The following is a 71,444-nucleotide window of genomic DNA, read 5'->3' on the forward strand; positions in this document are numbered from 1 at the left end:
CTGAAAAGACCATCTCTTGGTTAACTTTGACACCTGAAAATCATAGGCACTTCTCATTTGAGTTTTCAAGGTTATTGGACTATGTACATTGTTGTATTTTCCTTGAACCATAAACACTGATAAGGTGATTTCAACAAAAGATCAGTTTTCACCTCAGAGGATGTGGGCTCAAGTTTGCCTGTTGCACTGTACTAAAACAAATGTGTTTGTCTGAATTCTTCCAACCAAAGAGCAAAAACATCACTGGGAGACAGTGAGCTCTGATACAGAGAGAGAGAGCTGGCTCAGCTCTAGTCCATGTGGCCAAGGAGGCACTGGCAGCTGGGCTGGATGGGGAATTGTGTGTGCAGCAGGAGCAGGGCAGGGATTGTCCCTCTGTGCTGGCTCTGAGAGGCCCCTCCAGGGCTGGGCCCAGTTCTGCTCCTGCAGGAGAGCCCTGGAGGGGCTGGAGCGTGTCCAGGGCAGGGAACGGAGCTGGGCAGGGGCTGGAGCCCCAGGAGGGGCTGAGGGAGCTGGAAGGGGCTGAGGCTGGAGCAAAGGAGGCTCAGGGGCCCTCGTGGCTCTGCACAAGTCCCTGCCAGGAGGGCACAGCCAGGGGGGTCGGGCTCTTCTGCCTGTCTCAAGTGAAAGAATGAGAGGAAATGGCCTCAAATTGCACCAGGTTCAGATTAGATAGGAGAAAAAAAAATCTCTACAAGAGTAGTCAGGCACTGAAATGCACTGCCCAGGGAGGTTTGGAGTCACTGTCTGTGGGAGTGCCCAGGAGGAGTCTGGATGTGGCCCTTGGGGACAGGGCTTGGGGTAATTCTGGTGCTGCTGGCATGGCACTGGATGAGTTTGAAGCTCTCTTCTCACCTTCATGATTCTGGGATTCTGTGATCTCTACTAGCAGTTGTATTCCTGCGTATGCCCATGTAGATCCTTGCTGTAAGTCCATGGTTTACTCCCATATATTTAATTTGTGCATGTTGGATATAGATAAAAATTACACAGAATTGGAAGTGACTGTGGAGAAATGGAGACCAGAAAAGTTGTGTCTGTTCTATAGGAGTAAAAGCTGAACTCAGGTTTGATTTTTTTTTCTGTGTGCTGTCATTTCTGTGGTAAATTGTTAGCCCATTTCATTTACAGTATTCCTGAGAAATGCCAATGGGTTATTTCCCTAATCCAGATGCATCAAAAATAAAGTGATATAATATACTTGGAATTGTAATATCAAGGATAAAGCCAGCAAAACTTTACAAAGAATCAGCACTGTAAACAAGCCATGCTTTATGTATTTAATTTATCTGCTTAGTACAGAGGCAGCATCTGTTTCCAGTGAGATGCTGCTTTTTAAAAATTTCCTTTCTCGAACTCAGCAGCTGGAATAAATGAAATAGCAGCCAAATGAACAGTTGGAGAGGATGATTCTGCTGGAATGAGGGCATGGAAGGACAGTTGAGGAGGACAGTGGCAGGAGGAGCTGTAAACTCAGGATGTCCCAGGAATAACTCGCAGGCCCTCCATCCACAGCTCCATCTCAGACAGGTTTCTCACAGTGCTGCTGATTCCTCTGTTATCACCTTCTTCCCACAGAGCTGCAGGAAGCACAGGAGTGAAGGAGAGGTTGCCCTGAACCCACCACACATCCACGATGTTGGAAAATTCCTGCAGGACAGGGGCCACAGTGTTGCAATAGGAATAAACCTGCCCCTCTCCGCTCTGTAACTGGAGAGCCAAACATTTTGGCCTCAAGTCACGTTCTTAAGCTTCTTCCTGGATTCCAAAATACCAAAGTATAAATTCTCTTCTTTCTTCTTTTGCTCTCCAGCCCTTGGGCTCACCACCTCAACCTGCTCCAGCAGCTGGGAGTGAAGGAGCTGCAGGAGCAGGCAGGGCTGGAAGGAAGGAGGAACAGACGGACAGAGCCCCAGGACCCAGCAGGACAGGACAGGGGGGAGATGAACTCCCCAGCCCTCAGCAGCTGCCTGCTAACACCCTCAGGATTTGCCATCGGGAAGAGGAACCCCTGGCTGCTGAGGAAGGACCAGGAATAAATGGAAAATAAAAGGTATTTTGGGTGGGTGCATGGCAGAGTGGGCAGACAATGCAGGGCTGGCATGGCTGGCCATAAGGAATTAGTTTAAATTGCCTTTATTCCAGTGAAGAAAATTAACTGGGCTTTTAATCATCCCAATTAAAACTTTAACCACACTAAATTGTCCTGGTTAGAAGCAGGGCTCCATCATAACTTGAATAACCAAGGCTCTCTGTTTAAATACCTGTTTTCTCTCAGAGGGTCTGAATCTTTCTAGCACTTAGGTCCCTCCGTGCTGCCAGAGACAGCTGAGTGGATTTGAGAATAATACCTGGGATATTCTTCATTTCCTTCCCTCCGTGTCTGTGTGGCACTGGTTGCTGGTTTGTACCTTATGTAAGGTTATTTTCTTTAACCATGGCACTGGAATTAAAGTGTAAAATCCCCCTCCTGCCCCCTTCCCCTTTACAATGCTGAATGCAGCACCCACACGGGGAGCCCACCCAGGGAAAGGATCAGCCTGCCAGGAGCTGCAGTATTTTGGATGACAAGCCCCAGACAAATGCAAGATGATAGTGCTGATAGCATGAACTACCTTGTAGCTCTGTGTTTGAGGCGTTGGAGAGGACTGAATGATTCAGAGACTGTGTTTGCAGTAATAGCTTTGCACAAAGAGGTCACTTAGAGATAAAGTGGCAGTTAATTCAAACCAGAATTTCAGGCTTAGCTTTGCCTTTTTCCCCCTTCTTTGAAGGAAATGAGAGGTGACACAATTGGATTAGCTACACATTTTAGGCTTTTTCAGAAACTGGGATATTATTTGCTGAAAAGATTGTAACAGTTCCAGGCTGATAAATGCAGTACATTGTTTTTGGCATGCATATCAATTCTTAAAACAAATACTCTTTACCAGAAATTCTGTAGAAGCTCCTTTGGACTCTGGACAGTCTATTAGGTAAATATGGGCTTTGCAGCACTATAGGAAAATGTAGAGTTTTACAGAAGCTTTTCAAAGCTTGGCAACACCATCCAGCCCAGCTTCCTTTACTTTATAACAAAACTCTTGAGATAAGAAGAGTGAGGGAGATAGAGAGGTACTTTGATTGGCAAATGTGTCAGGAACAGAGATACAGAAATGAGAGTCTGTGTGAGGCTGTTCCAGAAACCTGAGAGAAGGAAAGGACATTTTCCATCTCCAGCACCACTGGGATGTCTGGGATCACAGGAGGTGAAAGTGATCCAGTCTGCCAAGGAATGTGTGAAAGCTGCCTTCTAGAAAGTGCCTCTGTTCTGTGTGCACACATTTGCCAGTGTGGGGGTACAAATTCAGGTTGTATTTATACACAGGTGCCCATCTCAATGCAGATATAAACTGCAATTATTTTAATTTAATTGACCTTCATTTCAGAAACTGCTGGCAGCTCTTCAGAGAGGACCACTTCTCTTAGCCCTCTCCATCAGCCAGCTGGTTTCATCTTTGCTCGAGTTCTGTGAAACGTTTTCCTTGCTGTGGAACTCCAGTTAAGGAAGGATTCACCTGCTTTGGAGTCTGCTCCCAGACCCAGAACTGGCAGGACATCTTGTAACGTGCTGTATCCAAACTCTGCCTTGCCAAAGCTGGAATGAAATTGTCTCACTCAGTTTTGATAGCTCCAGATTCCTGGAGGTTCAACTTATTGGAAATCCAGAGCCCTTTCCATGGCCTGGGCCTGATGGCCAAGCTCTAGAGGAAAAAATCAGTGTGGCTCAGTGAGTTCTTCTGGACTGGGGGTGACTTTTTGGGCAGCAGGGAGGAAAGGTCACATTGGGTTCCACAGTGTGATAAGGACCAGGTGTTGCCCTCTTGCTGTCCAAAACCAGCTTATCTCCACCATCCAGGTGGGAATTTTGGGTGGTTTTGAGACAGACTCACCTGTGTGGCTCTATGAGTTGTCATCCCACACCTCAGCTGGCTCAGTAGAATCTTAAACATGATATTCACTGGAAATCTTTTGGCTTTGGTCACACTAGAGGTTTTTCCTGCTTCGATTCACCTTTGAAAAGACCTCAAACCTCCTCAAAAAAGCAGGGCTGGGCTAAGGGATAGCTCCTGCCACTCCTCTAAGGTGTCCTTGGGTGATTTTCAGGCCACTGGCTGGCAAGGATGAAGAAATCTCCCTGCAGATCTGCTGGGATATTTTCAAGGAAGTGATAAAAAACCAAGTGAAGGAAGTTATTGAAAAGTACACATAGTTAATGATGGTCTAGATGAGCAATAAAGCAAGGCAATATGAGGAAAATGTAAACAAGCCAGGGCTGAAGGGAAACAAAAGAAGTAAAAGTATCTTGCAGAGCAGTGAGAAAATCATTCTGAGACTGGATAAGCAGGGAGAAATCTGAGAGAAGATCAGGAAAGCAAAGTGCAGAGCAATGTCCTAAGGATTAACTTCTCTGGAGATGCAGTTGGGTCAATAATACCAACAATTAGAGGGGAAAAAAAATATAAAGTGGTGAACCACATAGCCCAAAGGTGAAGTAAATATGGAAGAAATATTTTGAAGCCTGCCTTAGCCAGCTTTAGGAGATTGCAGTTCCTCCCTGCAATGCAAACACTGTGGACAGGTTTGAAAGGGCTCAGTTCCTCCAGCAGAAAACTCTGCTCCAAGAAGGAGTTAACAGAAGAGATCCTCCAAGAAGGGATAAATAGGACAGCTGGCCTTGAGGGACACAAACATCTGAAAAGGTGTATTGGAGCAAGTGGAGGTTGGAGGTAGCTGAGTAAAGAAAACAGTGGAATGAACCCCGAGGAAAAGAGTTCCTTTCATTCCAAGCAATCCAGAGGTATAATTCATTGTCCTGATGAAATCAATTGTCAACAGGCTGCACTCAAGACACAGAACAGGGGGAAGAGACAGAGTGGTTCAAATCAGGGAATGTTGCAGTGGCCAAGGTTTCAGAAGCCAGGGAATACATGGAAAAGTGTGGAGACGGCAGGCACTCCCTGTGAGTCCTTTGTCAGTGATTCAGCTGAGATATGCTGTGGGAAGCAGAAGAAACACAGGGAAAAACATGGAATTGTAGAATAGTTTGGGTTGGAAGGGACCTTAAAAATCACCCAGTGCCACCCCTGCCATGGCAGGGACACCTCCCACTGTCCCAGGCTGCTCCAAGCCCCAGTGTCCAGCCTGGCCTTGGGCACTGCCAGGGATCCAGGGCTGGAATTCCATCCCAGCCCCTGACCACCCTGCCAGGGAACAACTCCTCATTGCCAACATCCCATCTAAACCTGCTGTCTTCCAGTTTGAAGCTGTTTAATGCACTGAGGAAAGCTCTGCTGGAACTCTTACACCACAGAGCCATGGAGATTTATGGGGTTAAGCAATTGTTTCACATATCCAAACATTCCTAAATTTAGTGAATGGCAAACCAGTCTGATTTCACCATCATCCCTTTGGTTTCTATAAAAGCTGGATGTATTGCAGAACAAAGTCACTGCAAGTCTGATGTTAAGGTTCACATGCAGGTGCAATTGCAGATCTGCCAGACATTCTTAGGTTGCAAACAAACCTGGAGGAATTATTTAGCAATAATTGGCATGGGGATGCATTAGCTGCAGCTAGAAAAAGGAAGTTATAAAACAAGCAGATTGTTATATGAACCTTGTAAGCTTTGCCTTAGCTAGGCATTTTGTGGTGCTTGAGGTTAAAAGTGTGGCATTAAAGTGTTGTATTTCATGTCAGATATGAATGTATCAAGACAGAGCATGAACAGGGGGTTTTGTGGACTGAACAACATCGTCAATACAAGTAAATAATCAGGCTGAAGTTAAAACAATACTGGGTGTAAAAGACAATAATTTGCAAAGAAAAATGCTGGAAAGGAACTCTGAGGAGAAGGATTTGGGGTCCTGAGGGACAATGAGCTGTCCCTGGGCCAGCAGAGTGCAGAAGGCCTGGGGGGCATCAGGATGGGCACTGCCAACAGGTCAGGGCTGACCCTGCCCCTGTGCCCAGCCCTGGAGGCACCTCTGGCTGCTGTGCCCAGCTCTGGCTCCTCAGCACAGCAGGGCCAGGAGCTCCTGGAGCTGAGCAAGGGCCTGGAGCAGCTCCGTGCCCAGGAAAGGCTGAGGGAGCTGGGGCTGCTCAGCCTGGAGAGGAGCCCCAGGGAGAGAGAGGGGCTGAGCCCTGCCTGGGCCTGCCTGGCCCTGTGTCTGTCCCTGTGTCTGTCCTTGTGTCTGTCCCTGCCTGTCCCTGTGTCTGTCCCTGTGTCTGTCCCTGGCTGTCCCTGTGTCTGTCCCTGTGTCTGTCCCTGTGTCTGGCCCTGTGTCTGTCCCTGTGTCTGTCTCTGGCTGTCCCTGTGTCTGTCCCTGTGTCTGTCCCTGTCTGTCCCTGTGTCTGTCCCTGTGTCTGTCCCTGTGTCTGGCCCTGTGTCTGTCCCTGTGTCTGTCTCTGGCTGTCCCTGTGTCTGTCCCTGGCTGTCCCTGTGTCTGTCTCTGGCTGTCCCTGTGTCGGTCCCTGTGTCGGTCCCTGTGTCTGTCCCTGTGTCTGTCCGTGTGTCTGTCCCTGGCTGTCCCTGTGTCTGTCCCTGTGTCTGTCCCTGTGTGCAGAGCTCAGAGCAGGCCCAGGCTCTGCTCCAGGCCCAGCAATGGCCCCAGAGCCACGGGCAGGGCCTGAGCCCAGCAATTCCCCTCACAGGAGGCACAACTTCTGCCCTGGGCAGTGCCCAGCCCTGAGCAGAGCCCAGAGGGGCTCTGGGGGCTCCTCCTGGGGACATTCCAGAGCCACCTGGACCCAGCCCTGTGCCCTGTGCTCTGGGATGGCCCTGCTGGAGCACGTGTCCCCAGATGAAGCTGTAGTCTGGATCACAGGCCAGACCTACTGGAACAAATCCATTTGTACTCCCAGAGACCTTTGGACAGCTCTAGTCTTTATTGGGGCCTGTAGGGAGACTGGCTTTTCCTGTCTGTACAGTAACTTTCAGACATATTTTCTGTGGATGACAAAATCAGGAGAATGTGTGGGGGTATATGAGGCCACCTGGGTGTGATTTCCTAATAGCAGACGTGGGGTTTTGTTCTGGGGCTGTTTGTGGCTTTGAGTGCTGCTCAGCATCTCAATCCTCATGCACTGGCTGTGGTCTGTAAAGCCCCTAGAGTGCATTTTCAGCCATGGGTACCTGCAGTTCAGCATCTATATCCATGTTTTAAAGCTCTGCTTTTGAGTAGTGGAGAATATTTAATGCCCTTGACACTGACTAACCCAGCCTGTGGCAGTGGATGCGAACGTGCAACCCTTCAATTCTTAATTAACTGCTTGAGAAAATCAAGTGCTCCATGTTCGAAACACACAGAGGGAAAAAACAGACCCAGCCTCCTCTCCTGGTATCTTGTATTTAACACCACTTTTCAATAGTTGTCCCTGAAACAGCTCCTGATATAAACAGTGTGCAGTTAATTGTCATTAAAGGAGACTTTTGTATCTCCCAGTTAAATCTCTTTTCTTCACCTGCTGCCATTTGCAAGCCTAAACAGTTCTTGCAAACATTAAAATCAGGAGAGCTCTGATGTGTTTTTCATGCCTTTAATTTTCTCCTTCACATGATGGATGGTGGGATTTATTGTAGCTCAGAGGAACAAACCAGTTGTTATTTGATCTGCCCCAGGCAAGCCGCCCTGGCAACAGCCAAAAATAATAGCCATGGTCCCTGAAAAGATTCTGCCTAGAATTTCTGAAAGAATTCACCTTTGGGGCAGACAGCAAGCATGGAAAAATGCAGCCCCAAAGGTCAGCATTTTGCAATGCTCATGGCACATGAAAATAGGAGGTTGTGATGGAAACTGTGGTGCAATCCTGGTGACAATGGGTGCAGCCAGCATCCCTGTCCACCTTCCTCATGGAGCCATCACTTGCTTCCCCTCTTATATCATGGATTGGGATTTACTTCCTCTCAAAGCTGAGTTCTGCAGATCAACAATGAAAACTCTGCTTTTCTACAAAAATCTGATCTTGAAGTTGAGCCTTTTCAGCCCTGTCTGGACAAATGTTTGCCCTTGGTGTTTGGAAGATCACTTTCCATATCTCTTGTGCCACGATCTCTGTTGGTGATAGCAAACTTCAGGACAGTCTTTGTACACAGAGCCTGTACTGAAAACTCTGTGCCCTTCCCTTTATCACCCTCTTTTTGTGCACTTTCTGTAGAGTTCCATGCTCTGTCAACCTCAGGAGTTGTCTGTAGGCTCACTTCTTAATCCTCTTGGATAAAGTTTGGCAAAAGTACACACTGCAGTTCCTTTCATTCAAGCCAGAAGTTATTTTTCCAGGAAGACACGTTTAAAAATGCACAAAGGTACTCATTTAATTTGCTCTGCCTTTTTACTGCTGCTTCCTGAGAGGCCATCTAGTCTGGCTATCTGAAACCAGTAGCAGCAATGCCACATTTTTTGTCCCAAATAGTCACAGCTCAAAGAAATTCAGTAAAGAAAGTTCCATAAAAAGGTATTTTTGCAAGGCTCGTATTGGTGCTCATGAAAAGAAGTTTCCAAATAAAATAAACCATTATTTTTCAAGTTATCCTAAAGCAAAGCTCCATTAAAATATCCCAGAAGTTTTAAAGGTAAGTAAAAAACCTGATCTGCTTGCTGGACACTGCTGAGAATTGGGCTTGAATTAGAGAATTAGAGAATTTTAGAGAATTAGAGAATTAGAGATTGTGACCCCATGGTTGGAGAATGCAGAGTGGACTTAGCAGATTTAGTGATCCAGACAAACTGAAATGTGATTAGGAGAGATTTTCTTTCCCACTGCTGTCCTCCAAAGGGTGCAACTGAAGATACATGAAACTGAAGATGGAAGATACATGAAATTGAGGATGGAAATTTCTCTTTGAGGATTGCTCCTTGTGTCACATCAACAGGAGGCATCCAGTGGTCGAGGAGCTGGGGTTTTCCAGCATTTCCCAAAAGGATTCCTGCTCATCAGGGCAGCTATTAACTAGGGAAATTCACACTTGAGGAGAAACCAGAGAACACCCAAGAGAGAGACCACCGTGGGTCGAGGGGAGGAAAATGACAGACCAGGCAAAGCTGCCTCTGTTTCTTGTGGTCAGTGGCTCTCACAGCTGGATTCTTCCAGCCCTGCCTCTCCATCATCCCCTGGAGCAGCTCTTTTAGGCCATAACCCTGGGTCACTGCTGGGGCCAGACACCCAGCTTGCAGCTGAGAGCAATACTGAGGATTATTGCAGAGTGTAGTTTTCCGTGAGCATGGATCCAATCCTACAGCAACAAATCCAACCTCATGTTACAGCTATGACCTGAGGGAGACTTGTCTGCTCTTGGAAGTGCTGCAGGAAGCAGCTTTGCCTGCTGGGAAGCTCCCAGTGATGTGAGCAGAGCTTCCCCGTGGGGATGTTCATGCATCCTGCTGGCTCATGATGTGGCAAACCAAGCATGCACCCACCACAGAGTATCACAAAGCAAAGATATGAGGACCAGTTCCAGAAATCTGAGGTGAATTTTTGCTGCTTTGGACATTTTGACCAGATTGGCAGGAGAGGGGAAATTAAAATCCCTCTTGGATCTGAAGCCCGTTGTCATTTTCACTCTGGTGTGGAAAGCCAGCTTGGATTTGAATTCCTGTTTGTGAATCTTCCCCTTCTCTGGGCAAGAACCAAAGCCAGAAGATGCTCGTTTCCACAGCCAGGGAGAAGGCAGCCAAATGTGCCTGGGAATGAGTCACTTTTCTCAGGAGCTTGTTTTTCTGCTACCTGGAAATCCTTTTGCTATCTTGGTTGGCAACATATCAGTATTTCTGTCATCAAGAAGCAAAAATTCTGGGCAGAAACTTAAATTTGGAAGCTTTCAAAGTCCTTCCATCCCTCACAGGACAGCAGTGGAGCTGGGGGTCTGAAACCCTGAGCCAGCTGGATGAAGAACAACCACCTAATGTGAGCAGATAAGACACATCTCAACAACTGCAGCCTTCTCACATCCAAACTCGTTGGGATGAAGTTTTGGAAAGCTGTGCTAACAGGGTTTCCACAGAGGTCACCGCTCGCTTCATTGAGAACAGAGCTGGGCTCTCCTCAGCCAGATCCTTCTGTGTGAAGCTCATCAAGCAGAATAAAATCCTGTTCCAATTATGTGCTTTCCATGTGCACAAAGCTCCCCCAGGAGCAGCAGTGTCAGCCACAACCTCTCATAATGCAAAGAGCACATTGTGGAGTGCTCGTACTCAAACCACGGCGTTAACCCGGAGCAGGCTGGGAAAATGGGCTGGGAATTCCTCAGGGTGGCCACTGCTGCGATGTCAACAAAGATGTGACAAAAGAAAAAAGGTGGAAAAATGTGTGTTGAGCATGCTGAGAGCACATGTAAGTGGGGAGAGTGTGGTGTTTGGTTTTTTGGAGTGTGAAGTTCCTGTCCCCGTTGGTGTCCACAGACCCAGCCCAGGGAGGAGCTGGAGCTGCTGCAGAGAGCCCAGAGGAGGCTCCAGGATGGGCAGAGGATGGAGCAGCTCTGCTGGCAGGAAAGGCTGGCACAGCTGGCATTGTTCACCTGCACAGGAGAAGCTTTGGGCTGAGCTCAGGGTGGCCTTGCAGGGCCTGGAGGAGCCCCAGGAAAGCTGGAGAGAGACAATTGCCAGGGCATGCAGGGACAGCACACAGGGAATGGCTCCCAGTGCCAGAGGGCAGGGCTGGGGGGGATCTTGGCAATGAGGAATTGTTCCCTGGCAGGGTGGGCAGGGCTGGGATGGAATTCCATCCCTGCATCCCTGGCAGTGCCCAAGGCCAGGTTGGACACTGGGGCTGGAGCAGCCTGGGACAGTGGGAGGTGTCCCTGCCATGGCAGGAGAAGGATGAGATGATCTTTAAGGTCCTTCCAACCCAAACCTCTCAGTGATTCCATGATTCCATGAGTTATCCAGTCCAAGCCTGGCTGATGTCATTTATCAGCCCAAGAACCTGAACACTTCAAGTTATCAGGTGTCAAACTCTCCTCACCAAAATAATAATCCAGAATTTGGGGTGAGGGATAATGAACAGGGGCCAAAGGCAGAGGGAAGTTGTGGATTCCACATCCCTGGCAGTGCCCAAGGCCAGGTTGGACACTGGGTTGGAGCAGCCTGGGACAGTGGGAGGTGTCCCTGCCATGGCAGGGGTGGCACTGGGTGATTTTTAAGATCCCTTCCAACCCAAACCATTCTACAATTCCCTGAATCGCATTTCCTGCAGCACCTTCAGGCCCAATGTTTTACCTTTATTTAATGGGAATCTCCAGAATGAATTTTAACCCTTTCAATTCTGTTTTTATCAAGAATTTCATCAGTAAGAATCAGCTGAGTAGTTTTATGAAGAGGTGAATACTCTAAAGCACGTGGGAAATGTACAAAAACTAGAGGACTGTCTTCAAACAATTGAATAAAACACAGAGTACATAAAGCACAAATATCTGTGTTTACCAAGACAAGGCTCAGCTTTACACATGGATTTAGTTGTGTAAAAGAACAAATAAGGTGTTTAGCAGTTCTCAGGTGACAGCTCTGCCTGCTCAGGACATCCTGAACTTGTTTTGGGCAAGAACCATTTCTCTGGTTTTTATAACAATCCCAGTTTCTTTATATCCTGTATCTGATTTCTAACTCATAAATTGGGGATTCCCAGGAATGAGATAAAAGAGATAAGGCTTGAAGAGTGGCTGTGGCTTTTCCCTATGCACACTGCACACATCCTTCTGAGCTGGATCGTGTTCCACACGAGAAGCCCAAAGCACTTTTTCAGTAAAATAACTGATTTTTAGATCAAGTTGCAGGTGCAGATTTGATGACTAGGGCTAACTTTTCTGCCAGGGATCCAGTTTTATTGTTTCTTTTCCTTACTTAACTTCATCCAGAGCCAACATAAAATCTGAAAATGCCCTGAGCAAGCCTCTTATCACCATGGGGTTTCCTGCTCGGCTTTATTGAATGGTGAAGTTTGGATCAGTATTTCAACATCTCTAGCCCACACTTTTGAACTCACTCTTGGTTGCTGAAAGGAAAGAGATTTATAAGCCCTGGTAAATCTGAAGGGGAAAAAAAGTGAATTTATGCATTTTGGAGGGTATGAACTGACAAATTATCTTTTTCCTTCTGGCCCACCTCAGCAGCAATGTGGGAACAGCCCCAGAGCTTGTGGGGATGAGTGACATTTGCTTAAGGTGGAAAAATGCAAGGAAAAGTGTTTACATTTTTAAATCATGCACACAAAGCTTAAAAACTGAACAGCTGTGCATCTTTCAGAGCATATCCTCTTATTATGATATTCCAAAGGCCTCTCACCCTACAGTGGATTTCATGGTCACCATGTTCCAAAAATCCTCATTTGGGGGATGTGTGGGAATAGCACATTATTCATTTATGATTAGGACAGTTTGTCAAACTTTACCCATAAGAAAGAAGGAGAAAGGCTTAATTGGGAATTTTTAATAATGTATAATCCCAGCTAAACATAATTTAACTGGACAGGGAAAGAGAAATCCTGGTGTAGGTGCTTCATGATGAAGCTCTGCAAACAGAACAGCTCATCTGAAAGCAGAAAAAGACCTTCACAGGCATTTTTATATATAAATATAAATATATTTATAGCTGTTGCCATCTCCCTCATGGTAAATATAGAGAGACACCAGTGCAACAGGTTCATGGATTCAGGGAACAATCCAAGTCGTGTGAAATTCTTTAGTCTCTGGCAAAGTGGAAAAAAAAAATCACCTCTAAGTGTTGCCCTTTAAAATGCAAAACAGCTGCTGCCTACTGGCACTGCCTGAATGCTGCACTTGACAGCAGAATTCCAGCTCCTGCTTTTCTCTGGTCACATATCATGGCATTATTAATATCTGTTAATGGCATTTAGATCCCCCTTTAGCAGGGATTTGGCTCTGTGTTCCCTGGGAATTTGGGGTGGGATGGGTTTGGTTGGTGAAGGACTCATGCCAATGTTTGATGTGCTCCTTCTCCCAGGGGAAAGGGAAGAAAATTATCCAGGCACTGGGGGTGTGCCTGCAGGTGATGCTGAGCTCTCCTGCCCTGGAGCAGCTTGCTGGGATTTGGAATTCCCAGGAATTCCAGTGTAATCATATCCAGGGGCATCACATGATGCTGCAGCATCTTCCCTTTCCCAGCTGCTGTTGGCATTCCCAGGGAACCCCATCAAATTCCAGTACCTGACTCCGTCCTGCTCAAATCATCCCTGCCTGTGCTCCCTGCAACTGGGAGACAAAAGCACCCAGGCAAACCCAGAAAAAGCCATCAAAGAAAGGAGTGTTTGGATAAACACATTGGAAAATTTGGTGGTCAGGGATCTCAGCTGCTGCAGCTCAGTGTGTGACAACCAGAACCTGAATTGATTTCAGATGAGTTTCTATCTCCCCTTTGCCAGCAGGAAAGGAGTAATCAATAATGTTGACTCTTCCTCTTTTCTGAGCATTATACAACCTCTCATAACCTTATTTATTTAGGAAATAAGGCCTTTCAGGGACTTTGATCAGCCTGGCTGAAGTTTCTTCAAAGATTAACTGACTTCTTTAGAAGTAAATCAGCTTCCTCTGGAGCAGGTATTTGCTCACCACGTAGTTGGGTGTTGAGAGCTGTGCAGTTATAAAGTTTGCTGGGCTCAGCTGTAGATTTCCTTAACACACACTGCTGACATCACTGAGTCTCCTCTTGGACTCTTTTTCTTTTTTTCTTTTTTTTTTTTTTTCCCTCTCTTTCTCCCTCCCTCTCTCCCTCTCCTCCCTCCCTCTCTCCAGTTTCTTTATTCAGGTAATTCCAACTCAGGCTTATTTCAACTTGTTTTTGACTGACAGCAAGGGAAGGGAGACTCTCTGAGGGGTTTGTTTTGGGCTGGATTTTGGGTTTTTTTTTTCTTTAAATGCACACATGCTTTATTGAAAAGCAGCCCAACCTTCTATAAAAAAGATTGTTTGACTTGTCATGACGATAACATCTAGTAAGGAATCTGAACATTGCTCTTTTACAGGTAAGAGGTATTTGTCAAAAATCCATACATGCTTAGCAGTGCTTTGGGAGCTGTGTGGAGCTGGAAGCTAAGGAGTAGGTGCTTTTCCTATTTTTTTCTATATTTTGGTAGTTTAAGGATTTAGAAACTGTGTGTAAGAGAAAAAATGTTTTTATAAAATTGTGCTTTTTTGTGGATTTTGACATAGAGGCAGCTCAGCAATTAAGCAAAAGCTATCATGGTTTGGTCTTTCCACTGATGTAAAGCACTGAATGTGGGGTTTGTAATGCTTGGGGCTGGGATTTTTATATGTTGGGGAGGGGGACAGATGCTGAACCTGTCTTTGTCACTGTTTGCCTGCCAGAATTTTTTCCCTGTAAAAACCCAGAGTGCTGTTTAGAGTGTTGGAATCAGAACTTTCAGCCAGCTCTTGCTCTTTTTTCCAGTGCAGAAATCAGTTTTCATTGGCATGGTGGGAAAATCTGCCTGGAACTTTCTCCTGTCCCTGTCACCTTTATGTATAAGAAAAGAGAATGTCAGTTTTCTGTGGAAGGTGTAAAGAATGTAAACATGTCTGAGTTTGAGAACTTCAGGCATTGTCTTCCAACTTTTGCCTGTGTCTTCACACGACTTGTTTACGACAGCACTGGCTTTTCCTCATGATCACAATCAAAGCCCGTGGTGCAAATTCCCCTGTATTTTCTACTGCCTCCCTTTTTATTTTCACACTGGGATCGTGCTGCAATGAGAGTTACAGATAAAATCTCCTTTTCTCCATGAGGTGCTGGTTGTGAAGGAGAACAAATCTGGCTTTCCTTTGTGAACCAGGAGTATCCACAGCACTTTTTAACTCACCTTGTTCCCTCCTGTTCTGTATTTTGAGGCATTTCCAGGGTCTTTCTGATCACAGTGCCTGTGTATTTACCTACCAAGTCTGCATTTTCTTGTGATTTTTTTTGTTTTTTAATTGAGGGGGAAGAAGATTTGCTGCTAAAGAAATGTCTTCTTTATTTCCCTGTTTGTAAAATGTCACAATGCTCTCTGCCCTCCCTAATAACAGGAGGGAGGAAGCAAACCTGGAGTGTAACACGGTGCTGCCTGTACAGAACAAACTGGCATCACTTTTATAAAGCAGAGTTGTAGACCAGACCAAAAACTTCCCCAGGAATTTCAGCCCAGTAAATGAGGCATGGCCTAGAGACAAAAACAGCAGCAGATGACTTGGGCTTCAATCTTCCAATGTACATACAATAATTCAGTCTGTTACTTTTTATAGAATTTCAAATGAAAGCAAATAGTTCTTTTTTATCCTGGCTCCTCATGCAATGAAGCAAACAAGCCATTAGCCCACAGCTAATGCTGCTAATTGCAGCTGAATTTTTTATTGATTTATCCAGATTTCATTTAAGCTGTCTGGAATATTATTTCTGCCTCCTGTCCTGTTTCCCTCTCCTCAGACACACAGTCCCCATAGACAGGCTGTGTTCTTTGGGAACAGGTGGAGACCAAGGCTGGGAAAGACCAAGAAGAACAGAAATGTTACTGTTTTACATGCTGAACCTCAGAGCATTTTGAAATAAATTTTGATTCACTTTACCTCAAGGAAAAACAAGGCAGGTTTTGGGGTGATGCATTTTTGGTTTGTTTGCTTGACAGAGGGAAAAGTCTTTACCTTTAGAAAATTGTAAGTCTTTACCTGTATGAAAATTATAAAAATCATTGATTATTGCATGAAACAGTTAAAATCAACTTTGTCAATTTACTGGGAAGGAATTTACTAAATGCCAAATATCTGAAAGCTGAGCTGTCCTTAACCCCTTGGGGTGAGAGAAGTCATGAATGACTTGAGTGAATTATTACAGGCTTGAGCATCATTTCAGAATTCAGTGTGTCTGGATGTTTGTTAGTATGGCAGAGGGCTTGGAGTTAATATGGTAAAGATCTTGGTGTTAATATGGTAAAAGGCTTAGTGTTAATATGGTATAAAGTGGAAAAGAATTGGGTCTTAACATGGTAAAGGGCTTGGTGGTAATATGTTAAAGAGTTTGGTGGTAATATGACAAAGAACTTGGAGTTAATATGGCAAAGAACTTGGTGTTAATATGGTAAAGAACTTGATGTTAATATGGAAAAGATCTTGGTGGTAATATGGTAAAAAGCTTGGTGTTAATGTGGCAAAAAGTTTGGTGTAAATATGGCGAGGAACTTGATGTTAATATGGCAAAGAGCTTGGAGTTAATATGGCAAAGAATTTGGTGGTAATAGGGTAAAGAGTTTGGTGTTAATGTGGAAAAGAATTTGGTGTTAATATGGAAAAGAACTTGGTGTCAATATGGAAAAGAACTTGGTGTTAATATGGCAAATAACTTGAAGTTAATGTGGCAAAGGGCTTGGTGGTAATATGGTAAAGAGTTTGGTGTTAACATGGAAAAGAACTTAGAGTTAATATGGCAAAGAACTTGGTGCTAATATGGTAAAGAACTTGATGTTAATATGGAAAAGATCTTGGTGGTAATATGGCAAAAAGCTTTGTGTTAATATGGCAAAGACCTTGGTGCTAATGTGGCAAAAAGTTTGGTTTTAATATGGCAAGGAACTTGATGTCAGTATGGCAAGGGGCTTGGAGTTAATATGGAAAAGGGCTTGGAGTTAATATGGCAAATAACTTGATGTTAATGTGATAAATGGCTTGGTGGTAATATGGTAAAGATTTTGGTGTCAATATGGAAAAAAACTTGGTGGTAATAGGGTAAAGAGTGTGGTGTTATTGTGGAAAAAAGCTTGGTGTTAATATGGAAAAGAAGTTGGTGGTAATAGGGTAAAGAGTTTGGTGTTGATGTGGAAAAGAATTTGGCAAAAATCATGTGCATGTTCCTGGAGTCAGCAGGGGAGAAGCAGTCCCCAAGGACTGGCTGTGCATGAGCTGAAGCTCCTGCTCACTCTGCCTGTCTGTGCTGTGAAATGCACGTGGATCCATCCCAAACCAGAGCCCCTCTGCCTCCTCCCAAGAGCAGGAAAATGTCCTGTATGCCCAGGGCAGGGAATTGCCTTTGTGTGGCCAGCACACCCTGGGCTTCACAGCAAGGCAGAGCTCATGGCCGGGCAGAAAGGGAACGAGATGGGACAGCAGTGAAGCTTTAGGTGTTGTCACCCTTCACCAGACAAATATTGCTTGGACATGAAGAGGGATTTTTGGGATAATCCTGCAGTTCTGGGATAAATCTGCAGGGTTTTGGGACCTCTGCACTGGGGAAAAAGGGGTTTGGCAAATTTCATCTTCCAGCAGAGCCTTCTGCAAAATTTCTGCTGCCTCTGGTGAAAGTAAAGTGCTGGGACAAGGTTGGTCCCATCTAAAATCATATTTGGCTCCTTTCTGGTTGGTTTTTCTCGTGGTGATCCTCAGCTGGATTTGTCTGTGCTCAGAGAGCCACTTTCTCTTTGTCATGACTCAAAAATCATAAAATAAAATAAATTTAGACTGTGACAATAGCACAACCTAATCAGATTAATTTAATCTCCATTGTTTTAACTGAGGGGTTTCACTGTTGGTTCAATCTGGTTTCACATAATGAACTTATCTAAAATTAGCACTTTTGCATTGAGAATATATGATAAAAATGGTTATCTGTTCCATATATTACCATAAATCTGTAGGGAAGGAATATATATAAAAATACACCTACTTAGATGACATTAAAGGATATATTCTTATAATGAACAGATGAAATTTCAAAATTTCCCCTCTTCCTCTCTAGAATTACACAGCCTAACAAAAACATATAATAAAATACATACAGATAAAATAAAATAAAATAAAATAAAATAAAATAAAATAAAATAAAATAAAATAAAATAAAATAAAATAAAATAAAATGGATAAAATAGAGGTTTACATTTTAACCAGCGAATAAATAAATTTTCCTGGTTAAATGATTTTAATTTAATTTTTAATTCCCCAAGGAAAATGGCAGCTAGACAAATGTTTTTGTGATTTTACTGACCTTGTCTGTGAAATTTCCCCAAAGTTTTGCCACCAAATAATTCTGGTTTGCTTTTAGCTCTTTATCAACTGATCACTGGCTCGCATCTTGCTAAACAAATGGCAGCTGAACCGTGGTGAAAAGGAGAGGAGGATTTGAAATCCCACTATGGAAAGGGGAACCTTTGAAAGAAGCAGCAGTGCCAGAGGTGTAGGATGTGGGTTGTTCATATTTTCACAGAATTCCCAGAATCCCTGGGTTGGAAGAGACCTCCAAGACCATCGAGTCCAGCCCAGCCCCAACAGAACCCTGGCCCCCAGTGCCACATCCAGGCTTTGTTAAACACACCCAGGGATGGGGACTCCACCACCTCCCCTGGCAGCCATTCCAGAACTTTGTCACCCTGGCTGCAAAAACCTTTTCCCTGCTCTCCAACCTGTGTTTCCCCTGGTGCAGCTCGAGGCTGTGTGCTCTGGGTGTGTCAGTGCTGCTGGAGAAAGAGCCCAGCCCCACCTTAGGATTTTGGAATTGCACAGATAAAAACATTGGGGGTGCTGTGACAGGGGCTGGACACGAGCCCAGGGGTGCCCAGGGGGGCAGGAGGCCCCTGGCAGCTGGGCTGGATGGGGAATTGTGTGTGCAGCAGGAGCAGGGCAGGGATTGTCCCTCTGTGCTGGCTCTGAGAGGCCCCTCCAGGGCTGGGCCCAGTTCTGCTCCTGCAGGAGAGCCCTGGAGGGGCTGGAGCGTGTCCAGGGCAGGGAACAGAGCTGGGCAGGGGCTGGAGCCCCAGGAGGGGCTGAGGAAGCTGGAAGGGGCTGAGGCTGGAGCAAAGGAGGCTCAGGGGGGACCCTGTGGCTCTGCACAAGTCCCTGCCAGGAGGGCACAGCCGGGGGGGTCGGGCTCTCCTGCCTGTCCCAAGGGAAAGGAGGAGAGGAAATGGCCTCAGATGGCACCAGGGCAGGCTCAGGTTGGAGACTGGCACAGAAAATTTCCCTGGCAGAGTGGTCAGGCCTTGGGCTGAGCTGCCCAGGGAGGTTTGGAGTCACTGGAATTGTCCCAGAGCAGTCTGGATGTGGCCTTGGAGACAGGGATTGGGGTGATGCTGGTGCTGCTGGCATGGCACTGGATGAGTTTGAAGCTCTCTTCTCACCTTGACGATTCTGGGATTCTGTGATCACAGATAAAGGAGTCTTTTAAATGTTCAGGCTTGATGAATCCATATTTTGGTGGTGGTGGTTGTCACAGTTTCTGTGTTGACAGGGATAACCAAGCTGACCTGTAACAGGGAATGTCACAGCCAAGAACCTTTAAAACAGAGCAGACATATTCTACACCCTATTTTAAATTCCTAGATGGGTTGTTTTTATTTAAGGAACTTGTTCATAACCTTCAGTGCATAATTTGCATTTTTTTCAACAACTAAACCATGTGTGTGATGGACAGGGCACACCATGGTGTGTGATCTCACCCAGGATCCCACACAGCTTAGCACTTCCCATGGGATTTCACCTGAAAGGCTTCAGCAGTACAATTCACACTGACCTGTATTTATTTAGGATATTCCAACTTCAAATGCACACCTGTACCAGGCAATTAACATGTGTAATTCTCAACCCTCACATGTACTGCAGCAGTTGATTTTCATGGAATAAATAAACTTGGCATCTTTCAAAAGCTCTGGCCTTGCTGTAGAGGTGCAAGAAAAAGACAATTTCAGCTGTTTAAAAGTTCTAGGTCTGGTCTCAGGTCATCAGAACTGCAGGGAGATGGGCACATCCATCCCTCAAGGTATCCCAGGTTTCCATCCTGGAAAAAGGTTGTTTCCAAGGAAATAAATCACTTATTATCCATGCTGAACATAGCCTACAGTCAGAACAAATTATTTCTCACAGCACAGCAGGTCCTCAACACACTTTACAGTCCGATGAGGAAAGAGGAAAACTTTGGATCTGCTGTAAATTATTTCAGATGTAGCAGTGAAGGACACACAGGAGGAACTTTGTAGGTGAACACAATGACGGGGAGAAGCTTGTGGAAGTTGTATCTCACACAGGTGGATTTTCAGGACGTGGGAATTTTATTTATGTCACATGGGAAGCTATTGTGGAATGGGAGAAGTCTAAACCAGGAAAGGAGCAAAAAATAAAAAACAAAACCCAGGGATTGATTTGAGGACAAAGAGGAATGAGATGCCAACAAAGAGCAGAAGAAAGCAGAGCTATGGGGGTCAGGGCAGCAGCTGTGGAAAGGTTAGACTGTGACCTTTAGGGGTATAAAGAAGTGAAAGATGTGTTTGGATTAATGAAGAAGAAATTAAAATGGCCAAAACAGCAGAAAAGAAATAAGATTTTTTTTTAACCCAGAATTTTTGAGTGGGTCAGGTGAGAAGGACTGTGAGCAGGAGGAGAATTGGGAAATATTAATTAATAAACTGAAACTCTGGACTGGAAGAAAAGGTGGATTTTGGAGATGCTGTGGCACCAAGCCGGCCAGAAGTGTGAGCTGTGCAGCAAATGGAGCAAGGGAACAGCTTTTCAGAGAGAGTTTTTACTTTTGGGAAATGCTGGGTTGGACAGGTTTGTCACCAGAACAGTGAATGGAGGAGTTTTCTGCTCTGCCACTGAGCTCCCACCTGGACTTTCAGCAATGCCATGATCTTAACCCCTTCTGAAATCTGCTGCAATTGGAGATATTCACAGCCCTGCTCAGCTGCTTTTTGCCACCACTTATCTTCAGCACTTACCTACAAAATATGAATTCTGTTCAAACAGCACTAAAATAGGATATAAACAGCACTAAAATAACACAGAAAGGTCTAATAATTACACATTTCCCATCAAGTCTGTTTTCCATTGAAAATGGAGGCTTTATTAAATATTACAGGAAAAGTACGGAGGGTTAGAGATCAAAAAGGTTGATTTTTCCACTGGAAGAATGATCTCTTGTGGGAGATGCAGTTGATTTCCTCATTCCCCAGTTACTCTTTGTGCCTAAACTAAATTTCCATTGATGCATCGAGCCTTATTACAAGGCGACAGAAAATAATTGGGGAACGGTGGTATTTTTTGTTCTCATAAATCAGGCAGCTTGGAAAACATCAAAGTGCCTCCTGAAACCCACAGCATCTGTAAAACTCACAGAAAAATAAGGTAGAGGAGCTGCTGAGCGTTGTAAAAATAAGTTTGCGGTGTCCTGAGCGCAGTCGGAAAAAATTCTCCACAGAGCAGGAACAATGTTCTATTCAGGCTGATGGCTCCAGTGATCAAAGCTGGACCTTCCCAACTGTAAAAGATTGCAGGAGCTTTGGAGATGACATGGGATCATAAAGGAGCAGCCATAAAGATAAGGGATGTGTAAATAAATCAGGAAATCAGGCTCCTTTGAGGGTGAGGAAACGCAAGGGCTTTGAAAAGCAGCGTGAGATTTTTTTCTCTTGTTTGGGCACATTGTCACTGCTGTTATGGAGGTTCCTAAGAAACTGCAAGGAAAAGAAAAAGGAGGAGGGGGTTGTGTTCCCAGATCCCAACAAGCAGGACAAGCTGTCCCTCCAAGTGTCACTTGTCACCAACCCAACCCACGTGGCCCTTACAGTTGGCTGAGACTTTTCAACCATAAGCTTTATGGGCTGAAAATACAGGTTTAGATTTTGAAAAACAAAACCCACGATTTTAAACAGTAAAAAAATTGTACTATGGCTTTGTGGAAGTAAGATGTCACAGTCTGTCACTCCAAGGAATATTTTGTTCCTCACCTGATTTAAATGAGTCACATCTGTGCAAACCTCAAAAGGAAAGGCTCAGTTTTGGTTTGACCAAACAACCAGAATGACCTTTTTATGTCTTGTTGTTTTCTTCGGGCCAGAAAAATTTAAACTTGTTTTTCTTTTTTTCTTTTTCTTTTTTTCTTTTTTTTTTTTTAATTTTGTTTTGATATTTCTGGTTTGGCGAGAAAATCCAAAAACATTGATGTGCACCAGTACTTTCATGCTATTTCCTCCCTTTCAGAAGCCACAGTCTCTGCAGCAGACTGAGGGGTCTGTGTCATGGAAATTGGCAGGGATCAAGCAATTTGGGAGAGCAATGAGGAAAACAAAGATTCTTTTCCCTCTGATTCCTTGGGAGTTTATCTGGAAGACACAACAGAGCAGGGCTGTGTAACCTCCCAGTCAAGAAACTCAGGAAACAGCTTCTTCTTAAAAAAATATCAAATTTTTGCAGATATATGAGTGACAATAAGCTCCTGTACAATGTTAGCATGGTGCTGATGGAAAGGATAAATAATTAACCTGGCTTATTTTAATTTCCATCACCTAAGAGTGAAGGGATACAAACCAGCCCATGTCTTTAAATCCATGGGCTAATTTCAGCTTGGCTTGGCAGGTGAACAGAGGCTTCAGAAATTATGTTCCAACAAGCTCCAGGAAAACAGGGAGCTCTGTAAGTCAGAGAGGATTTATTAGTGCCTTTCCTGAGAAGAGGAAATCAAGGGGGACCAGCCTTAACCCCACGAGAATCCCCATAGAGGGCAGAAAAATGGAAAAGCCTTTGGATGGAGCTCGTGTGTTGTTACAACCCTTGGTCCACCAGATTTCCCCAAATTCAAACCCAAGTTTGGAGCAACCTGGGGTAGTGGAAGGTGTCCCTGCCCATGGCGTGGATGATTTCTAAGGTCCTTTCCCACCCAAACCATTCTGGGATTCCATGAATTTGCTGTTGGCCCAAAATACCCCATTAAAGGACACGGCTGAGGCCATTTCCACTCAGAACTCCCCAGTGTTTCTCACCATTAATCTTTGATTTTTCTCTCAATCCTCACCTAAAATACCAGCACATTCAGGAGTGTGAAGGACTTCACATGAACAGAATGGAGTTTTACCAACCAGCAGCTACTTTTGCTTCACATTTATTAATTTTTAAATCTCTTTGGCACACCACAATTCCAGTCCCAAGCAAGCACTGGGGCTCAGAACCTCATAAACCTCAGGAAAAAAGCATTCCCATGGACAACACTGAGGTTCTTTCTCATTTCTGCTCTGAAAACACAGGTATAACTAAATACTTCCTTCTCCTCTGCACGGTCAAATCATTCTGGGATTCCATGAATTTGCTGTTGGCCCAAAATACCCCATTAAAGAACATGGCTGAGGCCATTTCCACTCAAAACTACCCAATGTTTCTCACTATTAATCTCTGATTTTCTCTCAACCCTCACCTAAAATACCAGCACATTCAGGAGTGTAAAGTACTTCACATGAACAGAATGGAGTTTTACCAACCAGCAGCTACTTTTCCTTCACATTTATTAATTTTTAAATCTCCTTGGCACTCCACAATTCCTGCTCAGAGTCCCAAGCAAGCAATGGGGCTCAGAATCTCAGAAACCTCAGGAAAAAGCATTCCCATGGAGAACACTGAGGTTCTTTCCCATTTCTGCTGTATAAACACAGGTATAAGTAAATTCTTCCTTCTCCTTTGCATGGTTCCCCCTCTAAAATGTGCAGGAGTGGAAAAAAGGGCATTTTTCCACTCATTGCAAGGAGAGTAGGGAAGCTTGGCACACGAGTGAGCTATGTACTGGAATTTGGGTGGGTCTAGGAGAAAGCACAGACTTCAGTGGAAAACATATATGGGTGTGTGTGTATGTGTGAGCAAAAGCCTTTTAAACCTTAAATTAACCACATCCATGGATTGGTCAGGAACAAAATTAAATTAAAAAAAAAAAAAAAGAGAGAGAGAGAAAGCTGCCCTGAAACAAAACTTTTGGGCAGCACTGAGGATGAGTAACCCTACACCAATGGGGAAGTGTCACTGACATCTTTAATTCTTGCCTGACCACCTCAGGGAAGCAGGTGAAAGGCTTTGGTTTGTAAATCAGAATTTTGGTATTTTAGAGGACCCCCATGACCACTTCTGTCCCCTCTGAGGGGCAGCAGGGTTGGGACAGGAGTGGGGACAGGGTGTGTGAGCCCCAGGGTGACCCAGCCCACCTTTGGGAGGTGTTTTAGCAAAGGCCTTTGCTCTGAGAGCACAGCCCCAGGCGGTGGCTCCTGGGCCCTGAGGATGTGTCCCAGACTGGGCATTTGAGGAAATTATTTTAATTCAAGGTCTAGAGACTTTATTCAGGGTAATAATGGCCCAAAGGGGGACGTGTGTGAAAGATGCATCTACAGCTGACTTTGGATAGAGCAAAATCTCCCACATCAATGTTTTAGGTTTGCAACTGCTTGTGCTTTACAGAACTGGGAATCACAGAATCTTCTGGGTTGGAAGGGTCCAACAAGAACCATCAAACCCAATTTTTAAGGGAATGTTCCATCCAGGGACTAAAACCCCAACCCTGATGTTTTTAGCACCAGACTCCAACGAGCTGAGCTTACACACCATGGGATGATATTTTAATAAAAAAAGTACTTTAATAGATACTTTTAAATAAAAAATACTAATCTTTAAAAATACTTTTTAATTTTAATAAAAGTATTTTAATAAATCTCTGACTTCTATGTAAGTGCCCATAAATGTTTGCCCATGAAATATCACACCCTGAATCTATTGGACACTCTTGAATTTTCTTTCCAGAATTTAAAAATTTCTAAGATTTGTTTAGGTGAAGTAGCTTCCAAACATTTGAGATGAAGCAGAGCTTGCTCTCCATTTTTTCAGACCCTGACAATCAAGGGAAATGGGTGATTTATGCGATTTGAAATCTTTGCAGTGCAGAGAAAATGGGGTAGGAATGAACATTTTTGAAGATGTTGTGCCCCTCGAAGAGAATATTGCCCACAATTGCTGTAATTCACTGTAAAGCAGTTAATTATCAAAAATTAAGTCAGTTATATGTGCCGGTAACATCATCTGTGCTTTGCCTAGGAGGAAGAGACATCCAATGTAAAAATAATTTAGGTTTGTGTGAGAGAAGTGGGTACTTTGTCTCACAGGCTGCATTTTGTCAGCATGAGAGAAGACTCTCTTTTTGAAAACATTCTCCACAGTGTGAACTTGTTCACACAGGCAGGGCAATTCTTCAGAACCAAATAACTTCCTGAGAAAATCAGCTTGCAACAAGTTTTAAGATGAAACCCTGACAAACCCATCCTTCTTTCTTGGCAGTGTGCTTTGTGTGATGGCAAACATCCCTCCAAATTCACTGCTGTGTCCTGGCCTTGCAGAGATGACAAAAATTTGGATTATTTAGAGGGTTATTCTGTATTTATCATTGCTCTGCCTTCATAAGGCAGCACAAATCAGCTGCAACAATCAGGTTAAAAGGATCCAGGAATTCTTTTATAGGAAAAACTTTACTCCAATAACATCATCCACCTTCCTGCTGGGTCAAGGTGTGCTGTTTCCCCAGTTAGGTTTGATTTTGTCCACATTAGGAATAAATGAAAAAAAGGTTACAAATATACTTTAAATAATTTTTTTCCCTTACCAGCTTCATGGCCTTTTGCACCCTACTATTACTTTCAATACTATGGAGGTTTTTAGATATTTAAAAGGCACAGGAATTTAAATATTTTTGGTGGAAAAGTCTTCTCACAGCCTGACATTTCAGTGTTGAGATTTAGTGGCTGCACAGAGATGGAAAATTTGAGGAAAATTTTGAACAATTGAGCAGGTTTATCTCTGCAGAGTATGTGCGCACAATATTTGTGGGGCACTCACGGGTAATTAAAGCAATTCTTAATGAGCTCATGGTGTGGGCTAAAGGAGAGCTGTGATTTACTGGAAATGTGATTTATGGGGAGAAAGCAGAGCAAAATCTCACCCTGTAGGAAGCCTCACCCCCATGGCCACACCTCCACCCAGCTATGGGAGCCTTGGTGTGCAGTGACTAATCAAAAACAAACCCCAACTTGACTGGGACACAGAGCAACCACAAATTGTTGATTAGAAAGAGAGCTGCTGAGCCCCAGGATGTGTTGCTGTCCTGGTGGGGGTGGGATGCAGACAGGAGGTGATGCTCTGGGGGTGTTGGAACCTGGTGGCTGATGTTGGGTTTGGGGTGTCAGGGGATCTGGCGTGAAAAAAATAAAGAGGGGCACAAACCACTGTAAATTGTCTGCTCTAACTGGTCTGAAATGCCTGATAAATTGTCTTTCCTGTCTCAGCTGAGAGTCAGGGAGAAGCAGCAGCCCTGGGGAAGGCAGCCTGCAGCTGTTTTATCCAAATTTTTGAACGACCAGCAAAGCGCTAACTTTTCTCTCTGCCGTGGCTTGGCATGCTCCTCTTCATTTTCAACCACCTGCTGACAATTGAAATTAAAAATCCAGAGGAAATGTCTGTTTTTGGGTTTGTTTGCTTGCTTGTTTTTAAACAAAACCAGATTTTTTTATTAGGCCAAGAAATGAATTTGGAGGGAAAAAGGCAAGCAAACAAGAGAAGAAAGCAGAGCAGTTTTCTGTTCCACTAACCCCTCTTCAGCTCTGAAACAGATGCAGCAAATTGCACACCAGCTGCAGACTGGCAAACCAGTTGCTCTGAGTTTGACTTTATTATTATTATTATTATTGCTGTTGTTCAAAGTGATGAAGTGATGGGTGAGTACTGGGGAGGTTAAAACAAGGTGCTGTCCTTTATCTGCTGTGGAAGAAGGGAAGTGAGGACAAAGCCTATGGTGAGCAGGGAGTGACAGCCTCAGCAAGCTGTTCGTGGAATCATGGAATGGTTTGGGTTGGAATGGAACTTAAACCACCCAGTGCCACCCCTGCCATGGCAGGGACACCTCCCACTGTCCCAGGCTGCTCCAGCCCCAGTGCCCAGCCTGGCCTTGGGCAGTGCCAGGGATCCAGGGGCTCCACAGCTGCACTGGGAATTCCATCCCAGCCCCTGCCCACCCTGCCAGGGAAAAATTCTTTACTCACATCTCACCCTAGAAGCCCTCCTTTAGCTTAAAGCCATTCCCCTTGTCCTGTCCTTGTGAAAAGTCCCTCTCCAGCCCCCTTTAGGGACTGGAAGCTCCTTTAGGGTTTCCCTTGCAGCAGTGCAGTCCAATCCCTTTGTTCTCCTGCTGACCTGGGAGGGAATTCCCTTCCCCTTGAACTTTTTCCAACACGACCTCAGCAGTAATTAGCTTCAGACTAATTATTTTCTATCTTGTTGCCTAATGAAGCTGCCACCCTGTGACCAGAATACTGAAAAGAAGCACAGACACCCCTGATTTGGGTACAAAACCATGAAACTCTGGGCACATGAGCTGGTGCAGGCAGATTTCAGCTGGGTAATTCTTGTATTTGAGGGGTTCCCAGACGAAGGGAGGAATGATGAATCTGACTCCATGTTCTCAGAAGGCTAATTTATTAATCTTTTCTTTTCTTTTCTTTTCTTTTCTTTTCTTTTCTTTTCTTTTCTTTTCTTTTCTTTTCTTTTCTTTTCTTTTCTTTTCTTTTCTTTTCTTTTCTTTTCTTTTCTTTTCTTTTCTTTTCTTTTCTATAATAAAATATACTAAAGAATAGAGAAAGGATACAGACAGGAGGCTAAAAAGATAATAATGAAAACTCCTGATTCTTCTCAGAGTCCTGACACGGCTTGGCCCTGGTTGGTCATCAAGTCAAAACAATTCACATGAAACCAATGAAACCACCACCAATTTATTTATTGTTTATCCACCAATTTATTGTTGGATAAACAATCTCCAAACACATTCCAAAGCCGCAAAACACAGGAGAAGCAATCAGATAATTATTGTTTTCCTTTTCCTCTGAGGCTTCTCAGCTTCCCAGGAGAAGAATCCTGGGCAAAGGGATTTTTCCAGAAAATATGCCAGTGACAGGTAATTAATACCAGGCAGTATCCAGAGGCAGAAATCAAGGGAAAACAATGCCTTTGGGGCAAAACCCTCACCCACCTTGAGCCCAGCCCTGGAATCAGCCAAAAAGAGGCAGCACCAGCCTCTGTGGGTTCCTTTTCCCTGGGAGCTGTGCTCCAGCAGCCAGAGCAGCTAGCTGGCAAAGGGCCTGTTCCTGAAAAAGGAATTAAGTACTTAGGAAGGACTTAGGTAGGCCTGAGTTGACTAAGTGAAAAGCTATTCTGCAGAAAATCCCTGCCCAGCTCCTGTTTGGTGCTGGAATGTGTCCAGGTGTCTTCATCCCTGACCCTCACCCTGCTGGATGTCCAGGCATGCCACAGAACACCTCATGGATTAATTGATCTTGTGTCTGAGCAGGAAGAGCCAAAAAAATGAAAAACATGAGGCATTCCTTGGCTTGCCTTCAGTCTTCTCCCAGCACATCCCCTGCTCTCCTTCTCCACCTCCCTCCTCCTCCTCAAACCTGCCACTTGTGTTCCCAAATCTGGTCGTTGGAGGTGAAGCTGAGACTCTTCCTTGAGTCTGAGGCTTTGTTGCCACATTTCTGACTGACAAGGAGCTGGGAGGATGGGGAGACCTTGCACTGCATGAAGCTTTGCAAAGTTTGAAATTTCTGAAAACAGAGTTGTTGCTGCCTGTGCCAGGGGGTTGGAATGAGATGAACTTTAAGATCCCTTCAACCCAAACCCTTCTGTGATTCTCTGATGTGATGGAGAGGTCAGGAATGGTGGTGTGAACCTACAGGGAGATTTTTGCTGAAAATAAAGCAATTAGGCTGCAAATAAAATAATTATGCACTCAGCTACACATTTCTCTTGGGGTGGGGTAAGCACTCTTGGTTTGGAGCTTTTGATTCAGAAAATGGGAAGGGGAGAGGAATGGAATACAAAACAAAATGAGGGAAAGCAGAACAGTGAGTGATACCCTTGGGGTAAAGAGAAATACCTCCAGGGAGGAGGAATGACAGGATTTAGCTGTTCCCCAAGGTCATCCTGGAAGGGGAGAGGGGAGAAATAGTGGCAGAGACTGCAAAACAGGACAGCAGTTAGTGTTAAGCTCTCTGAAACTTTATTCCTGGCTTTGTAGTGGCTGTTAAGCTCAGCTGGGGTAGGACATCACTCCTGTATCAGCTCCTTCTCTGTGCTGAGGTGTTTGATGTTCCCACAGCAGCCCCAGGTGCGACTGGAAGTGGAAGTGCAGAGTATGAACTCAATGAGCAAAAATGCAACAATAAATGTCCCCTTCAGCCCTGCAGAGCAGCTCTGGCTCTACCCAACTTCCCAGAAACAGAGAGGGCAAGATCCCAGGAGTCTGTCCAGACTTGTCTGTGCAGAAAGAGCCAGGGATGGTTTGCACAGCAAGAATGAGGAAAGGGTTTGTGGGTGGGAAGAGCATCACAGCACAGGCAGGTTCTAAATGCCTAGCTGTGCTTTCCCAGTGTTTGAAAAGATTTCGGAGCAACAATGTGCCAGCCAGGGTGGCATTCTAAAGTATTTTGTACTGCCCTGCTGAAGAAAAGCCATTCATAAAAAAATAATTAAAAAATCAGGACAAGTTTCTGGGGAACCTTTCTCTCTCTGGTTTTTTTTTTTGTTTTTTTTGGTTTTTTTTTTTGTTTGTTTGTTTGTTTTTTGTTTTTGTTTTTTTTTTGTTTGTTTTTTTTTGTTTTTGTTTTTTTTTTTTCCAGCTGAGCACAAAAAGGAGAGTTTTGTGATGTGGGGAGTTGATTAATTTCTTCCTGAAAGAACACTTTTATGTACTTGAAGGATGTGCATGGCCAAACCCCCGCTCATCCCCAGAGCCCAGGGCAAGGCTGGAGGGCAGGATTTTGGGAGGGTGGGTGCTCCCTTGCAGTGTGTGAACTGCTCACATCCTTGCAGGATGTGCTTTTCCTCCCCTTGGAGGCCTTGGGAATCACTGGGAGCTTCTCCATTAATTTAATAATCTTTGAGTCATCTTTTGCCTCCATTCTGCCTTCTTGCTTGTTTTTCTATTTCTTTGCATCAGTGTAGCTCCAAAGGCTCCTCTGTGTAAATCCATAATTACTGCAAATCCTTGCACCCTGTCCTGGGGAACGACAGCATTCCTGGACAAATCTCCCTCAGAAACAACACCCATGAGACTTCTCCAGCTTTAACCCATCTTCCATGGCCAACAGGTAGAGACAGATGGATTTGGTGTTTTGCTTCTTTACCACTATTTTGTGAATGGTGTGAGTGATGTAAAAAACCCATCTCTGGCTTTAGCAGAGCACCCCTCAGCCCTCCCTGTGCTCCCCAGGATGTTTCCCTGCTTTCACCTGCTCCTGGTACCCAAACTGGGAAGAGTGACCATTCCCAGGGCTGCTCTGTGCTGATGGTGGCTCCAAGGTGGCAGCCGCAGGCAAACTTTGGGAGCTGATTTTGACTTGAGGGTGTATTTATGGTTCTCTTGCCTCAGTCTTTTTGCGGTAAAAGCCAGAAGTGTGTAAGTTTACCTTTTCAAGCTTTTCTGTCACCACTCCCCGGTGGGTCCTAGCACTGAAGGGCTGCTTTTGGGGCCCCATGTCCAGCTGTGTGGCTGTGCCAGAGGCAAAGCACCCTTCTCCAGCCTCCCCTTGCCTCCCTCCACTGCTGTGAATTCCGGAGCTGAGCCATGGAGGAGGATTTTGCTGGCTGACAGCTGCACAGCATAACCTGGTGCTCAGCCCAGGGGGAGGAGGGCGTTCATGCTACGCGGAGCACTGAGAATTCAGGAGGCACTTTTGTAACCTACTGAACCACATCAGACCCAGGAAAGATCTGAAGATTATGCAGCCCTCCTCAATGTTTTCTTTCCTCACCCCCTGGCTTTTCATTTTCTCCTTGCCAAGCCTTGCTAATGGTTTTTTGTGTGCTGCTTGAAAAAACAGCTCAAGTTCTGCCCCCGTCTCGGAGTGGCAGCGAAGCATGCGTGAGGATTTGCTCCAGTGGCAAAGCCACATCTGATTGAGGGGAAAAAAATTTAAAAAAAAAAAAAAAAAGGAAAACAGCTGAGGCCCTTCGAACAAGTCATGCTCCTGTAGGCTTTTAATCACTTGTGTCTGCCAAGAGAGATCTTGCACAAGCAAAGCTGGCTCCATGCAAGAGGAACATTTTTGCGTGTGTGCAGGCTGGCTCCCTGATAATGTGCTCCCTGGAAGCAGTGGCAGTGTGCTGCTTGCACCCCTGGCTGCTGGAATTACCTTAAGGTCAAGGTATTCATGCTTGGTGGCTTGGTATGTAGCTCTGTGTTTTATTGGCTTTGTCTGCGCCGAACTTGGAGGCTCCTCTGGCTGCTCCAAAAGGGCTGGTGAGGAGAGGAGGTAATTCAACTTTAGAATGCTAGACAAGCCTGAGACAATTTCGTTTTCTTCCCTCTTGGAGTGTGTTACCTTAACTTTGCTTCAGCTCAGTTTTATTTGCAGCTCCACTTTGATTTACAGCAATTAAAAGTAATTTATCGGTGTAAAATCAGTGAGGGAACAGACAGAAGTTGTTCCTTTAATTTAAAAATGTATATTACTCTATTACTTAAGCTTGCTTGCTCATATTAACTCACTGTGGTAGGTGTGCTTTGTGATTTAGAGTGAGCACAAACCAAACCAACCAAAGTATTTTGGCTGGGGTTGATTTTCAGGGCAGAGAGTGTGAGGAGCCTCTGTAAGATGGGAAATAGCAATACAGGTGCTATAATGTGGTTTTTTACACACACAGACACCCATAAATAATTTATTTTGGGATATTATAGTGGTCACTTCAGTCAGGAAGCAGTGGGGAAGGGGGGGCAGGAGAGAATCTTCATCTGAAGCCTTTTTTTCTTTTTTCTCCTGGTGGTTTCATCAGAGTTTCTTCCCCCAAGTGATTGCTGCTGGCTGCTGCCACTGATAAGGGAGGCAGCGTGACAGATCCTCTCTTCCCATGTCACTGTGGCAGAGAAGGGAAGTACTTCTGCAGGGAAAGGAAACCAAGAGGAATTTCCCTGGGGAGGAAAAGAGCACTAGAGGAATTCAGGATCACGCAGGAAAGAGTGATGTGAGAGAAGAAAAAAAAAAAGAAAATAGGAAGCAAATCAACACAAAAAAATACCCTGCCACCAAAAAAAGCACCTGGATTTGGCTGGGATCCATCTCAGGAAGTGGCTGTAAAGCTGAGTAACTTTGTCACAAATCAGGGGAGGACACAAAACGTGATGAGAGAGCTCTGAAAAAGCTTCATTCACCTATGGCAGGCTCCAAAATTTCCCCCTATGCCACACGTGGGATCAATATTACACATGGGACAGGGAGATGGACAGTGAGGAGCAGCCTTGGCTGGGAGCTGGAGCAGCCTGGAGTGTGCCAGACCAAAACTTCACTTTTTAGCTTAAAACCTGAAATGGCAAATTTTACAGCTCTGTTGGTGCAGCCCAGGGAAGAGACTGTGCCTTGAAAATTCCTTTCTCCCTCCCATCTTTTGGGGGGAACTCTTCTGCTGTGGCATTTTGGTGTCGTGTCTGTGGTTCCGTCCTTCAGCAGGTCTGGGAATGTGGGAGGCTGCTGCAGTTTCAGGATTATTTTCATCTGGGGCTCTTGGACAGGGAACAGCCTATCCCAGGGCAGAGCAGAGACAGGGCAAGGAATCTTTTCCTTCCCTGGGAGGGTGGGCAGGCCCTGGCACAGGTTTTCCAGGGAAGCTGTGCCCTGGATCCCTGGCAGTGCCCAAGGCCAGGTCGGACATTGAGGCTTGGAGCAGCCTGGGACAGTGGAAGGTGTCCCTGCCATGGCAGGGGTGGCACTGGATGGTTTTAAGCTCCATTCCAACCCAAACCATTCCATGATTGTTTAACTGTTGTTATTCCCACTGCATCTCACACATAAACCAACCCCTGGTGCAGGATCTGGGTCTCCTGGGCACGGCAGAGCCATGGGGAGTGTGGAGAGCTGAGTGCCCTTGGGCCATCCCTGCCCTTGGACATAACTCTGGCCCTGCTCCTCCAGCCCAAACCCACCAGCTGGAGCTCCAGGGTGGGATGGTGGAGCCTGGGCTGTCCCCATCCCTGTGACCTGCAGGGCAGGAGGAGCTGTCAGCCCTGGGAATTGCTCCCGGGAGCAGCTCTGCAGGTGGGCTGAGCTGGGGATGGGATGGGGATGTGCCTCCAACACTGGAGCAGAATCCCAAATACCTCTGGCACAGCAGGGAAAATCATTCTGACAGGGTGCATGTGAAGTTTAAGGGGAGGTGTGCTTGAGAGGGAGAGGTTTACTGATTTCAGAACAGACTTTTGGGACTGTTTGAAATCAATGTCCTATCCAGGGACAGGCTTGGTGTGGGGGAATGGACTTGTGGGCAGGTTTTAAATCCATGTCCTATCCAAAGATAGGCTTGGTGTGGGGGAATAGAGCCTCTTCCCCAAGGAACATGCACTTGCTGAAGGATTTCCCTTTAGAGGCTGCACATTTTTGCCTCCCCCTGGCAGCAGTGCTGGCTTTGGGCTGGCCTGAGGAGCAGTTGCATGTACAGTCCTTCCCAGCCCCACATTTCCTCCGTTGTTCTTTTTCAGATCACTTGAAGGTTTTTTCCTGTTTATTATCCGGACATGCTGCGCTCTGTGTGTTGATTTGACTGTCACATAAGGAATCTCCTACTGGGATCGTGGATGCACTCCTTTCTTACATAAATATGTATCTGTGGCAATGGTTCAGGGCTGTGGAGGAGAAATGTTGGTGATTAAACCAAAACTGGAATGAGCTGCAGTTGTTAATGAGGGCTAAGTTTAATTACCCTTTCCCAGAAAACCTGCAACTGTGTGATGAGTACAGTCACAAACAAAAATTCTCCTTAATTGACATAACAGGAAAAGTACTTCAGTGAGCAATTATGCTGATGTCCTGGGCTGGCACATGTGTGTCCCACAAATATATCTTGTACTTCCTGCAAAATTCTTTTAAGTAGCTATAAGGAAAACATTATTTTTTTTTTCTTTTAGTTTTTTTTTTTCCAGCAGTTGGCGAAAACTAATCACTGACTTGGAGGCTCTTTTTGAGGAAAACAATGGGACAAAACAATGCCTTTTTGTGAGACCTGCCAAAGCACAAAGGATGCATGGGATGTTTTTTTTCTTTGTTGCTTTTGTCAGCAGGAAGTTTTGTTGTTGGGAACGACTATAACATGCACTGTCCTTGCTCTACGTAATCTCTGTCTGGTCCTGTGAGCAGGATCCTGCTCCTGCCTCCTCCAGCTGGCACGGGCAGGGCTCTGCCTTGCCCCGGGGGCTCTGCCCAGCCCCTGTGCCTGCACTCTCCTTCTCCATCCAGCCTGGTGCCCAGTAAACAAACCCAGGGGTCTGGTGCTCCAGTTGCTGGGGTCGTGCAGGTCAGGGCCCACGTTTAGAATGCTGACTTTGTGAATTACTTTCTTTTTTTTTTTATTTTTTTTTTCTTCCCTCAGACAGCTTAAAATTTAGGAGTGCTATCCAGGGCAGGCAGCTTCAGAGTGTTGCACCCAGGTGTAAATATTGCAGACCTCGCCTTTGATGTGCTCAGGTCTGCTTTGTTTCCCTCTAGGTTGGTTGTAGGTCCGTCACAAAGAGCCAGATCCGACTGAGTAAATCACTTGTGGAAGTTAATTGTTCCCAGTGAAAGCTGGTCTGGCTCATTCTGCCTCTGTCGCAGGAAGGGACAGAGGTGGTGAGCTGGATCTGCGTTCTGAGCCCAGCGACTCTAATTCTGATCAGATGTCTCTCTTCAGGGCATTAAAGAAAACCTGCTCACTAATCAAAAAGAGCCTCTTCTCTAGAGAAACGTAAGGAAAAAAAAAAATTTAATGCCTTTTACATAAATAAAGTACTGATATAAAATTTCAGCTCTGACAAATTTCCTTTGCAGGCTATCATAAAAGAAACCTACTTCTCCGTACTTGGCAGGCACCAGAATCAAAGAATGATTTTTTTTTTCCTGGAAAAAAAAAAAGACTATCAAATTATTTGTGATGTCAGATACTGTACAGTGGTAACTTTATATTCCAGCTGTTTTCATTCCCTGCTGCTGTGTTTAGATGATGCTTGTGCTTCTCTCCATCAGCATTTTCAAATACTCCTCGGGGTCAGCTCTGGCTTCATTAAGCAGCAGCTTCCTTTGTTTTCTTCTCTCCCCAGGACTGAAGCAGTGAGGATGGAGCCCACGAAGATCAACATGTCCCGCGTGGCCCTGGTCAACGGCGGCATCGACGGCGCCATGCTCAAGGCGCACAAACCGCGCGTCATGTCCAAGAGCGGCCACAGCAACGTCAGGATCGACAAGGTCGACGGCATCTACCTGCTCTACCTGCAGGACCTGTGGACCACGGTCATCGACATGAAGTGGAGGTACAAACTCACCCTGTTCGCTGCTACTTTCGTCATGACCTGGTTCCTCTTCGGGGTGATCTACTACGCCATCGCCTTCCTTCACGGCGACCTGGAGATGAACAAGTTCTCGCCGAAGCGGGAGCCGTGCGTGAAGAACGTGGATTCCCTCACTGGGGCGTTCCTCTTCTCCCTGGAGTCCCAGACAACCATTGGCTATGGATTTCGTTTCATCACCGAGGAGTGTCCCCATGCCATCTTCTTGCTTGTGGCCCAGCTGGTCATCACCACCCTGATTGAGATCTTCATCACTGGTACCTTCCTGGCCAAGATCGCCAGGCCGAAGAAAAGGGCAGAGACCATTAAATTCAGCCACTGTGCTGTCATCACCAAGCACAACGGGGAGCTTTGCCTGGTGATCAGAGTGGCAAACATGAGGAAGAGCCTCCTGATACAGTGTCAGCTCTCTGGGAAGCTTCTCCAGACCTACGAAACCAAAGAAGGGGAGAGGATTTTGCTGAACCAAGCCAGCGTCAAATTCAACGTTGACTCCTCTTCAGAAAGTCCATTTCTCATTCTGCCTTTAACCTTCTACCACATTTTGGATGAAAGCAGCCCTCTGAGAGACCTCACACCTCAAAACCTCAAGGAGAAGGACTTTGAGCTCGTGGTGCTCCTGAATGCCACGGTGGAGTCCACCAGTGCTGTCTGCCAGAGCAGGACTTCCTACGTCCCCGAGGAGATCCACTGGGGCTACGAGTTCGTGCCTGTGGTTTCCCTCTCCCCAAATGGAAAGTACGTGGCGGATTTCAGTCAGTTTGAGAAGATCAGGAGAAGCACAGATTCTACTTTTTACAGTGTGGACTCTGAAAAGCAAAAGCTGGAGGAGAAATACAGGCAGGAGGACCAAAGAGAGAGGGAACTGAGAACAATGTTGTTACAGCAGAGTAATGTTTGATTGGATGGACAAAGTATTCTGAATGATCCTTTTTCTGCGAACTGAAAAAAGAACTTTCTGTGCTGTATGTCTGCTGTGAAACCAGAAGTGAAGCCCTTTTCAGGATTATTTCCTTTTCAGCCCTATTTCAGCAAATAGCTTTGGTGTACAGTAAATCGACCCCTTTGGCTGAGTTGATAATCAAGTATTTTGTAATTAGGCAGGATTTCTTTGTTCCTGATCGTGACTTAGCAAAACTGGGTTTGTGTTAAACCTCTGCCTGATGCCACCACTGAAAGCAGACACGCCACTTTCCGTTTGGAAAGTGAAACTGGACTCACTGTGCTGATTCCCTCAAATATTTATTTGACGTGGTTTTACTGTGAACATGCAGGGGCAGCACACAGCACTGCTAGAGGAAAACGTGCTCCTTTGAAATGTGTACCTTTAAAATGTAAATTCTCCTACCAGGGATCACCTGCGTGGGGATTCCTGGCACTGAAAGTAAGTTGATTGAAGAGACAGATGGTTGGATGTGGGAAGAGCTGCAGGGAGGGGTTAAACTCCTTAAGTCTGGAAGGACTGTGACAGAGCAGTGCTGGGTGGTGGGGAGGAACACTCGCTCTCTGTCTCTGCTGCTCAGAGCTCGTTCTGTGATTATTTTGGGATCACTCACTTTTCTTAACCTTGCTAATGCCTGATTTATATCTGATAGCAAAAAGGGGAGATGAGGGCAGGACACACACAGGATCACAACAGTAATCACCTAGGGTTGTAGCTGGCTTTGAGACACCAGATTTTTATCCAATGTAAATAGTTTGTAACAGCAGCATCTAACAATACAATTCTACAGATTGCTTGCTTTGCTCCAGACCGTATTTAATTTTGGTTAAAAGAAAGCTGTGTAATGTCTGTAGACAATATTTACTTTTTGTGGCAGCCATAAAGGACAAGCATTCCTTTCATCCAAATCAATTTTGGTTCTACTAAAACCATTCCATTAATAAATGAATTTAATTTGAGCAGTTCCTGATCTCTTTGTGGCATGGGGAGAGGGTGAGGTACCCCAGAGATGTTGAAAGAGCTGAGTGCTTGGGGGAGACATTTGGCTCTGGCACAGAGCCCTGGGGATTCTGCAGGTCGCTGCAGTGGCCAGAGGACAGGTGACAAACCAGTGGTGTCCACGTAGCATCTCTGTTAGAGAGGCTTTTTTAATGGGAATTTGAAATTATTTTTTAATGTGAATTTGAAATTATTTCTGACTCGTATCATTTTGGCAGCTCTCTGAGTTCTAGAGATTCTGCTCCTCTAAAGCTTTGGCAAGGAAAAGCTGCTTTAAATGGGTCTGACCTCAGAGCCACCAAAGCTGACAATGATGAGAAACAGGGGGGTTGGAACCAGATGATCTTTGAGGTCCTTCTCAACCCCAAGCCTTCTTTGTTTCTGTGACTTCTGGCATCATTGCATTTATTTTTATTTACCAGTGGCCTGGTGGAATGCAGTGCTGCAGCCTGCCATACAATGTGCTATAAAGCAGATAAATCCAGTAGGCTGAGCACAGAGGTGGCACCAGGGATGGATGTCAGGATTAAGGAGCACACACTGCAGGGGCCTGTGGGGTGTCTGTGAGTGGGGCAGGATGGTGGTGGTGAGGAGGGGAATGAGGCACTTACAGCTGCTCATTTATGTGAATTTTTAGCTCTCCTGTGGGGGAATACATACACAGAATCATGGAATGGTTTGGGTTGGAAGTGATCATCTTCCACTGTCCCCTGTGGCTCCCAGCCCCATCCAAGCTGGCCTTGGACTCTTGCAGGGATCCAGGGGCAGCCACAGCTGCTCTGGGCAGCCTGGGCAACATCCAGGTACCTGTTTGAAGAGATAAACTTCACTTCATCCACAGAGTTCCTCCACCCACTACAGAGTGAACAAATTCTCTCAAACCACTGCAGGCAGAGTCTGCCTGGCGTTTGTGGAAGGAATTTCCAGGTTGTTTTATGCTGGGTGATAACACAGGTTTGCAGTCCCATGTAGAAGATGTAAGTGTTTAAATGATGGATTATTAATTTCAAATTTTCCATCACTTTTCCTGGTTTCTTTTTTCAGCACACACATGAATTGTGTGTGCTCCAAGAACTTTTGCAGTCACTTCATCAATCTGAGGTTTGTGTCCTGCAGCTCAAAGATGCTTTGGGATGAAAGTGCACAGGTGTCTTAACTCCTCATCTGCCAAGCCCTAATACCCATGTTTTGATAATCAAACAAGCACCCCAATTAATTTTTTTACCCAGATAAGGGCTCAGATAATTCCTAAAATAATTGTCACAGCTGTGTATTGACTATAAAACAGTTTCACCAACAGCAAATGAGCTGGTTCTTCTCCAGAAACATCTGATGGTGACCTGATCCCTTTGTACACCAGTCCCAAAGTTCAGTCACTGTGCTCCAGTCATCAGATTATCCTGGAAGGAAAAAGCATCTTAACGCAAAAGCTTCGAAAAGAAAGGAAAAAAAGAACCACAAAAATGGTTTTCTCTGGGCTTTGGGGAAGGGAAGGGAAGGGAAGGGAAGGGAAGGGAAGGGAAGGGAAGGGAAGGGAAGGGAAGGGAAGGGAAGGGAAGGGAAGGGAAGGGAAGGGAAGGGAAGGGAAGGGAAGGGAAGGGAAGGGAAGGGAAGGAAGGGAAGGGAAGGAAAGGAAAGGAAAGGAAAGGAAAGGAAAGGAAAGGAAAGGAAAGGAAAGGAAAGGAAAGGAAAGGAAAGGAAAGGAAAGGAAAGGAAAGGAAAGGAAAGGAAAGGAAAGGAAAGGAAAGGAAAGGAAAGGGCTGGTTCTTTAGAAAAAGAAAGAATAAAGATATTTCTCTACAACTCCCTGACAGGAGGGGCAGTGGGGCGGGGGGGGGTGTCAAGCTCTGCTGCTGTGTCCCAAGGGAAGGAATGAGGGCTTAAACTCCTCCAGGGCAGGCTCAGGTTGGAGACTGGCACAGAAAATTTCCCTGGCAGAGCGGTCAGGCCTTGGGCTGAGCTGCCCAGGGAGGTTTGGAGTCACTGAATTGTCCCAGAGCAGTCTGGATGTGGCCTTGGGGACAGGGCTTGGGGTGATGCTGGTGGGGCTGGATGATTTTAAGGTCTCTTCCAGTGTTGATAATTCTGTGAAAATTGGAAATCTTTTACAAAATCGAGACAAATCTTCATTAGCCAGTGAGAGACTGCACAGTAGTGTTATATACATACATAAAAATAATATTTATTGTCTTCAGCTTGAGAAAGCAGCCTTGCTCTGGCATGAGCTGATCTTTTCCCTCCTGCCCTTGTGCAGGTGTAACTTCCACTGCCCTTTCCAAGCCCAGCAGGGCAGCAGTGGAGCAGGATGATCAGCAGCAGTGGGAAAATGTCAGGACACGTGGATCTGATAGGAACCAGCAGCAAATCACAAATCACCACCTCTCACTGCTCCTCACCTCCCCAGCTCTGGGGATTTCCCCTGCCTGAGAAGGATCAGGATGTGGAGCCAAAAAAACAAAACTTTAGTGAGCATCCCAAAGCTGCCTCACCCACAAGCAAGGACTGTTGAATCAGAATTTCAAATCTCAGGGTCTAAAGAAAGTAGTGGAATCCCACTGCCCTGTGTGAACAACAGCATGAATGTGTGTTAAAAGTAAATTATCCATTCCAGACACTGTTTAAAAGTCAGACTTTTTAAAAATCCAGTTATTTGCTTTTTAAAATTTTACTGAGGAATATGACATACTTACATTTCTTTTATTTATGAGCTATCAGTGAGCAGAGCATTTTTAGAGCAGCTTTATTGTTTGGACTTACAGCCCACAAATGAATGAGAACTTATTTCACCTCATGGACTGTCTCTGAATTATTTGCTTTGGCTTTGGCTTCAATAATTCATTGTTCCCTTTTTATTTTTTAAAATTTATTTATTTTTTCTCTGTAGGTAGGTGATTGAACGAGCACAGTTTCACTTCTGTTGCTTCCTTGCAGAAGATGAGTGTGCCAGAGTCAAATCCACCATCCCTCACTAATGTTTCACTTCATTTTCCAAAGGGATGACAATACCTGTGGGAAGCCAAGGATTTGACAGTAAAAACGTGGTTTTGTTTTAAATTTTCTGACTGGAATTAGGAGGGAAAATGGCCATTAAGTGTAAAATAAACGTGTTTTTTTAATTTTCTGACTGGAATTAGGAGGGAAAATGGCCATTAAGTGTAAAATATACTGGGGGAGAGGATGGGAAAACAGAGAAAAAAACCCCAAATACACTTACACCCATCCATATGACTGAAAATCTGCTACTTCCAAGGGTTAAAAAAAAACCAAAAATCAACTCCCAGGTTTGCTGAGATGACTCAAAGCCCTGGGAAAAGTGAATGCAAGAACTGTATTTGAGCAAATGTTCATGATACCTTCGGAGCGTGTTTGCTCAGTGTCAGCCTGATGACAGCCTGAGCTCCTGAGGGAACAGGTAAGACTCTGTGATGACTCTGACAAATCCATCATGGGGAGGAGTTTAAAAAAGCTCAGTGTGTGCTCCAGCTCTTGCTTATCCATTGTTTTTGTCCTGCTTGGCTATGTTCTCCTCACCCTCCTAGTGCTGGGGTTATGTGAATAATGTGAATAATCCTGGTGCTGGGGTTATGTGAATAATGGGAATAATCCTGGTGCTGGGATTATGTGAATAAAGGAACTTTCCCCTGCCTTGGCTGCTCAGCCTCCAGCAGAAATTCTCTGCAAATATGAGATTTCCAGAACAGAGCCCTTTCAGTGGCAAAGGTGCTGCCTGGACATCCTGTACCTCTGTGGCCTGACAGGAGCATTTCCAGTATGTCACACATCCCCATTCAACTTTGTCCTGTGGCACCACGTGGCACAGAGGGAAGGGAATTCCACCAGCAGCACAGCTTGCAGGGGCTTTTTGCTTCTCCTCCCAACATTTTGCTTTTCAGACACATTCATGCTCTTGTGCACACAAGTATTGTAAAATCAGGATGCCCTGACGAAGGAAGGAATGATGAATCTGACTCCATCTTCTCAGAAGGCTAATTTATTGTTTATTATATTTTTATAATAATAATATATAATAATATAATAATATAATAATAACATATAATAATTTATTATTAGATGTTTATTATTATTATACTAAAGAATACTATACTAAAGAATACAGAAAAGTTACTGAATGCTAAAAAGATAATAATGAAAACTCCTGACTCTTTCCAGAGTCCTGGCACATCTTGGCACTGATTGGCCAAAGAGTCAAAACAACTCACACAAGAATCCAATCAGAAGGCTAATTTATTACTTTATGATACTATATTATATTAAAGAATACTATATTATACTAAAGAATACAGAAAGGATATTTACTGAATGCTAAAAAGATAAGATAATAATGCAAACTCGTGACTCTCTCCAAAGTCCCAACGCAGCTTGGCCCCAGTTGGCCAAAGAGTCAGAACAGCTCACACCAGAATCCAGTCAGAAGGCTAATTTACTACTTTATAATACTATATTATATTAAAGAATACTGCACTATACTAAAGAATACAGAAAGGATACAGACACAATGCTAAAAAGATAATAATGAAAACTGGTGACTCTTTCCAGTCCTGACACAGCTTGGCCCCAATTGGCCAAAGACTGAGAACAACTCCCAGCAGAATCCAATGAAACAATCACCTGTGGGTAAACAATCTCCAAACACATTCCACATGAGCACAACACAGGAGAAGCAAATGAGATAAGAATTGTTTTCCTTTTCTCTGAGGCCTCTCAGATTCCCAGGGGAAAACCCCTGGGTAAAGGGGTTTTTTCCGAGAATGTGAATGCCACACACAGGGAAATGGGGCTCCACTGCTTTCTTTAGACCCTGAAATTTTAAATTCTGGAGTGCTGGCTGTGCCCTTCAGCAGATCACAGAACTGATGATTTCATTCCTTCTTTACCATTCCCTGGAAACTTTTATCCACACAAACCATGAGGTGATGCTGGCACTAATTCCACTGGGAGGAGGAAAGTCTTTAGGGAAATATGAGTACAAAAGTCATCTTGCCATCCATTATTCCCTATGGCCAAAACCCATCCCTGCTCTACCTGTCTGCTCTGCTCTGCCCAAATCAGCATCCTCAGGAGCAGCAGCACAATGGAGCAATTCCTGGCACTCCCAAAGCGCCAGCTGGAATCCAAGTGTCTCTGAGAGAACCCAAACCAGCTTGTGGAGCTTTATTGGTGCTGAGATCCTGCACCGTGGAGATGCTCTGATGATTTTCATGCAGAAAAAAAGTGTCCATTGGGTGCAGAAATATGAAACTTTCATTGGCCACTCTCCCTGGATAGCTACTCTTTTGGGAACACATCAACCTCAGATTAAAATGTTGAGTTTTTATACATTAAAAAGAGGTCAGATGGCTCCAGGACTCATTATTGGGTTTTGCAGTACAAACTCCACTCCTATACACTAATTTCAATGTTTTTTCCCTTCTGCTGCCCATATTAAGCATCTAATTATCCAGTGTTGGTTAGAATCATAATTTATTTATCTTTCTTTTGCTACAAAAGATGTATGCTTGAACCATGAGCAGAGTATGATTTCACTTAACAACCGTGGTTAAGCAACAATCTTCAAGTTAGGTAATTGTTATTCATTCTTTATGGGATGAAATGGGTAAAATGGTCTGAGAAATGTACCCTTTGCTGTGCTCCAAAATCAGAAATATCTCAAAATAAATATCAAAGTCCAAAATCTGGGATGAATTAGGTGATTCATGCTAAATGACCGATCTGGCCAGTTATTGAAAAAAAAACCCCAGATGGTTATTTTCATTTAAAAAATGGCAGAAAAAGTTCAGGAAGAACTCTGTACACCATAAGTGCCTCTGAAAGGTGCTTGCTGTGAGTCTGGGTGGTTTTCCTGTGGAAAGCTGCCTTCCTGAGAGGAACAGAGCTTTTAGGGAATGCTGGCTTCCCAAAGTGTGTCCAGCTGATATTTGTGTGTGACAGAACCACTCTGGTTCCAGGGCAGCACCATCAGGTGTCTGGAGAAGGTCAGAGTGGAGGTTGTGTGATTCCCAATGAGATTCCCAATTTCTTCATCTCTCCCTCTGCTCTTTTCCATGGATTCAGAGCTGTTCTGCCCTGAAAAAGCAGGGAACAGCAAATGAGAGCCCCATGAGCTCTGCATGAACATGAAGCATCTTGAAAACCTCAGATCTGAGTGTATAATATGAGAGTTTATGGCTGAAAAAATAAGGAAAATGCTTTCCAAAAGACAGACAAGGAAGAGGGGGTGAAATAAATATCTTCCCTCAGCATGGAGCACTTCAGAATTGAGACATTCCACTCCAAATAAACTGCACCTAAGCATAAGGAAATTTGTGTTTATTTCTAGAAAATTGTCCTAAATCCATTTTTTTTTTACTTATTCCTGGGTGAACATGACAGCTGATCCTTCCTCCTGCAACCAGAGTGTTTGGAAGCCAGAACAGCCACTCCAAACCAATGGTTTGAAACCCAGAAATGGTTGAGCCTTCTGATACATTGGAGAAAAAGTTTACTCAGCTGTGAAATGCCCATTAATGAAACTCTGATTGCTTTACTTGGGCAATTTTATTTGTACAAACCTCACAAACCCGGGCAAATCTTTCGCTGTGAGAGGAAATAACCAAGCTGAGTTTATTCCCTGACAGAATTCCCCAATTCTACAGCAAAATGAGGGCTTGCATTCACATGGAATTATTCCAGCACAATCATTTAACAGCTCCCAGTAACTCAGCCCACAGTGGCAGTGCCTGGGGATGTTAGGGGACTGGAATCTGGGTGTCTTTCCCTGCCTCAGCTTCACTGAGCAATCCCAGCAGAAATAAATAAAAAAGAAATAATCCCATTGCCACATGGCTCTCTCCATTTTACCGCTCTCATACTCTGAATTTACAGCTCCTCTCACTCCAGATGTGTTTATTTGCATGTGCAGACAAGCCCCAGACTGTGAGGAGCAGCTCCAGCTTCCCTCATGGAAGTTGGTCCTTCCCAGGAATTCTTTCTGGGTGTTAATGGCACTGAAATCCAGAGGCCAAATCCTTGGCTCCACGGTTCCCCTTCTCTGCAGAGAGGCAGTAAAACTGATCCAAAAAGCCAGCTGAACCTTTTCTCTGGCACAGGGGGAAGGATCATCAGGACCAGGCTGTTTCCACTGGAAAAATGAGCTTCATTTTGTTCAAGAGACGAATGAGCTGCAATGAAATTTTACAACTCCCATAATAAGCCCATTATCAAGATTGTGACAAAAAAAAAAAAAAAAACCCACCAAAAAACATAAAAACCAAACCAACAAAAAAACTGTAAAAGCTTTAAACTTCCAGTAGTTTCATGCTAACCCAGAACAATTTCAGCCAGCTCTAATTCTGTTTGGTGATGTTCAGTTGGTGTCAAATACAGGTTTGTTTAAACATTATATTTTACAGCTCTAAATTTGGCTTTTTAGCTGGAATTTGAACTTAGACTTCACTGCTAATCCATGGTCAGTGACTGAATTAGTATTTCACAAGTTTGTCTGTGGACTTTCCTCTTCTGGAAGTGTCTATTTTTAACCCTGCATTGTGACACCACCAACCCATTACCAAAGAGTCATCTCACACCTGAGCACTAAATAACAGCAACTCTGCCTGGTTTTGCTTTTGCTGCCCTTTGGAACAGGAGGTTTTTGGTGCTTCTTTAAGGCAGCCCAGGTGATTTACTGCCATTATTCTTCATTGCTGGGAAGCTGTGGCAGAACAGAAGAGCAGAACATCGAGGGTGACCCAGCAAATCAAAGCTGGGGGTGTGCATGCCAGGTGTCAAAGCTGAGTTTTAGTTTGGTGAGATCACAGTTGGGTCAAATCAGGGATTTTTAATACATTTGGTGCTACCTTAGAGGTGATGAGTGTGAGATCTTTTATCTCTTCCAGGGGCCTTACAGATAATTTAATTCCCAACCCCTGGGACACCTTCCACTGTCCCAGGCTGCTCCCAGCCCCAGTGTCCAACCTGGCCTTGGGCATTCCAGGGATCCAGGGGCAGCCCCAGCTGCTCTGGGAACCTCTGCCAGGACCTCACTATCAATTTATTGAACTTCCTTGGAATTTTTTTAGTTAAGTGGTGACTGGAGCCACTGCACTGCTCAGATGGATCCTCTCTGAGGCTGGACAACATCTGAGGATAAAATTGGATGTCCAGTTTGGGAAGAGCAAGTTCAGCAACTTTCCTTCTGCCAGCCAGCCATAGAAATGTGTGATCTTGTCCTTCACCACCCTAACTTGTGCCAGAGAGCTTTCTTGGGAATATTGTGTTCACACTTAGGCTTAGGGAACAGACAGCAGGGCAAGAAGATGTTCATTTATATCTTTTCTGATGAAGCTTCATCCAAAATAGTTTCAGTTTTCAGGCAGCTACTGAGAGGTTTGGGGGGGTGATGGGACAACATTCTCCAAGGGTTTAAACTACAAACAAACAGTGGGGCTGGCACTGAGTGGAAATGTTCTAAATGTGAGGAGAGCAGCTCCAAATGTGGGGTTTGGGTTACAGAAATAGAGTGTTTGCTGCTAGGGATGCGTTTCCAGTCCCAGCCCTGGGTCACTACGTGTCACCACAGTGCATGTGTGTGTACAGGGGGATCTGTGACTAATTCAGCCGCTGGCAAAACACAAAGTACCCCAGACATCATCCAGAGTCCCTTGAAGTCAAGGCCCCTTTCCATGGACTTCAAGGGACTCTGGATCCATGCTGGAGTGATGGTGAGCCAAGCTCACTGCTGGAACAAATGATGGAAGCCAAAGGAGCTCCATTGCTTGTGCCAGCAGTGAATCTGGTCTATAAACTTTATTCTGCAGCGATCAGAGACTGCATAATTCATTCAGTGGCTTGTAAGTAATTAAATTTTCATGGCCATCAGTGTATCAGCCATGTTATGGGCCCAATTATGTTCCGACTGTATGAAATAGGTCTTGCCCACAATCATTTATTTAAATGCTTTAAAAAAACCCGGCTCTTTCTTGCTGCTGTCGTTGAAGCCATTATGGTTTTCTCCCTCTCCTTATCTAAAATGCCATTTAATCTCTGAAGCCTTCCTGTTCATACAGTGGCAAGGTAATAAAATTGAATGTATGATTATGAGCCTGCATTTCATTTATCCAGAGTGTTGGTGGAGGAGAAATGGGACCACGTGACTTGTAAAAGAGCAGGGTGGAAATAACTCTGGACATTCCTGGTCCTTGTAAATGTAGCAGCAATTCTGAGCTGGCTCAATGCTCATTTGCAGTTCAGGCATCTGAATTCAGAGGGGACCTCTGAAAAACTGCATTTTGCTTTCCATTTTCTTGGTGATAGATGCAAAAAAGTCATGGAGACTGTAATGGCAACATTTATGATTATAAGACCACACAGGCAAAAATAAATGGGAGAGCATTATGGAGGAGGGCCTGGTATTTCTTCCCCTTTCTGTTGTTTTATTGAAGTCCAAAGGCTGATTGCTTGTTTTATTGGATTTTTTTTTTTCATATTAGCATCCCAACAAATGACCATCATCTGTGGATTGTGGTGGATCAAATGCTCCATGGACTTCCTTCTCTTTTTTTGGCCAGCTGAACAAAAAGCCTTAATCCAGATAACAGATGTCAAGTAGAGTATAGCTTTTTATGAACACATAAAATATATATGAAAATATTTTACTTTACATTTTGGCAAGAGCAGGCAGTGAATGTAATCAGGGCCCCAAGAGCACTTGCAAACCTTATGGTAATGTGTGTCTGGGCAGGAGGAATTCTGTGGTAGTGCAGAAAAATGGAAGCAAAGGAATATTGCACCATTTCATTCTTGTTTTATATAAACACCACCAACTAGGAGGAAAAACCCTGTTAAAAACACTTATTGAACCTCTTTTCTTTTGTAAACAAGTTCTTTTTAAATTCTGTAAATAAAGATAACTTCATCAATATTTTCGAACTGAATTTTTAAAGCAGAGCACTTCTAATTTTGTGTTAAGGTTGGACACCTAGCAATAAAATTTTTTTTTTGAGATTTTTCCCCGTTTAGGCAACAGCCACCCCATAAATAGTTAATGTGGCACTTGGCACGTGAGGGATCTGTGGTGGAGGAAGGAACAAGGTAGTGATGGGTGGAAATCTCTGATAACCCCAATAAAATTCTGTCCTGATTTCTCTTTCGTAAGCACCATCATCAGCAAGCTGGTAACAATTTGCCAGGTGTATCAGGAGCCAAGCTAGAGTGATTAGGTTTAATTAATACACAGGGGCTTATCAGAAATAAATGATTCAGCCTTGAAATTTCTCACTCATGTCTTCGTGGAGGGGAAGGCACAAACTGCAGCATCATTTCCTCTCTTCCCATTGTTTGCACAATCTGAGGGTGTTCTGGGTACTGCACTGCCTGGAACTGAGCTTGCTGGAACTCCAGGGTGATCAACCCTTCTCTCTCCAAAATGAAAATGCTTTCAGGCTGTTAAGAGCCTTCACAATTGCATTTGTGGTAATGCCAGTGTTTCCCAGAAAGGTTGTAGAGTGGGGATATTCACAGTTCAGGATAAAATCACATTTCTGTCATGCACAAGGTAGGGATTGACATGAACAACCACAGACAGGTTTGGTGGGATGGTCACTCCTTCAGGAGCACAAAAATAGGGGAAAAAATATGTGGGGATGGTTCAGACATGGTACTGGGCATGATTTAAGTCTTGCTAATGAAGGTGGAAGTCTCCCTGATTTTAGGCTGGGACAGGAGTACTGGCATAATCCTCATATCCCAGAATGCTTGGAAGGAGCCTTGAAGACAGTCTAGTTCCTGGGGGAAATAGTAAAAGTGAGAAGATTTTTTGAAAGCTGAGAAAATAGGCCTCAGAAACAGAAAGAACAGAAAACTTAGAACTAGTTGTAGATGTAAAGTTTGAAAGTAAAAAAAGTTACAATGATATGGTAAACAAAGACATTAAACAATAACTTGAGTCTTAGGCTAAGATGGGCTTTAAGACTGCAAGAAAACATACTTAGTAAGACAGTAGAAGGTTTTAAGCTTAATAATGAAGTATTGTGCATTGTTAATAGGAAAAAGACAAGCAAGCATTGTGTGAAACAAATGTACATGTAATTTTAGTAATTAGTTAAAACAATCATCTGTGAGCTTCAACAACACGCTATTAGCCAGGAAGTTTTTAAAGTACTCTGTAACAAAAAAATCCTTAGTTGCCACTAGCTATACATGAGCTTTACCATCTTCCTATGATATCAACCATGTCATGAAGCTGATGCTACAAATGAAGCTCAAAGAAGGACCCCAGCATTCCCTGGCTGAAATAACCACACCAACACAGTTTCTACTCTCTGCCACAGGTAGGGACAGCTTCCAACAGACCAGGTTGCTCAGAGAAACATCCAATCTGGCCTTGGACACTTCCAGGAGTGTCTGCCTGCCCTCTTCTGCTGGCTGATGTCCCATGGGTGATTGAAGCCCTACAAACACATTTGGTGAGAGCTCAGGTACCTTGTGGCCTCAGCTCTCTCCACAGAGAGCAGCAGGCACAACTTCCCCAAGGATTTCTCCTGGGAAAGGCACTGAGAAACCTCAGAGAAGAAGAGAAAACAATTCTTATCTCTATTCATTGCTCCTGTTGTTTGGCACATGTGGAATGTGTTATGGGGATTGTTTACCCAGAATGATTTGTTAATTGGATTCTGCTGATGGTCGATTGGCCAATTGGGTCAAAGTTGTGTCCTGGCTGTCTCAGACAGTCATGGGTTTTTCTTTAGTGTCTCTTTACTATGTAATTTAGTGGTGTTATATAGTACAGCTTAATAAAGCAATTGTCCAGCCTCCTGAAATCATGGAGCCAGAGCCCATCATTCCCTGGCTGGGGGTGCCCTGCATCAATAGTGCTTCATCACATTCCACACCTTCCTCAAGAGGGGAGAAGGAGGGACAGGCACTGATTTCTCCTCTGTGTGACCAGGATTTGAGAGTCACACAGAGGAGCTGTGTCTGGGCAGATTTAGGTTGGTTTTTAGGGACAGGTTCTTGCCCAGAGGGTGCTGGCACTGCCCAGGCTGCCCAGGGAATGGGCACGGCCCCGAGGCTGCCACAGCTCCTGTGGCCACCACTGCCAGGGATGCCCAGGGTGGGATTTTGGGGGGTCTGGGCAGGGCCAAGGTGGGACTGGGGGATCTCTGGGGGTCCCTCCCAGCTCAGGACATTCTGTGATTCAATTAGGGCTCTTCTACTGACCCCCCATTTCACAACCCCGTGAAAGCACCAAACACCTCTTTAACCATGATCAATTCCCCACCAGTGAGAATATTTTGCTCCAAGGGCAAGCCTCACATCACCCTGGCTTTGACTCTAGCACTAATTAGTTTTTGAGCTGAATGCAGCCCTCAGAAGCCTTTCTAGCAGCAGAGTGATGAGACCAGTGAATTCTCTGCTCAAGAAAAGCCCCCGAGCGCAGAGCGGCTTTGGGAAATATTTTTCGTGCCTCTGACAAGTCAGCTGGAATTTCCAATCTGCAGCTTCCCCACAGCTGCAGACACCCCTCTGAAATGGGTCTGTCTTGAGGTATTTATAACGTGTCTGTCACCAGGGGAGCCCAGCACCACATGGAAAAGCAGCACCCAGGTTTGCAGCTGATGCAGCTCGTCATCCTTTTGTCTCTCTCTCCCAGGTTCTGTGTCGCAGGCACATTTTATGAAAAATCCTTTCTTTAGGATTTTTCCTCTTGAGAAGCTGAGAGGCCTCAGGAACAAAATGTAAACATTGATTATCTGCTGCTGTGGAATGCAACAGGTGCATCTGGGATTGGTCCATGTTGGTTGTTTCTAATTAATGGACAATCACAATCCAGCTGGCTCAGGCAGAGAGCCAAGCCACAAACCTTTGTTATCATTCCTTCCTATTCTATTTTTAGCCGGCCTTCTGATGAAATCCTTTCTTCTATTCTTTTAGTATAGTTTTAATGTAATATATATCATAAAATAATAAATCAGCCTTCTGAAACATGGAGTCAAATCCTCGTCTCTTCCCTTATCCAAGAACCCCTGTTAACACCATCACAGTTCTGCACTCTTCTAACAACAAAAGGCTTGTTACAAAGGTTTGCTCCTCCAAAATTTCCTCTGTGGGAGCAGTGGGCAAGCCTGGTGTCTGCCTCCCTGCAGAGCAGCATCCCCTCCACAGAGTAAAGGTGTTTAAAACTTTGATTTTCTGTTCAGGAGTTGGGGTGGCTTTGGATGCTACAGTGAGCAGGCACATTTAGCTCTCCAGGCTCTTTCCAAATGAACTTTCAGTGTCTGAATCTACCAGTCTTGGCAGGTGAGCACTTTGAAAGGATCACAGGCCAGTGCAGATCGTTGCCCTTGTTCCTGCAAAGCCATGAACTGCTTTCCCCTCTCATCTCCTTCCTGACCAGTTCCAAAGGCACTTCAACCTGAACTAACTCTCTAACAGCCTCATCAGCCATTTCCTTTCCATTTTGTCTGCAGTTTTCATCCCTTCCTTGTGTTTGTTCTGCCCAATATTTACTTGGAGGAGAGTAATCTTATCTGAAAGATGGGGTTTCTGCTCTTCAGAGTAAATATCCAGCTTGGACTGCTGGTAAATTACCTGTAAAGGAGCTGATAAGGGGAAATCACTCCCAAGCAGTTCTGGTCTGATCCAGATCTGAGGGCAGGTAAAGACCTGGGACTCCAGAAAGCAGCCAAGGAATTTGAACATTTGTGCTGTTTAATTGGAATATATGTCTGGGCAAAGTCACCCAGGGCTTCCCAAACCAACCCCACCACTGGGTTTTGTATGTGCTTGCACGTCTGGAGTCTGACAGTTTCGCAAAATATATTCAGAAAAGAACACTCCAAGGACCATTTAGGTTACAAATAATAATAATAATAATTATTTTAAAAGAGCTGAGAATTCATGGTAAAAGAGGCATTCCTGGTCACTCAGCCCACCTGGAAGGGCTCAGCCACAGGGATTTGCTGAGCTCCAGTAGCTGGGGGAAGCCTTTAGAGTGAGCTCTGAGCAGGGCTGAGTTTTCACACAATGGGGACTCTTTGCTCCACTTAAAATGTTCACAGGGCAAACTCCCCCAGGAGAGAGACAATCCAAAGGATGGAAACATCAGGCAGAAATTGCTGGCATTCCCTTTTTGTTTTCCTCCCTAAAGGTTTCAAACCTGAAGAAATCAGAACCTTCAGGGGATCTCAGCACAGCCCCTCTGGTTCCTCTTCCAGCTCTGCCTCATTTGCTGAACCCTGCCCTTAGGGAATGTCACAGACACAAATTCCGCCACTGATTTCCCATTTTTTCCCTGGAGAGCAGCCTCGTGGACTTCCAAGGTATTGCCCACAAAGCCAAACTGTTGCTTCCACTCCTCTGGCCCTCCAGAGCCCCCTCATTGTGTGCCTGCCCTGCCCACACTGCTGCTGCACAGAGACTCTCACAGACCATGGAAAATTCCAAAATTTGCCTGTAGAATTCCTGCGTGCTCCGAGCGGGGGAAGGGGCTGGGTCTGCATCCAGATTGAGTTTAGATTTGGTTTGTGGCTGACCTGGGACTGGAGTTCATGGTCATAATTGAGGAGTGGAAAACTCCTTAGGATTTGTCTGATGGGAGATCTTAGTGAAAGAGCTACTCTCATCAGATTTGGGGTGCATGGGAAGCTGGGCAGGACATGGAGTATCCCCCCAACATCCATTGGTTCCCATGGGATGACCAGAAGAGTTTGCATTGAGCCCTAAAAACAATTTGTGTGAGGCTTCTGATTTTCTAATTCTTATGCTGAACAGGATCCACTGAGTGGTTTGCTTGTGGGGAGCAAAGCCCTGCATGTTTAACAGTTATTGTGACTTTTTGCCTCTTTGTGATACCTAAACTATGCCCTGGGCTGGGATTTGTCCCTAAACTGTGTCCTGGGCTGGGATTTGTCCCAGCCTAGCTGGGGGACACTGATCTCCCACTGCTACACACTCTAAAAGAAGAAGAGGAGGTCTTCAAAACTAATGAGGGTGGCATCTCTTAGCTTAGAGAAGAAACTCTTTTTGGCAAGAACAACACAACCTGTCCCCAGGCCAGCAGGGTGAGATGAAATCTGCCTCAGGTCCTCCTGGCTGATGTTCTCCAGCACTGCAAGAAACAAATCTGTTTGCTCTTTTTATCAGTGCAGCACACACAGCACCAGTTTTCCATTCATGCCATTGTTAATCCACAAGGGAAAGAAGCCAAACCTTTCACTTTTCCACTGTTGTTAAAGCACAGCCATTTTATTTGGAGACTCAGAACATAATTGTTTAGAGTCTTAAGTAAGATTCCTGTGCTGCCAAAGATATCCATTCAGAAACCACAAATCAGCCCACCGAAGTTCTTAGGGCTGGCATAAACATCATGAGACCTTAAACAAAACAAAAACAATTTCTTTCTTTCTTTCTTTCTTTCTTTCTTTCTTTCTTTCTTTCTTTCTTTCTTTCTTTCTTTCTTTCTTTCTTTCTTTCTTTCTTTCTTTCTTTCTTTCTTTCTTTCTTTCTTTCTTTCTTTCTTTCTTTCTTTCTTTCTTTCTTTCTTTCTTTCTTTCTCTCTCTTTCTCTCTTTCTCTCTTTCTCTCTTTCTCTCTCTCTTTCTCTCTCTTTCTTTCTTTTTTTCTTCTCTTCTTTCTTTTTCTTTCTTTTTCTTTCTTTCTCTTTCTTTTTCTTTCTCTCTCTCTCTCTTTCTTCTTCTCTCTTTCTCTTTCTTTCTTCCTTTCTTCCTCTCTTGCTCTGCCTTTCTCCTCTTTCCCTCTCATTCTTCGCCTCTCTTCCTTCCTCCAGGAATAATATTCTAAAGCTTTTCTCTGGACCATTAAAAGCAGAAAAACTTGGTTTTCAGTGAGAAGTTAGACTCAGCTATGACTACCTGACTCTGGGACATGAAGTTTTCTAAAAAAACCCAAATATTAGTGAGACTTTTAGTGCCATTACAAGAACCTGCCACACTTACCTGCCATGAGCGCTCCACAAAACCTAGAGAACAAACAAAATTCAGCTACATGACATTTATTTCATTTCTATTTGAGTCCTATCTGGTGATAGCAATTTCATGGCTACTTTCATCACTATACATTGTCTATTTTAAAGTAAAACCTACAGATTGTGGCCAAACTCGGGATGCTCCTACACTGAGAGGCAACCATGAAGTCTTAAAGGATGAGATGAACAAAGGGAGGAGGAAGTGAGAGATTCCCTCTCCCTCCCCATCCCAGCAGAGGAGAGGGAGAACCTTTCCCACACTGTCTCAGGAAGTCTGTGGCAGAGCTCAGAACTGTTGGTGCCTATTTCCAGGCAGCTTTGCCTTATTTGCAAATCCTTCCTATCAACCCAAAGCCCAAGAAATGAGATCAGCAACCTGAGGTGACCCAACACCACGTCAGCCAGGCCAGGCCATGCTCTGCCCCCCTGATGCCTCAGGTTTTATCTTTTCTATTTTTCAGATTCTGTGCTGCTTTAGTGTGTGGGTCTGGGCTTCATATTATGGGATGGTGAGCTCTGTGCACAGAGAAGGGAGACAAAACAATTCCTGCTCCAGCTGGGGACTGTGGTATTTTCTGGGTCCCCAGAAAATTGTTGGGAGGAATGCTGAATATGAACTCCATGTTCTTAGAAGGCTAATTTATTATTATGTTATGTTATGTTATGTTATATTATATTATATTATATTATATTATATTATATTATATTATATTATATTATATTATATTATATTATATTATATTATATTATATTATATTATATTATATTATATTATATTATATTATATTATATTATATTATATTATATTATATTATATTATATTATATTATGCTATACTAAACTATACTAAAGAATAGAGAAGGTATACAGACAGAAGGATAAAAGATAATAATGAAAACTCCTGACTCTCTCCAGAGTCCTGACACAGCTTGGCACTGCTTGGCCAATAAGTAAAAACAATTCACTTGTTGGATAAACAATCTCCAAACACATTCCAAAGCAGCAAAACACAGGAGAAGAGAATCAGATAATTATTGTTTTCCTTTTTCTTTGAGGCTTCTCAACTTCCCAGGAGAGAAATCCTGGGCAAAGGGATTTTTCAGAAAATATGATGGTGACAGGGGACCAAGGACAAATGACCCAAATCTCAGCCCAGGAGCACAAACCCCGTGGGCTGGAGAGAGAAAAACAAGCAGGGTGGGACTGCAGGGCTAAAGCTGGGATGGGACAATGAACTGCAAGGTGCAAATGGAGCAGAACTGATCCCAGGGACAGAGCCCGTGCCCGGCCGTGCATTTTGGGGCCATTTTGGTTCATCTTGGGTGCAGCCCTGGCTGGGCTCTGGTGCTGCCCAAGGTGCATCCATGGAGGAGATGCTGTGAATAAATCCCTGCTTTATTCTGTAGCTCTGCCCAGCCTCTGCTCTGGGTCAGGTTCGCAAGGCATCACCCCAGTGCAGGGGTGCTCAGGATCCCTGCTGGGACAAGGTCAGGGTCCCTTTTGGGTGTCCCTGGGTGCTGAAGGGCAGCACAGCCCCTGACACGTCACCTGAAACCTGAGGGTGACCTCAGGACTTGTCCTCACCCCCATGGGACAGCACAGCCAGTGCTGATGTGACGTGAGCTCAGTCACCCCCAACCTCCCAAGAGGTCCCTCTGAGTCCATGGCCAGGCTCGGGTGGCTCCTTTTGGCCCAAGAGGAAAGGAAACTTGAAGGGCTTTGCTTACCGTAGCATGAAGGGAACAAAGGAACAAAGTACACTGCTCTTGGAAGTCAATAAAGTACAGAGAAATATCCCAGACTTGGCAGGAATATCACTTCATTAAATAAAATAAAAATCGGTGTGCTGATCAACTTCCTGAATTTTAAAGTATTGGTTTGATTATCAGCACAGAGCTGCTTTCCACATACCTGGAAAACTATCTAATGTAAATAAACTTTATGACTCCCAGCTATATATTATTAGGCAATGAACATAATGACTTTATGAAGGTTATTTGGAGTAACTGTATAAACTGTATAACTGTATCTGGGTCCTGGGATAGGTATTGCATGTTTTAACTTAAGTTATTCTGGGGAAAAATGTGGTGGTGTTACAGGGGTCCCACGATGAGGGAAGAGATGAGAATCTTGACTCCATGTTTCAGAAGGCTGATTATTTATTATTTATTATTTATTATTTATTATTTATTATTTATTATTTATTATGATATATATTATACTAAAAGAAAATGATAGATTAGAACTATACTAAAAGAATAGAAGAAAAGGTTTCATCAGAAGGCTTGAAAGGAATGGAAAGGAATGGAATGATAATAAAATCTTGTGACTCACCAGAGAGTCTGAGACAGCTGGACTGTGATTGGCCATTAATTAAAAACAACCACATGAGACCAATCAAAGATGCACCTGTTGCATTCCACAGCAGCAGATAATTATTGTTTACATTTCATTTCTGAGGCCTCTCAGCTTCTCAGGAGAAAAGATCTTAAGGAAAGGATTTTTCATGAAATGTGTCTGTGACAGAAAACAAAAAGAGGACAGTAACCTTCCAGTTTTCTGAATGAGGTGATTTAAGGTTCTATCATAAGCAGATATCTTATCTGCTGAATATCTATATGAATCTGTTAGGTTCAGAGGCCTTGCCTCCAATGCCTTGAAAATTAGACATCAGTGGAGTTTGGGAACAAAAAATTATGGAACAAAAACTCCTTTCAGGTGGGAGGTGAGGGTGGGCAGCACAAGCAAGAGATGGTTTTGCTTTTGCCAAGAGGATGGGATAGACTCCCCAGAGCAGGGAAGGGTCAGGCCTTAGGAAAGGATCAGAATTTGGGTTTCTGCTGTTTCTTTCCTTGGAAGTAGACTTGATTTAAGGAGAAGTTGGTGCCTCTGAAGACTCTGCCTGCTGGTGATGGGCTGGGACTGAAATCAGAGGGGACCTGGGGGGAGTTGGAGGGACCTGAGGGGCCTGGATAGACCTGGAGGGACCTGGATGGACCTGGGGGACTTGTGAATGCCTCCTCCCAGCACAGAGAGTGATGGGGACTAGAATAAAAGAGGTGTCCAGTCAGGGTTTATATCTCCCTGGGTCTGAGATGTTGTTCATTTGCCACTCTTCTGGAAAATATTCCTCTTCTGGATGGTTCTCATGGGCCAAAGCACTGTCCCTGCCACCCTGTGACCCCACAGGGCACTCTGGGGCTGTGCTGCTCCCAGCTGTGGCAGCCCCACAGCTTCCCCAGTGCCCCTCTCCTCTGGAAGAAAACTGAGATTTGTTGATCCAAAATAAAACTGTTTATTTTGGATGGTGTTTACACCCCTTTTCAGCTATTTTGCATACACAAAGGACAGCCTTTGTCAGTTTTATTCTGATGCCTGCTCAGATCCATTTCCAGGGCTGATGCCAATCTGGCTGGCTGCAAATGCAGGTGCCCTTTCCTTCCTGCTCTCCTTTCTCATGGTTACACAAGTGAAATAAATTATTTACAGCAGATTTTGCCACTCCAGCATCGTTCAATTTAGCAAAAGTGCTCCTGTTTAAAGGCCAAACCGTGCTGCTCCATGGATGTGCTCCCTGGACTCTGAGAGGAGCTACAATTATGTAATTTGGATTTATGTGTAAATGGGCAGATGCTTGAAAAGCCTGTTCAGTTCCCCTAGAAAGGCTCTGTAGGAGCTGGCAGAGCTGACAGAGGGCAAAGCACCTTGTGTGCACACATTTCTGACCCAGAGTAGAGTCACAGAATCCCAGAATGGTTTGGGTTGGAAGGGGCCTTTCAGATCATCCCATTCCACCCCCCTGACAAGGGCAGGGTCACCTTCCCTGTCCTGGCTCAGAGCAAATTTGGAAGAGAACCCCCAAAGAGGCTCTGGTAGGAAAGCACATTCAATTTGCCCTTCCTCACAACCAGTCCAGGAGAAAATACCTCCTTGGAGAAAAGTGGAAGAAACCTGTTTATTAAATAATAAAACCTAAACAATATTAAACAATAAAAAGCCCTTGCTGCTCCAAAAGAGATGACAAACTCAGAAAGTCCCTCCATGGGCTGTAGCTCAGCTCACTCAGTCTCTGATCAGTGCTGGAAATGTCGCAGGCCCGGCCAGGCCCGGTGGGCCTCAGGTGCAGCTGCCGGTGCTCCCCTGGGTGTTCAGGCCAGAGCAGGTTTAAACAGTTCCAAAGAAAAGGGAGGAAAAGAAACCCCAAAGTCCAGGGACCTTTGCCTCAGCTAGCTAAACTAGCTAAAAGCAAAGGAGAGCTCTGTCCTGCTGTCTGTCCATCCACAGACAGCACAGTCCACGAGCAGGAATGTGGAGGAGTGAGTGCAGTGTCTGAAAACAAACTGCTGCTTCTTCTCTCCCCCCTTCACTCTCTGGAACAAGTCCTAAAAGTGCAAAAATTATTATTCAACATAAACAGAACAGACAATTGGGAATAAAAGCATCATATGGTCAACCCAGGACATTCCCTTAACTTTGATCCTACACAGGAGACGACACCTGTATGAGGATGGGAGGAATTCACTGGGTGAATGGTGAAGGGATAAGTTAATTAGAGTGTAAAACACAGAGTTTAGGATTTCTGTACAGGGGGGTCTAAAGAAGTAAGATGGAGGAATTGGGGCGTGTCCTGTTCTTCTTCTTCTTCTTCTTGGCCTCCATCTTCTGTGGTGATGGTGGCACTTTGGGATTGGTTATTACTAGGAGTGCACCGGTTAATAAGGGTAGAAGGTATTGGGGAAAAATTATAAATATTGTATACGTAACTTCGGGTATAAAGAAAGGTGACCGCCCCGGGGGCTCGCAGTGTGCTCATGGCTGGCTTGCTGTGCAGACCTCTGTTGGGCTGAAAGAAAATCTTTTAGATAAACAATTAATAAACACCGAGACCAAGAAAAGATCTGAAGTCTATCCTCGTCCTTTGAAGCGCCGGACTGTCCAAGGCCACCCTGGGCCTTTCCAGGCCACCTAAACAGCCGAGAAACCGACATCCTTAGACCAGGTTGTTCCAGGCCCCATGTGGGGCTGAACCATGTCCAGGTGCAGCCTGTGGGATTTGTGGGCATTTCAGACAAAGCTCCAGGTATTTACAAAAGGATGGAGTGACAGGACAAGGAGGAATGGCTTCAAAACCAAGGGCAAGGTTAGATCAGATCCAAGGTGAGAATTCTTCCTTATGGTGGCAGTGAGAGCCTGGCACAGGGTGGGCAGAGCAGCTGTGGTTGTGCCTGGATCCCTGGCAGTGCCCAAGGCCAGGCTGGACACTGGGGCTTGGAGCAGCCTGGGACAGTGGGAGGTGTCCCTGCCATGGCAGGGGTGGCACTGGATGGGCTTTGAGGTCCCTCCCAACCCAAACCATTTGGTATCCTGTGAAAACCATCAAGCCAACCATGGGAACACCAGCTCCAAGAGAAAGCTGTGGCAGCTCTGCTTTGCAGTATTGGGGGCCACAGACTTGTCACAGGTCTTAGCCCAGCATTTCTCAAGCCCAGCATTTTGAGGTGGAGAATGACCTCACTGTTGCCAATAACTTCCCCCCTAAATTTAATGTTCCTCTATTCAGGAGGAAATGGAACTTTGGGAGCTGGTCCTGCACCATGAAATCATCTGCCCACAGAAGGTCTGGGCCCTTGTCACACTCTAATATACACACCAAGAGGAATGAGGATATAAAAAAAAACCCAAAGTGAATCTTGAAAACCCTGAAAGCACTAAATCAACACAAAACATTGCACAGGTCATTTTTCCTCTGGGAAAGGAATGCCAAAGCACATGCTCCATGTGCTAATTATGTGATATAATACACTTCTGTAGTATATTCTGGAGCCATATATGGCTCCTGAGCAGATAAAAGCAGGATAATAAGATTATTATGGATAATAGAACAGCCTGAACAGAATTGTTGACTAAATTCAGAGAGTCATTTCCATTGACCTGAAGTAGGAATGGGTGAGATACACAGAGAGGTATTCCTGGTGGCTTTGTTTGGGTTTTTGTTTTGTTTTGTTTTTGCTTGTTTGTTTGTTTTTTGTTTTGGGTTTTGTTTTTGTTTTTGGTTTTTTTTTTTCATCCAGAGAGAAATCAAACCTTTGGTCAACAGGAAAAGCTGAATGAGGGGTCTGTGGAGGGCATGGCTGAGAAGCAAGTCACACACACTAACTCACAGGGCTTTGAAGCAGAGGTTAAAATAAAAGATCCCAGGGGGGTTTTGACCTCCCAGAGGCTCAGTGCTCTGTGGGCACCAGCAGGAGAGAGGACTCAGGGATGGAAGCTTCCTGCTCCTCCAAGGCAACAGGATGATATTCCTAAACTGTGGATAGTGGAACAGCCTGAACAGCACAGTTGACTAAATTCAGAGTCATTTCTATTGACCTGAAGTAGGAATGGGTGAGATACACGGAGAGGTATTTCTGTGGTTTCTTTTCTGTTGTTTTTTTTCATCCAGAGAGAGATCAAACCTTTGGTCAACAGGAAAAGCTGAATGAGGGGTCTGTGGAGGGCATGGCTGAGAAGCAAGTCACACACACTAACTCACAGGGCTTTGAAGCAGAGGTTAAAATAAAAGATCCCAGGGGGTTTCTGACCTCCCAGAGGCTCAGTGCTCTGTGGGCACCAGCAGGAGAGAGGACTCAGGGATGGAAGCTTCCTGCTCCTCCAAGGCAACAGGATGAGCGTCCCAGCACGGCCCCAAGCATGGCCCTCACTGAGATAATGTCACTGCTGCAGCCCCTGAGCCCTCCCACTTCCTCCAGAGGATAAACACCTCTGCTTCCTCTTGATTCTCCCAACAGACATTTGGCAATGGAGCTTCTCAATTTCCTCAGGAGAGATGAAGGAAAGTCTCGGTTCTTCCCAGTTGCGCAAATCCCCCCTCCCCGATCATAACCTTGGCATGCAGCAAGAAATTATTTCCTCTTTCATCAGTGAAACCTTTGCACAAGCATCCCCTGGCTCCTCAGCAGGCAGGAAAGGCACAGGAGAGGGCACAGCATGCTCTGGTCACTGCAGCCTTATCAGTAACTAAATATAAGCAGCAGGAGGAGATTTCCTGACATTTACGCCATTCGCGCTCCTGATGACTCTGCAGCAATTTGTTGCAGCCCACCACCTCTGCCTCCTTCTCCAAAAGGGCTGGAGGACACAGGGTCATTTCCAAGGCCTTTGCCACACCAAACCCAGAGCAGGTTGCCAGTAAAGCCTGCACAGTGAAGGACAGGGTGACTGTGTTTTTTGGAAGGTTGGCGAGGCTGGGAGGAATCACCATAAATCACCAGCATCTCTCTTCCCTTCAGCTCAGCAGCCTCTGTGCAAGGAGATCATTCAACATCCCATCTCCCTCTTTTCCTGGGCAGAGAGGGACATTCCAGCCCAGTGAGCTGCTCTGTTTTCCAGGTGCTCCTCTCTGGTGCAGGACTCACCCTCAGGGATGTGACTCTGCTGTGACACCTGCGCTTGTTCTGCACCTCGCGGAGCGAGAGAAGGGCTCTGCTTCAGGAACAGCAAGGACAGGATGCTGTGCAGTTTTTAGCCTTTTGTGTATTGAATCCCTGCCCTGCACAATGGCCTGTTTGGGAGCCTGCAGTCCCTCAGGAGGAAATCACACCGGAGGAAGCATTTCCTGCTGTGGGCAGTTGACAGCTGGCGCTGTCCCCAGTGGTGGCGAGGGGGCTATTTTGGGGTGGTTTTGGTGACATTATTTTACTCCTCTTGTCAACAGGGCTGGTGGTTGCCATAACACAAGTGAAGTGGCAGATCAAAGGGGGAAGGTGACAGCAGTGAAGGGCTTCAGGTCAGTGTGTGTGTCCCAGGCAAGCAGAGTTTTCCCCACTCAACTCCTGTCATTCAGTAAATTGGGTTCTCCCTCACCTCCTGGTCATATTTGCTGAGCAAGAGGGGAGATGATGAGCACAGAGGTGCCACAAATCCCCAGGTACAGAATACCCTGCATGGATAATGTCTCTGAAGAGCTGTGATTGCTTGGGGGGGCTCACAGTGACAATGCAGAAGAGTTTGGGGTGAATTCAAGCCATTTATATGGCCCTGGAATGTCCCAGACCAGGCTGGACAAGACCTTGAGCAACCTGGTCTAGTGGGAGGTTGGGACTGGATGATCTCTAAGATCCATTCCATTCCATTCCATTCCATTCCATTCCATTCCATTCCATTCCATTCCATTTCATTCCATAACTTTCTATAATTCTATTTCTGTGGTTCAGTCAGCCCATAACAGAGAAGAGATTTCATGGGCCTTATTTTCTGCAATGAGACAAGGACACGTTGGAACATTCAGGTCAGGATTGGGAGCAAGAGTGCTGAGCAAGGGTGGAGATGATGAGCACAGAGGTACCACAAATCCTCAGGTACAGAATACCATGCATGGATAATGTCTCTGAAGAGCTGAGATTGCTTGGGGGGCTCACAGTGACAATGCAGAAGAGCATGGGGTGAATTCCAGCCCTGAAAATGTCCCAGAGCAGGCTGGACAAGACCTTGAGCAACCTGGTCCAGTGGGAGGTTGGGACTAGATGATCTCTAAGATCCCTTCCATTCCCCTCCAAAACTTTCTATAATTCTATTTCTGTGGTTCAGTCAGCTCTTTACAGAGAAGAGATCTCATGGGCCTTATTTTCTGCAATGAGACAAGGACAAGTTGGAACATTCAGGTCAGGATTGGGATGATTTTGCTGAAATCCTGAAAAAACGTGATCATTTAAATCAGTAGTGGGAGAATGAGAGGAAGAAACAAAGGAGTGGGCAAAGAAGCTCATCCTCTGAGCTCTGAGGGCAGCAGGATTGCAGCAGCCAGAGCTGGGGAACTGGTCAGCTGGGAAATCTGAGAGATGGGAAAAGCAATGACAATTTCTATTAACTGGCAACAAAATGTTTTATGAGCAAACCAAGATTGTGCATCCAGTACAATCACATGTTTCTAGCCAGTAACAGCCTCCACAAAACCCATGGCACAGCTCAGCTGGGCAGTAACATAATTTATTTTTGGGAGAAGGAATTTGAAATAAAGATGATATAAATATGAAAAAAAAATCACTTTGGATAGTCATAGTTTCCATGAGTGGAAGAGCCTGAAACAATTTCTAACAAAAGGATATAACTAAGAAAAATACTTATTTTAATTGACCAAATATTTTGTTGAATTCCTATCAGATTCATTGAACTACTTCAACCAGAAAGGGCTGAGAAGACAAAATGTTAACCAGCAAAATATTTAACTTCGAGATTCTCAAACAAAAATATTTGGTTTTCCACTTTGAATGTGAGGGTAGCTTTCCAAAATAAATCTTTGTGTAAATATATCTCTAAGATTAAGGCAGGTGGGCGAGTGTTTGTCTCTGAAGTCATTTATTTGCAGTTTGGGGCAGCTTTACTGGAGATGCAAAAGGACATTGCTCAAAGGGGCTCCTGCTCCAACCCCCTGGCATGTCACACACCACATTTTCCAGGACAGCTGCACAATCCCCTTTTGTCCATCCATCCCCTGGCATCGTGACTGTCATCACTCCTCGTGGCTTCAGCTGACAAAAGGAACTTCACAACACAGATGGGCTCGTCCTTTGTGCTGCTGATGGCCTCGCCCATGGCTATCCCAGCATGTCCCTTGTGTCCCCACCCCTGCAGGTGTCCAAGGAAGGCCTGGAGGTGGCATTCAGAGCTCTGGGCTGGGGACAAGGTGGAGATTGTGACCGTGCTCACAGGGGTTTTCGGACTGGTGAAGAGATGAGGATCTGACTCCATGTTTCAGAAGGCTGATTTATTATTTTATGATATATATTACATTAAAACTATACTAAAAGAATAGAAGAAAAGGTTTCATCAGAAGGCTAGCTAAGAATAGAATAGGAAAGAATGATAACAAAGGTTTGTGGCTCGACTCTCTGTCCAAGCCAGCTGACTGTGATTGGCCATTAATTCCACACATCCAAGAAGGGCCAATCCCAGATGCACCTGTTGCATTCCACAGCAGCAGATAATCAATGTTTAAATTTTGTTCCTGAGGCTTCTTAGCTTCTCAGGAGGAAAAATCCTAAGGAAAGGATTTTTCATAAAAGATGTATGCGACAGCGGATGGATCACAGGTTGGACCTGATGACCTTGGAGGACTTTTCCAGCCTCAGTGATTCTGGGATTCTGTCACCCTCTGGCCAAATATCTCCTTTCCCTGCAGCCCTGTCAAAGCAACTGGTTGCCTTTACTCCTTTTCTTCGTAACACTTCCTTTATTATTAAAAGAAATTTAAAATAATAGGCAGCAAGGTGAATGTTTACTTAATTATTGGTCAGGAGTTGGCTCCTGTGGAAATGTTGGCTAAAGGCACTGCTGTACAACTCAGTCCCTTCCAGGAGAGTGCCAGAAAACCCAGGGGCAGGTGGCAGGTCTCGAACAATGGTTAATTAGACTTTTTAGGCAAATATTTGCTCATGTGTCCAGACAATAATGTCTTGTGGAAATGTGTTTGCACAATGTCCTTGACAAAGGCTCTTCTATTAACCTGCACACAATCAGCTGCAGCCCTGGAACAGCGTTTTAACACATGAACCTCTCAGTCCAAGCAACAACAAAATGTCATGGGTCCAGCCCTGGACAAAATAATCAGCCCAAATTGCCTTCATATAGGGGGGGAAAAAAAGTCTTTTAAAGACTATTTACTTTTAGCCTATAAAAGCATCCAGTATGTGCTGGGATCTGTGACTCAGTTCCCACAATTTCATGTGCTTCCAGTACAGCCTTGGCCAGGTTGCTCATGAATGGAGTTTCCAGAGGCTCTGCAGGGTACCTACGTTGTGTTGTGCTGTCACAAAGGGATTTTTGGGTGGTCTGTGGGGTTTTACAGAATAATCCTTTACGGTTAGTGCTCACAGGATTAAACAAACAATATTCTAGCCCAGATTTGGAGTGTGGACTGCTCAGGAGGGTCTCTGGACTAGAGCTAGACAAAGCCAAGCTGACTTTTCTATATTTCTCTGGGTTTGGGGGCACACAAAACCAACAGCCAGAAGCATTTGGGAATTGTCAGCTCAGCCCTTTGGGCTACAAACAATCACTCCCCAGCTGCTGCTCTTTGTGGGTTCCCTAATTTGTAGCAGTGCTTTGTGAATGTTTTGGCTGAAAGCATTCCAGCCTCTGCTTTGCACACCACATGTTCACCTCACCCCACTGGTGATTCAGCACCCACGAGGTGTGTGAGTCACCTCAGGGATGTGGGATTGTTTCTTATTCCCTGACTGACGTGTGGGCACTTTTACAGGGCAGGACACACCGTTTGTGATAGACAGAAAACAAATAAACCAACAAAACAGCAACAAACACAGCAGTGGCTGCACTTTGGCAGGAACACACGTTTGGGCTAAAACTGATGAAAGTGACAGAATTCCTGTAGGTTTTTTTCAGGATATTAATGAAGATATTCAGGATATTATGAACCTGTTCCCTTAGTTCATTACAGGAATAACTGGATGAAATATGAGGTTTGTGTTGTTGGAGGAGGTCAGGCAAGGTAAGAAACAGCCCTGCTGACCTCCAAGCTGAATGCAGGAGTCACAGCAAACTCAGCTTGCCTTGTTTGCTCCTAAAAAATATTCCTGACCTGATTGTTTAGGCTTTGTCCCTCTTGATGAATGATAAAAATATCTCAAATTCCTACTGCAGCGTTCCTGATGGTAAAACCACACTCACAACCATTTTATTGTGATCATTATCTTATCCCTCTTTCCCTCCCCAAGGTTATTATTTTCCTGCATTTTTTCTATGCTTATTTTTCCATAGGCTTTTAAAGCTCAAGCTTTTAAAAATTCCTTCATGTGCTCAAAGTTACTTTGTGCTTCTGCGAAGGTAAGCTCAGGTTTACATTGTGGGCACCACAGGAGGAGACACTTGATGAACAAAATTATGATGGATTCAGTTCCTATAATGCAACACTTTTTGTTTATTTTCATCGTTTTCTTCTTTTCTTTTCTTTCTTTTTCATCTTTTCTTTCTCTTCTTGTGAGTTATAAAGCAAAGGAGGCACATTTGGGTCTCCTGTGGTGCCCCAGTTTTGGCCACTAATGCATATAATTGATGAAGATTTAAGCAGATAAGCATCAAACACCAGGACTGGTTTAAGTTGCACTCAGGATATTTCTTGGGGTTGTGGGAGAGTGGCCAAAACTGCTGAAGTGGCCCAAAAACTGGAGTCAGGAGTGGTAGAGGCTGGTAGGATTCCATGTGCCTTAATCCGTGGTGGCACAGAGGAAATCCTGCCAGGATTCTTGTTCTGCCTCCCAGGCTGCTGCAGGCACGTGATGGAAAGCAAATCATCCCCTCAGAAGAGGGAAAATTCTTGCTTTGAACAACCACAATTCATGGCTTATCACAGAATCCCAAATCCCTGGGGCTGGAAAAGCCCTGCCAGCCCATGGAGTGCCAGCTGTGCCCACCTTGTCCCCAGCCCAGAGCACTCAGTGCCACCTCCAGGGGACACCTGCAGGGATGGGCACTGCAAAGCTCCCTGGGCAGCCCCTGCCAAGGCCTGAGCTCCCTTTCCATGGGCAAATTCCTGCTGCTGTCCAACCTGGATCTTCCCTGATGCTCCTTGTCCTGTCCCCGTTCCCTGGGAGCAGACCCCGACTCCACCTGGCTGCATTCTCCTGTCAGAGCTGTAGAGAGTGAAAATATCTTTCCTGAGCACCCTTTTCTCCAGGCTGAGCCCCTTTCCCAGCTCCCCCAGCCATTCCCTACATGATTTACTCTCTAGACCCTTCCCCATCTCTCTTGCCTTTCTCTGGACCCACCCCAGCCCCTCAATGTCTCTCTAGAATTGAAATCCCCCAGCCCTCAAGGTGAGACAATCACTTCCCTGCTCCTGCTGGCCACGCTATTTCCTATACAAATTTCCAAAGAAGCAGTTGAAACAGATCCTAAAAAATTCCCTAAAACTCTCTGAAGCTAAAAGAGATCCCCTGTTAATTTCCTCTCTCCAGCAGCCGCGTTTCTCACCACCATGACAAAACACAGGGCACACACAAAGGGGAAAACCATCCAACCCCCTGGGCCAAAAGCTGCTTTCAGTTACACCCAAAAACCACATGAAAGGCTCCTGTTAGCGAGGTGCCAAGCCAGCACTGAGTCCCATTTGCTGCCACTGACATCATGGAGCGTGGCAGGAGCCCACAGCTCCTCATGGCACCTCAGCCCTGGCCAGATGTGGCTCCAGTGGCCAGGAATGGCCGCAGATGTGGAATTCAGGATTCCACAGATGTGGAATTCTGCTCCCCTGGCTGGTGGCAGAATGTGAGAGACAGCTGCTCACTTCGAAAATTTAAAAAGGTTTACTAAACCTTAAAAATACAACAAAGGACTGCATAAGGAGAAATTCACAGCACTGGGAACTGCCCCTTGTGGATGCCACATGGCTGGTTCATCTTCAAGATGGATGCTCAGTCTTTTATACCCCTGGGGCTGCCCTGGCCCCTCCCAAAGTCTGTCACTCAGCTCTTCTGTGCCATTTATCAGTGCAAACTGCTTTCTTGTCACTGGATTGGAGCTCAGGTGTTGCCATGCTCACCCCCTGAGCACCCCCAAGCTTTTCCATTCCCAGCTGCCCCATGCAAGGGACACCTGTGCAGCTTCTTTGTACCTGTCCTGGAGAGCCCAGGCTGTGTGATGGCAACAATACAGGGGGAAAGGGAACTGTGGGGAGAACAGAGGGCATCTAAACCACAATAACACAACTGTACATCACTAAAGCTTTTCTTAATATTCACACAACAGTTATCCCTTAACTGCAAGAGCAAATCATCTCATTATCCATCTACAACACAAAACACCAGCAAAAAAGGCCAAAAGAGGCATCAGCATGAGAGCTTTGGGGCTGTGGTGTCACCACCCTGCCCTAAAGCCCAGAGCAGCCCCAGCATCAGGCACCACTTGGCAGGGCAGGGGATGGCAATTTTATATCCCTGTATTCCTCTAGCCCTTGTAATTTCTTGTTGGGAGCAAAGTCTGTATTTAATAGAGTGAATTGTTGAAAAAAAATAAAATAACCAGCAGATGATGGCAATGATTAATAACAGATACAATAATTACAACAGCAAGGGGGAAGTTGACAGGTTTCCAGAAGACTGGACGCAAGTGGTGACAGGACAAGGGGGAAAGAAGCGGGTTTGGATTGGATATCAGGAAAAAATTGTACTCTGTGAGGGTGGGCAGGGGCTGGGATGGAATTCCACCCCTGGATCCCTGGCAGTGCCCAAGGCCAGGTTGGACGCTGGGACAGTGGGAGGTGTCCTGGGACAATGGAATTCCATGATCTGTGAGAGCCCTCCCAACCCCAAGCATTCCATGACTCCATGACAATAACACAACTATACATCACTAAAGCTTTTATTAATATTCACACAATAGTTATCTTTTAATTGCCAGAGCCAATCCTCTCATTATCCATCTATAGCACAGAATGAGCTGGATTGGAGGCTGCAGGAAATCATCCCCCACAGCAGAGCCAGACTCAACCAGGGCCTGTTTTGGCACTGGAGGTTGGCTGCTGTCCTCTGGGGATGATTAATTTTGGTAATTAGCGTGGCTTTTCCTGCACTTTCTGGGCAGTGATGCTGTTAATGGGAGTGGATGGGGCTGAGCACCTCTCTGAGCCCTGACCTGGGACCACACAGCTCCTTCAGAGCCCCTGGAGAGCAGCCTGACAACCCTGCTCCAGCCTGCTGTGAAAAATGCATGTATTTTATGATTGGCTTTTGGCAAATATTATCATGAATATCCTATGTGTTGTGTTGGGAAGTAATGCTGTATTAATTCTCTTAAGTAGTGTGTTAAATATAGTTTTAGGTTATAAAAATTGTTAAAATAGAAACTGTGCTATGTAGGATACTTTTTTTAAAGAAAGGACTGGCAGCGAGATAGCAGCCACAGGACAACTCAATCTTTCAGACAAAAAGAATTTATTTCTCTCTTATCAGGAGAAATGAACTGCTTCCCACCTCGAAAGTGCTGTCAGGATCCAGAGGAAGAAGTTGATGATGACCAGACAGAATCCTGTGTTTGAATGGAATTTATGCATCATGTATGAGATGTATGAATATGCAACAGGCTATTGTTTTTAAGGGTTAATCCTCTGTTAACCTGGGTCCTTTTTCGGGCTCATGCTGCCCAGAAAAAGGTACCTGGACTGTCTGTAACTCTTTGTATTTGTTGTCTCATATTGTCCTAATTCAAATTGTCCTAATTATTATTACTCTAATTGTATTACTATTTTGACAACCATTTTATTGCTATTAAACTTTTAAATTTTTAAAAACAAGCGATAGGCGTTTTCCGCGCTGCCAAGCCCCGGGACCAGCCTGGGATGCGCTTCCAGCAGGATGTGCAGGAGGAGGGATCGCGCTGAGCCATCGCTCCATCTAGTGCCAGCGCCTCTCACAGCACCCAGGGCTCCAGAACATCCCAGGATGATGCTCCTTCCACCCCCGGGGCTGCTTTGGACAGCATTTAATTGTTCTTCTTGGCTGGAGGGGTTTTGGGTTTGGTTTTGCTTTGTCCGGGGTCTCCTCAGTTTATAAAAGGCAGCAAAGCGCTGCCCTAAGGAAGGGTTATGGGTGAATCCGACTTTTCTGGAGGGATTTGGATGAATCCTGCCCTCCAGAAGAGGTGAATCCTGCTCTAAGGAAGGTTAATGGATGAATCCAGCCCTAAGAAAGGGTTAATGGGTGAATCCAGCCTTCCTGGAGGGATTTCGATGAATCCTGTCCTCCAGAAGGGGTGAATCCTGCCCTAAAGAAGGTTAATGGGTGAATCCTGCCCTCCAAAATGTCCTGGATTAATCCTGCCCTCTGGAGGGGCTGAATCCTACCCTCTGGAAGGGTTATGGGTGAATCCAGACTTTCTGGAGGGATTTGGGTGAATCCTGCCCTCCGGAAGGGCTGAATCCTGCCCTAAGGAAGGGTTATGGGTGAATCCAGACTTTCTGGCGGGATTTGGGTGAATCCTGCCCTCTGGAAGGGGTGAATCCTGCCCTAAGGAAGGGTTATGGGTGAATCCAGCCCTCCAGAATGTCTGTGGGTGAATCCCGCCCTCCAAAATGTCCATAGGTGAATCCAGCCCTCCTGAATATTCATGGATGAATCGTTCCCTCCAGAGTGTCCTGGGTGAATCCACCTCTTAAGAATGGGCATGGGTGACTCCAGAACATCCATGGCTGAATCCAGCCTTCCATAATACCCTGGGTAAATCCAGCCCTCAGAATATCGTGGGTGAATCCAGCCCTCCAGAATATCCTGAGTGAATCCAGGTCTCCAGAGTATCATGGGTGATTCCAGCCCTCCAGAATATCCTGGGTGAATCCAGCCCTCCAGAATATCCTGGGTTAATCCAATCCCTCCAGAATATCCTGGGTGAATCCAGCCCTCCAGAATGTCCATGTGACAATCCAGCCCTCCAAAATATCCTGGGTGAATCCAGCCCTCCAGGATATCCTGGGTGAATCCAGCCCTCCAGAACGGCTACAAGTGAATCCATCCTGGAGCAGTCCTCTCCTCCAAGTGTGTGCTACCACCTTACTGCTTAATTAGCACTTGTGCTGCAATGGTGAGTGGCAATTTGTAAATCCCTGAACAGCCCCAAAGACACCAGCAGTAAAAATGGGCTGCAAAGCACAAAAAAAAAAAAAAAAAAACCAAAAACAAAACAAAAACAAAACAAAAAAAAAAAAAAAAAAAAAAAAAAAAAAAACAAACAAACCAAAAAAAGGCATCAGTGGGATGTGTAAAATAGGGACATGGACAGTGCTGGACAGACACCTCCAGGTTCAGGTGCTTGGAAGAAGCCCTGCCCTGCAGAACATCACCTTCCCCAGCTCTGCCATGAGGGTTCTCACACCAGGGCTCAGTAGAGTCCTCAACTGCCTTTCACACTTGTGTTTTTAATCACTCTTTAGTGATTTTTAATCTCTTTTAGTGTTTTTAATCACTCTTTAGTGCTGGTAGCACATAGAGGAGAAAAAAGAACGTTTCTGGCTGCATGCTAAACTTTGGTCCCACAGAACATTGGAAGCATGTGGGAATGAAGCATCTGTCTTTCAGGACACACCAACGTTTGCAAAAAAAAAAGAGCAAAAAGTGTCACTGCTGCAGTTGTTATCACTAATGAGCACAGTTTTAGAGAAGTTTTAGGATTCAGTGGTCCTTAGATGCTGCTGAGCTGCCCAGGCAGGTGAATTGCTTGGGCAAGGTTCTCCCTTCATTATTAAATTAAATTCATCATTAAATGCGCTGAGACAGCACTTCCAGCCATGGAATTCTGCTGTCTATGGAAATCCTTCATCTGCACACTTTAATTCTTTTCATTCATAGAGCTGTGATCCTGTCATTTTCTTTAATGAAAAGGAAACTTCCACCTCTTCAGGTGATAGCTCCATCAGGGATGTTAATGAATACAAAAAGTCCATTATCTTGGAATGAGGGTTGTTTTTCAGGAAAAGAAATTATTGCTTCACTGACAGTTAAAAAGCTCTCTTCAATGGGTTGTAGAAATTGCAAAGAAAAATAATCTCCCCAAAAGTTACTTTCATTAGCTGTATCCTTTTAATCATGGAAATATTTCCATAATTATCTTTACGTAGAAACATTCACATCAAAAAAACCCTTAAAACGTGGTCTAAATTACCAGGAAGATTCTCTATTCATAATTTTATGGGCTATGTTGCTCATATGAATAAAATAATTAACTTCTGAGTAAAAACCCTTAATGTTGTCAATTTTGCTACGGCAGATAATGTCAGCGTGCAGGAAGATTAATCCCAATATTACATCTTTGTTTTTCTCATTGCCTCAGAAATAAAACTCAGGATGTAAAGGGTGGGAGTGGGGGGAGGAATATTTGCATCCTAGGAAAAGACATCCCCTCCTGCTGCACAATAAGAAGGTGATAATTTGATTTTCCCTCTGCTGTTTGTCCCCATAAACTTGAGGCCAATTAGGGAAGGATTCTCCAGAGGGTAATGGGAGTGAGGGATGGGCACTGCCTGGATGGTCCTGGAGGGATTTCTCACAAATATGAAATATCCAGGGCGCTGAGAGCTCAGTTTTGGTGAATCCTAGTGCCATCTTTTGGGAGAAATGGGAATATGCCTTGGGCAGCAAATGTGACATGACACATCCGAGGAGAGGGACCTCTGGCTCTGTGGGGTGAGCACACTGCCACCCTCACCTCAGGGAGCTGCTGAGGGGACAGGAAAAGGGCAGGATCCCCAGAAGGAGCTGAAATTGTGCCTGCAGTGACCACAGCAGCTGCACAAAACCAGCCAGGGCACTGAGTGTGGCATTTCCAGCCCTTGCTGCCCTCCTGTCCCACTCTGAGGCACCTCTGCCCCTCCT

The 71,444-nt window shown here is 45.0% G+C and overlaps 1 protein-coding gene across 7 annotated transcripts; it reads left to right on the forward strand.

Annotated features, from left to right (window-relative positions):
- Nucleotides 1–2,024: 2,024 nt before the first annotated feature.
- Nucleotides 2,025–37,052, forward strand: KCNJ15 (potassium inwardly rectifying channel subfamily J member 15). 7 transcript variants are annotated; one of them, XM_063180710.1, is made up of 3 exons: nt 13,594–13,793; nt 14,011–14,084; nt 34,905–37,052. In XM_063180710.1, the coding sequence occupies exon 3, from the start codon at nt 34,921–34,923 to the stop codon at nt 36,049–36,051; it is 1,131 nt and encodes a 376-aa protein (XP_063036780.1). In that variant the 5' UTR covers nt 13,594–13,793; nt 14,011–14,084; nt 34,905–34,920; the 3' UTR covers nt 36,052–37,052. The 7 variants fall into 7 exon arrangements, with proteins under 7 accessions (XP_063036768.1, XP_063036780.1, XP_063036785.1 ...); XM_063180698.1 differs by lacking the exons at nt 13,594–13,793; nt 14,011–14,084 and adding an exon at nt 2,025–2,053; XM_063180715.1 differs by lacking the exon at nt 14,011–14,084.
- Nucleotides 37,053–71,444: the final 34,392 nt, after the last annotated feature.

Source organism: Melospiza melodia, chromosome 2, assembly GCF_035770615.1.
Source record: "Melospiza melodia melodia isolate bMelMel2 chromosome 2, bMelMel2.pri, whole genome shotgun sequence".
NCBI classification, from domain to species: Eukaryota; Metazoa; Chordata; class Aves; order Passeriformes; family Passerellidae; genus Melospiza; species Melospiza melodia.

Bases quoted from the DNA above. Each gene is read 5' to 3' on its own strand.
- KCNJ15 (XM_063180678.1), top strand. From the start codon at position 30,872: ATGCAAGAGGAACATTTTTGCGTGTGTGCAGGCTGGCTCCCTGATAAT. The intron at 31,009-34,904 runs GTATGTAGCTCT...TTCTCTCCCCAG, and splicing joins TATTCATGCTTGGTGGCTTG to GACTGAAGCAGTGAGGATGG.